Source organism: Athene cunicularia (genome assembly GCF_003259725.1).
Source record: "Athene cunicularia isolate RWA chromosome 3 unlocalized genomic scaffold, athCun1 chr3_part1, whole genome shotgun sequence".
In the NCBI taxonomy this organism is placed as follows: Eukaryota; Metazoa; Chordata; class Aves; order Strigiformes; family Strigidae; genus Athene; species Athene cunicularia.
The window spans coordinates 20,559,609-20,631,697 of record NW_020799097.1 but is presented as its reverse complement, the minus strand read 5'-3'; the positions used below and the strand labels follow the sequence as shown (position 1 = coordinate 20,631,697).

Here is a 72,089-nt window from a genome sequence, read left to right as displayed (position 1 = left end):
TATTACATAGGAAATCTGTTGATGTTCTTAACTTTAATAACCCAGAGGATAAAAAAATCTGACATATTTTTTCTCCACACAATATTTCACTGCTCTGTGGTATGATTAACTGTGCCTAGTTGCAAACACAGAGTGGTTTGTAATATTTATTATGGTGATAATAACACAAGGACTAAATCAGTGTAGTCTAACCCAGATAAGTGTTTTATTATATCTAGCAAAAGGAGCCTTTGGGGGACCATGTCAGACCTTGGACTGATCTTGGCAAATAGGAGAACTGCTTTGGAAAACAAAGGGGCCCTTCAGTAAGGAAAAGAACTGTTGCACATGGGTGGGCAGTGTTTTGCAAGGTGAACTAAGGACCTTAGCTGATCAAAATCAAAGTCATATTTCTTGGATGGACACAAATATGGGGCTACTTTGTTCTTTTCTTTGCTGCGGCATTCTTTTACATATTTGAATATTTGTCATGTTTCTGTGGTAAGTTTCTATGTGTTTCCTCTCTTCTCTAGAATAAATCTACCCATGTCATGTAATCTTTCCTGCAAGAAAAGACAGCACTGCACTGTGACCCTCAGTGCATGTCCTGCTTCTTAGAGGACTCAGAGCCACTGACATGATCCTTTGAACTCATCAGCCTCTCTTGCTGCTTTGCTGCAGTGGAGATGAAGCACATTTGCTTGGCACCATGCTGAGCCTTGTGCTTTACTAGATTGCAGGCTGTGCTTGTTTTTCTCCTCTGCATTTTCTTTAGTGATTCCCTGTTTTGCTTGAAATGTAATACCCAAACTTGGTAACCCATTTTCAGCTGATACCTAGAGAATATTGAATGGATTTTCTATGCCAGTATCCTGTTGGAAAACTGCTTCAAGTTTCCTGTGTACAGTACTTATATATATTTCAGTATAATTCCTTTTACTATATTGTTTCTGCAGTGAGGAAGAGAAGGTGTTTTTATGTCAATTGTGTTATTTTATATGGAACAATAATAAGCACCTTGAATACACAGCATAATAAACCATGCTAAGAAAATAAATGCATAATAATAATAAAATTAATATAAACATTCAGCTCTAAGGAAAGTAATTTAGGAAATTAATGACCAACAAGGTAAGCTATCTCCTGCCCTCTTAGGATGTAGTACTTTTAATCAAGGTTAGTAGTGAGTTTGTATATAAAATACTTACATGCACAGTTTTGTACATTGTAGGTAGTTTTTCATCAACTGCATTTATTTGTAGATTAACAAGTGCAACAGCAATTTTATGGGGTCTGCTGGTTACTTCAAATATGAAAATCTCTCCTTAGAAGATACTTGTTTTAAGATCTCGTAATCTTGTGTCCAAGGAAGCCCCAGAGTGAGTAGCAGTCTTAGGCAGAGGCAGTCTCATCTCTGTATCACCATCTCTGCTGTATCACAGTAGGCCCACATGCAATGTTCCTGGCTGAATCAGTGAATGGCGTGAAGACACTGACACACCTGGCAAGGGATGAATAAAGTAGTCTCTATAGTATCAGTTGTGCCACTGACATGAAGAGGAGAATCTCAGCACTGAATTCAGTGTGTGCTGAGGTTGGGGCAGGTGAATTCCTGAGGTCCCTTCTAGCCTGAGTGATTCTGCAACTTGTTTAGCACTGCAGATGCTAAAGATGAGAGATATGTGATATAAATGCTTTTTGTGGCATGTTCCTTCCTGCACTCCCATTCTGGTTACTGAATGTCTGTGCAACAGAAAACATTGTAGAGTTTTTGTTTATTTGTTTCTTCTGGAAAATGAATATTTCTAAAAAGCATCAAAAGATTTTGAGAACTTTTTTGGAACTGCAGAAACTTTGTGTACTGCAAATTTTTTGATATGATTTCAAAAGTCTCAGTGTCGCTGTACTTTGTATAGGAAAAACATAATAACAAAGACTGTTCACAGCATTACTTTGGTAGTATCATATTTAATTGGTAATTAATAGTATTGAAAAGAATATAGCCAAATTTAATTCACAGATGACCTTGAGGAAATATTTCTGGTTTAAGATTCTAGAGCTTTAATGTTAGATGAAACAATCTGGTAATACTATTTAAGAGAAAATATCAACAGTGTTCTAAGAATATGTTCATTCTTTCTCCCTATATATATATACATGAAAGCACACATGCATAATTAAATACATATATATATATATATATATATTTACGTATAAAAGGATATCTGGAAAAATATTTGTGTTGGATATAAAGAGAGAAAATGTTAAGCATGAGGGAGAGATGAGACTCTTACAGATTTATCTCAAACAAAATTTTGGACTGAACATCTGTATGTTCATAATATGAATAAATCACGATTGGGCTTTCATCATACAAGGTACTAATAATGATAGGCTAGTTTCAGAAGTGGCTTTGAGTTAAGATTAGTTGCTGCTTCAAGCAAGTGTACTGACTTTAAAAAAAACACCTCTTTTATCATGCAGTAACATTTGAAAATACATCAGTTACCTGATGAAAAAGGAAATTCTTAACAAGAATTGTACTATGAAGGATTTTACTATTTTGTGTCATTGAGTAAAATATCTGAATGTATGTGAGTGAAATTATCCTTAACTGACTAAATTACTGATTTCCTAAATGTCTGATAACTTGTGATACTTTTTGTGAAATTTTATGCCTGTTATATGACAACACTGCAAAATCGTATTTCCAATCTTATTTTGTTTGTATACAATACTATTTTGTAGTTCCGAAGCTAGCAGTAGAATAGAATAGAAGTAGAATAGAATAAAGCAGATGCTGCTTTTTTATATTGGTACAACCCTTGTGTATCATAAATAATGTCAACTATATTTGTACCCTATTTTCAAATATAGAAGTGATTTTGTTGGTATTGACCTAAGCAGCAGCTGAAGTCATCTGCACTTCAGTTGCTGAGATAGGGTGAACATTTCGGTTGGATTTGATTTCATTATTCAACACAAGCAGTTCTGTAGCAGCAGTAGTAATAAATACTATTCTTACAGTTTTGACTCACTTAGAGACCTCTCAGCTGTGATCATTGTGTTTATAACTTTCAAATTAAGTTATACTAGATCACTCTATTCAATAAGGCTTTCCTGAACAAGTTCACTGAAACATACACAAAATCTCAATTCAAGAGTATATATCTTTACATTTTTGGAAGACAAGATTAAATGGTCATTCTGTGCTGGACACTAATGCCCAGTGTATTACAAATCACAGTTAAGAATGTCCTGAGTTTTCCCCTGAGCACATGCCCTCCTCAACAGTATTAAGAGCAAGAAAGTTGTGTTAATGCTAATGACTCATCACCGAGTTTATGACTCTTACATTTTTCTGTGGATTCTATCTTCCATTCTAACAAAAGTTTTATTTTTTTCATAGAACCAAAATTTATGCTAAAGTTAATTTCAGAGGTACAAAAGTCCTGTATCAGACAGAATGAGAACAAGTAAATGCAAACACATTTATAAATTCAAAAGTAAAGTTATATAATTAGTAATTATTTCACTTCCAAAGAAGGATTTTTTTCTCTTATCCATATATCAAAACATCTAGTAGACTCAGTGTATTAGCAACATTACTAATAATCTCCCAGATTATAAAAAGATACTGTTGATGTTGAAGTTTCTCAGTAAGATTTTCTAAGACTGATTCATGCTTTCTCTAGGTTTGGTTTTTTTTTTTTTAAATGTAATTTAATACAGTATTGCTTTTCATCTATTTTCCTTTTGAAACTGGCTTAAGATAGAGTAAACCGTTGTACAATACTTGGTGATTTGCTAATAGCTTCTAGGTGTGTATTATTTTTATATATATTCTATAATTAGTATTAACAGTTTATTTATAGTAAAGACTGCAGAGTCCTGTTGGAGAGATGGATGTAGAACAGGATGGAGAGTCCTGTTCTCAGAGGTGTGGAACTGAATATCCTGAACTTAGAGTGGAATCAGATCATTCAGTCTTACTTGTACAGTGAACCTAAGATATTTTGTCAGATCCATTAAATACACTTTAAAGAATCCTTATACATAATGTATGGGTAAAATTATGAGCTTTCATGTGTTTACATATTTATTTCTATTGTATGTTATTCCCATTTTTAATTACTAAAGAATCATGATGAACTTGTGCAATCTAAAGAGTAGAGACTGTGGGGAAAAAAAAAAAAAGAAAAAAAGGACTTTGAAATCTAACCTCACCGTGCATACAAGTGACGCTGCATACAGTATTGGAAATTTTAATTGTATAAACACAAAGTAATCAGATTTCCAGTTTATGTTGCAGAATTATCAAGTTAGCAATCACATTTTGTTACCTTGATGCAGCTTTCCATTTTTGTGAGACCTGCTGTAATAATCTGGCTACTACTGTGAGCTCTGCTGTTATCTCATACAACATGTGGAGTCAGACAAGCAGCAGTGGTGAAACAGAACAGTGGGTTCAGCTCACTGAGACGTGATGAAAATAGTTAAAGAAAATTAAAGAAAACCTAGCAGAATAAGGACTATTTACATTTTGCCAGTTTCAGAAAAGATCCTCTCTTGAGAGCCAAAATTAGTTAAAACCTTCATTTGAAAGCATTTTCCCACCTTCTGTGATAAAGGGTGACTTGTAACTTGCATTCTGCTGTACTGAAAAGTCTTCTGGTTTATGTGTTTAGCCTGTTTCTGACTGGGGATGCCAGGCGGATCCCTGTCAGGATTGGAACAAACTCAGGACATTCAGCCACTGAAACATTCTTGGCTTAAAACAGTGTGCTCTGCAAACACAGACTGTGTCCAAATATCACATCCTGGCTGCCTGGGTTCAGAACCATCTGTTTGGAGGACATGGTGTCAGTTTCATGAGGGCTTTTAAGTTTCACTTACACTTATGTGCCAAGCAAAGATGGTTTAGTATGGAATATGTGTGATAGTTCCTCTGGTCATCCCCCAGGGTGGTATAACTAGGGTAACCAAGCCTAGTGAGAACAAATTGGTGAGCATGATGCGAGATTACAGTTAAACTACACAACATGGTTATATTTGTAGCTGATGTTCTTCATCCCTACAGCTGTACTTATCTTTGCTTCATCAGCCTTGGAGATTCATTCCACTGAGCCAGCAAGGTCAAGATTAAGGATGAGTTAAATTCAAGTGGAGGTATTTGCATTTATAAGGAAATCAAAATGGATCAAAACTTTGTGTAACGCCTTACACTAATGAAGGTGAAGACTGAACATCTTTGAACATGAGAAAGGCCTCATTTGAACATAAGGCATTTGAAGCTGGATGGTATTTAATATTTGTACACTGTTCCCCAATATCATGTACAAATTTCTTACTTTTTTAGAGGATTATTCTTATTTTCTGTGATTAATTTTTAATTATCTTTGCCAGTTTTATTTTTCTTTATTACTGGAAAGATAATGGTATCTGAAGATAGCATCTGCTCACTGTTTTCTCTCTTGGACCTATGCCTCCAGCTCTAAATTTATTTTCAGAAGGAATAGAAAAACATCTTGGCATTTTGGATTTCTTTTTTTATTGTTGCCTCCTTGAGACTAGGCAGGCCACAAAAAGCAGTGCCTCAATAGAAAGGACATCTTAATGAACTGTTAAAGATCAATCAGCAAGTAAAAGGAAGGTGCTTTGATCCCTGATTCAGGAAAGAAATTTTATTTAACCTAATCGTTAAGAGCAATACTTAAGGTCCAATTATACAAATAGCAGTCATTGTATATTTAGTGAGAAGCATATAGGTAGATGAATTCTTGAGTTGTAGCTCTAGAACAATTTGTATTACAGGGATTTGTTTTGAGGGTTAAATGCTGAAGCAAGAGACTTAAATTACTGACCTAAATCTAAAGAACTCTTTGTGTAGAAGGATGCAAAGACTTAATTTGTAAATGTTTATTTAACTGAACAGGCATATACTTAAAATAACATCTCATAAATGTTTTTAAGATGGTAATGTTTTCATGGTTACAATGAAATGCATATTTTTATTCATTAAAATTATTCATAAATAATTCCTGGACAGAAGAAGATTTAGGATAAAATATTTGTAAGCTTCACTTAGAAATTTTGTTTTATTGTAGAATTTGTATTAATTTTCTTAATGGTATTTAAAACTTTGATGAATCCAGAACTCATTTTTACAGAGAAAACTAAAGCATTCCCATTTTAGGTCAATTTGAAATTATTTTTTTTTCATTCCTTAGGTTTGGCTAAAAAACAGAAGCAGTGAATTAGCTGTCCAGCTCTAGATTTAGGTAGTTGTTGATGTACTTTCCCAAAATGAGGCTTTATATATGTCTACATATATATGTGTGTGTGTGTGTGTGTGTGTGTCTAAAAATGTGTGCATTATGTTCCTGATACTGAATAATACTTTTCTGTTAAGTGTGTAAAGAAATTGTATTCAAAGAACATATTAATGAGAAATTCTTCATGCATGTAAAGATCAAATTTCAATAAAAGATAGTTAGATTTGCTTAACAGCTATGTTAAAATATAATAATATTTCTGGAAATTGTGTTTCATTTCTGTAGGGTTTTATGATGAATATTCTCTTTGGAAGGTGCATTTTTCAGTTTATGGAACAAAAACATAGAAAATCTGAAAAACATTATTTGTCATTTCAGTGGACTCTAATGTTACGGTTGTCATTCTTGTACTCTAATCTAAATAGAGGAAGGTATGAGAAATGCATTATATTGTTTCAGTTGTCATCTATTCCAGGTAGCAGTTGAGTGAATAAACTGTGGCTTTAGGATGCCACTGACAAGTACAGTTTCTGTTCTTTCTTCCATTCACCTACCTCTGATTGACAATGCAGTTCCCTTATGAACTGCAGAAATCTAATGAAACAGTACTTAAAGTTACTATTTGAATTTTTACCACTACGGTCCAGGCTGAAGAAAAAAAGTTAATGTTGATTGTTTTGTGCAGAGGAATGAGAGAACTGTATAGTATGTTTTCATTCAGATAATATGTTTAGGAGTGAACTGCCTTAAGTCCCTCTGAGGATGGATGGTGTTTTGGACTTTGGATTTGGAGCTTGCTTTTAGCTCAGTGCTTTGGTACAGAAACTGGAGAAGCAAGCAGCTGGACAGAAAACATCTTGTAACCATAACAAAGATTCCCATTGTATTGAAAGGTACTAATTTAAATCAGAGTAAAGCTCATCAGATTATTTTGGGGCCAAAGCAGTCAAGAATCATGCAGAATATTTGATGGAAAAAGCAAATGTAATGACTGTTCTGCTTGGAGATAATGTCACATGGAATAATATGAGAAATTTAATATCCTTTGGCAGTTTCAGAAAAGTTCTTTGGTCTTTTCACTGTTCTTATCTTCCCTTATTGACTTCTGAATTAAAGACTTTTTAGGCAATTTTAGGAACTAGATCTGTTCTCTTCTTGTAACTCATTTAAACCATGTGTTTTTGCTACTTTTGGCATCCTCCTTTAGTCTCTGAATTTGTTTTCCAGTTATCACAGCATTTAAAACTTTTTGGCATACTATAACAGAATTTAATGGAATCTTAGTTAAATATTTTGGAAGAAAAGATTGAAGAGGCCAGATTATAATTTATTTCCTTATATAATGTTACCTATTCATAACTTCTCTCACTTTGTTACTCAGCTCAGGAAGCCTTTTACATATGATATTAATCATATGTCTATTAGAGCTAATCTTATGCTGTAGAATATTGCAATTGTGTGATCAGGTTCATCTTCCTTTACATGGTACTACATTCCTTTGGCAATTTATTCTAGTGATTAATTAATTATAAAATGCACACAACTATTTTTGTAAAATATTGTAATAATTCTGAAAATATTATCAAGTTTAGGTTGATCATACACATAGAATACCTAGGAGCTTCTAACACTACTAACCATATTCCTAAAAATACCGTATTTTTGCACAGTCACTTTTCACTGACTCTTATGGAGTGTTAGCTATGCTTGGCTAGTAGAACTTTTTTTTTATCTAAAATTTAACTTATTCATAGTTACAACTATTGCTTTTGCCTCTTAATTATTGCTGCTTATTTCTGAGTTATGTCCATGTAAAATGATGCACAAGTTTTTTTTTACTTTTATTTTCAAACTCAAAGGACTTACTAGCTGTGGTTAGGCAAGTATCCCAAGTAATAAATGACAGTATTAATGTAGCACTTTCAAGTTTTCTGAAGATATGTTTTAAAAAATTCCGCTTTGCGTTTCTTAAAGTTACATCTTAGCTGCCATGAATTTTCTTAAAAAAGCAGAAATTTAAACTACTCAGACTATTATTTTTCTAATTTTGTTTCCTTACTTTGAGTATTGATACTTTTCTATAAAGGCAAAACCAAATAATCAAGAACTAATTTGCTAAATGCATGTAAAACTGGAAGTCTTTTTCTCTAGTGAGAATTCATCATGATAACAATTCTGACATTCTCTGATGCAACACCTACAAGCTAATCTGAGCTACATTAGGCCGCTTTCCTTCATTAAAGTAACCTGTTATGTCTAGGTTTTCTTCACTGAGTTCATACTATAATGTTACTTGTTTGGAAATGCCTACAGGAATCACATTGCCATTTGGTTTGGCTTTACGATCTTGCATCAAGACATGCAAATACCTGTACTTCTGCAGGAAACTCAGACCCTCTGATTGTTCTTGTTTCCTAAGGCAGGTCTAAAGTCTGTTTAGTCACCATGTATGCTGGTACTTTTTACAGATCATGTGATAAACTGGAAATGTAGCTTATGTCACAAACCTGTTCGCAATCAGAAAACAATCTGAAAGCCTTTTAATAATCTTTGCTTTAGTTACTGCTAAATGATAGAAATAAAACTGAACTTCAAAACATCTTTCTATACTGTATTCAAAAGCACATTTAAATAAAAATAGTGTATGCCCAAGACTCTTCCAGATTCTAGTCTTCTCAGTTTTGTTATACATGCAGCCATTGTCCCCACCAGATCAGTAAAAAAATGGCAAATTTTGTCTGTGACATTAGGTGATCGTAACAAAATGGTATTTTGAATTTGGCCTCAGAAAACAGTTATATAATATCATCTGCCTTTTAAAAGTCATGGCAGGGAATAAGAGGATTTGGGTTTTAAGGTTAAGGTTCCTTAATGCCCATTGGTATGCTTCTGGTAGTCCTAACTCTTCTCTCCTCCAGGCTGAACAGTCCCAGCTCTCTCATTCTTTCCTCACATGAAAAGGTGCTCCAGTCCCTTCGTCTCTATGGTTCTTCACTGGGCTTGCTTCAGAAAGACCACATCTTTCTCGTACTGGGGAGCCCAGAACTGGACAGAGCACTCCAGATGTGTCTCACCAGTGCTGAGTAAAGGGGAAGGTTCACCTCCCTCCACCTGCTGAGAGCACTCCTCTTTATGCTGACAAGGATGCTCTTTCTGAGAGCCCCTTGTTGATTCACAGCCAGCAAGCTGTCCACCAGGGCCCTCAGATCCTTCTCAACGTCTTGTTGATAATAACAGCAGTACTCGTGTATACCCAAAATAGGATGGAGTCTACAGTACATTTTGTAATTTGGTCTTTTCCAGGAATGTGTGCAGTTGTTTGGAGTGAAGTGCCTTTCTCATTCTCAACGCAAAAGCCATTTCCTTTCCAGTAAATAATATCAATTTATTTAACAGTAGTTTCTAAGAAATTATGGAAAACACAATAGTGGTATTTTCAGTAATGTAAACCCAGAAATTAATGTCACAAACTGGCATGGAATTTGGCTAAACTATTGCGACAAACATTGCTATCACTGGAAAAAGTGATAAATCATCTCAAATTCCTCATAACTTGTTCCAGTTGCATCTCAAAAACAATAGTGTCTTCTGGAAGTGTATTTTTGCTTACACTCATGGAAAGGCATTAGTTCAACAAGGCATTTGTGCCTTGAGCAAAACTTATTGACTCAGAAAACATAAATTTTTGCAGCAGCAGTTATTTTATGTGTTTCTTATCCAAGTATTCAGCCAACGTAATCTTGTCTAGTTCTTTGGAATCTGATGCAACTACATATCATGATACAGTAAAAGGTTTAATATCCAGATTGATTTTATACTAGTGTAAGATCAGAATTTACAGTGTTTAGATATGTTTTTTTCCTCTTGGCAATATTATGTCAGGTAAGGTCTCCTGATTTTACAGATTCATATGTTTGTCCTCTACATCTGTCTGTAGTACTGCAATAATCTTGGGGTAGAAAATAAATAAATAAGAGCTATAAAACTATTTTGAAGTATGTACCAGTGGGGAAGAGAAAGGAAGCCAAAAACAAAATTAGGCAATTCGTAATTAAAATACGAAGTCTGGATTTTTGGTCTCTGCTTTATTGTCACCACAGAGCAGCAAGAAATAATATTTAATTAATTGTGTTCATTTCTTTAAAGAATTTTGTTTTTTTAATGCTTCCTTGGATTTTTCTATCCTAATAACTACACAATTTTTATATGGAACAAGATAATAATTTTTACTTTTGAACACAGGAATAACATCTTTTGCTATAATTTGTGTTTTCCCAATTTTTCCCATATTAGAGCTTCTAATAGCAGTGGCAAAAGTAGTTGTCTTTTGACCAATATACCCATTCGGTCTCTGTTTGTACCTCTTCAACACATCAATTTTTCAGCTAGGATCCCTGCTCATGACTTTACCAGCCATTCCAGTGTTATAAGAAAAACACAGCTGTATGCTGTCTAAAGGACCCTACCTGGTGCAGTGGATAGAACAGAAAAAGATTATGTTTATTAGTATTTCTTCAAATGGAACAAAACTGGAAGAAATTTACAGTTACTAGCATGCACATTGTCCTAGATAATTCTTTGTGTCTGTTGCATGCACGTGCTGCCATATGCCAAACTGTAAGGAAAACTATGTCCAGAGTGATCAGTTCTTGTTCAGAAGCTTGGAAGAAAGGTAAGAGTCTTTCTAGGTGATGCTTATGGTGCCTGTGTATTGTTATGGTTCATGTTCTTCTTCATATAGTCCAAGCTGAAGAGAAAACAGTTCTGACTTGCCAGGCCAAACCAGTTTTGTCTTGTGTTAACTTTACAGATACAACACTCTATTCTATGCAGCTGTGCAAAGTGCCAGCTGAAATACTGTTCTGCAGGATGTCTTCAGCTTTTCAACAGTTCCTTAACCTATTCCCAGAGTAGTGGTTTTATTCACTGGTCTGTAAGTCAGCAGGAGATTCGTTATGCCATTAAGGCATTCATGACCAGGGTATTCAGGAGGATCAGTGGCAATTTCTGTAGCACTGCTGAATATCCTACTCCTTAATTCATATAAGGCGCATTATTATCTTGCCGAACCCATGCTCCCTGCTACATCCAGTCTTTGTTTATTCCTGTGTCCAGTACCTGTCTCACCTTTGTCATCTTGTGCATCTCTCACATGGAATTGATTCGTACAATGTGTTGAGCTTCAATGCTTCAGGCTTCTGGACACTTAGATCTGGAATTGACTTCTTGATGGGTAGATATGGTACTTATAGGAACACAAAATGATCTCCTTCCGCTTGTTCCATAGGCACTGAGAAGAAGTGGAAAGGGAAGTCCCAGTTCCCCATCTGCCACTTAATTCAGCATGGGGAACCTGGCACATCAGAATAATGACAGGGGTATTTAATGAAATGCATTGTATGACCTAAAGCTTTTCTTTATATGATAAACTGGACATGTATAAAGAAGAAGAAAACTAAACTAAGGAAACCCCATGGTCAAAAATAGAAATTTTGAAAGATTTTATATAAACAAAGAAGTGAAATTTAACTAACACCTCTAAAGAGTTTTTTTTAATGCCTCTAAAGAGTTATGTTCAGTTTGTAAAATTTCCCTAACAAGATAGTTTTCAGCATTTGAGTTCATATAGCTGTGCTTTAAAACATAGATTGCGAAAGTAGAACTGTTTTCATGCATCACTAATAATGTCAGAGGACATAGTACCTGGTATGATTCTTGTGTGATTCAGGAATTCAACAAAAACTCAGTGAAAATCACAGAATCATAGAATGGTTTGGTTTGCAAACCTTAAAGATCATCTAGTTCCAACCCCCTGCCATGGGCAGGGACACCTTCCCCTAGCCCAGGTTGCTCAAAGCCCCGTCCAACCTGGCCTTGAACACTGCCAGGGAGGGGGCAGCCACAGCTTCTCTGGGCAACCTGTGCCAGTGCCTCACCTCCCTCACAGCAAAGAATTTCTTCCTTAGATATAAATCTACCCTCTTTCAGCTTAAAGCAGTTACCCCTTGTCCTATCACTACATGTCTTTGTAAAAAGTCCCTCCTTGTTTTTTCTTGTAGCCCCCTTTAAGTACTGGAAGGCCACTATAAGGTCTCCCCAGAGCTTTCTCTTCTCCAGGCTGAACAACCCCAACTCTCTCAGCCTGTCCCTGGAGGGGAAGTGCTCCAGCCCTTGATCATCTTTGTATCCCTCTTCTGGACCGGCTCAAGCAGGTCCATGTCTTTCTTGTGTTGGGGTCACCAGAGCTGATTGCATTACTCCATGTGCAGTCTCATGAGAGCAGAGTAGAGGGGGAGAATCAACATCCTCGACCTCCTGCTCATGATACTTTTAATGTGGTCCAGGATATAGTTGACTTTCTGCCTGTGAGCACACATTGCTGGCTCGTGTTGAGCTTCTCGTCAGTCAGCGCTCTTAAGTCCTCCGGAAAGCTGCTCTCAATCCACTCATCCCCAGCCTGTATTTGTGTTTGGGATTGCCCTGACCCATGTGCAGGACCTTGTACTTCGCCTTGTTGAACTTCATGAGGTTTGCACAGACCCACCTCTCCAGCCTGTCCAGGTCCCTCTGGATGGCACATCTCTTCCCTCCAGCATGTCAACTGCACCACACAGCTTGGTGTTGGTGAACTTGCTGAGAGTCCACTCAGTCCCACTGTCCATGTTACCAACAAAGATGTTAAACAGCGCTGGTCCCAGTACTTACCCCTGAGGAGTGGAGGAACTCAACTTGTCACTCCTCTCCACTTGGACATCGAGCTGTTGACCAGAACTCTTTGAGTGTGACCATCCAGCCAATTCCTTATCCATCATGTCCAGGTCCATCTGTCAAATCTATGTCTCTCCAGTTTAGGCAAGGATGTTGTGTGGGACACTGTCAAATACTTTGCACAAGTCCAGGTAGTTGATGTCAGTTGCTCTGCCCTTATCCACCACCTATCCCTTATGCTTTCCTTCTCTTTCTGTATCACTTGTGAATTTAATCCATGTACAGCATTTAATCAATATTAAACCCTTTTAAAGATAATTAAGAGGTAAAGTTCATGTAGGACTAATTGTTGTAGCACACACTTCATTTTCTTTTACAGCCTGGTCCATTTTTGGTTATTACTACTTTGTGCTTGTTTCTTTTTGAAGTTTGGTTTTTGGGTTTTTTTTGGCCATGTTCAATTCACTTCTACTAAAATACTATTTCAAGTAAAACTTCAAGAGGCATACTGGATTCTAAAAAAGTTATATTTACTGTTTCTCTGAATAAGGATATATGTTCCTTGGTATTTCAAATCTCTTTTGCACGTTGCTTTTAGTACTGATTCATTTTACGCATAGTTACTGATAATTGCAGACCAGCCTTTCATAGAGTCTTTGTATATGAGGATGTTACCAGTGGGAGGAAAAAGTCCCACACATCATGGAATATTTTACTTAATGTTTTTTTGATGTAAAGAACATGTGACTTAATTAAAGCATCAGTAGATATTTTCAGATTTAATGTATGCCTTAGAGAAACAAGACTGCCTTTTAGTCTTCTCAAGGAGGTTTTTCAACCACTTTATTTCTAGTATACTTGTAAACTATATTTTAACTTCTGCATTGTAGTGGCATGTCCTCTACAATTTAGTTTGTGGAAAATATTTTTGTTAGAAATCATCATTGATTTCAAATTATAGACAACTGGCTAAAACCAAAGTGTTTCATCACAGACTTGAAAGTATATTTTTCCAGAGTACTGTCCCTGGTTGTGATGCCAGCATCCATGGAGGTGTCTGCATTATTGGGTCTGTTGCAGCATAATGCACTTTTGGGCAAATACTCTGATTGTCCCCATTTTGTGTGCTTTCTTTCAGTTCATAGAGCATTTGGTATCGACCACGTAACGCTCCTTCTCTCATTTAGTTCTCTGGACAGCTTTGATTGTGTGTAGAGACTCTGCAAACAGGATATAATTGCTTTGTGCTCTTAAACTATAACATTTATTGGCTAACACAGACAGTATGTAGCTGGGGATATTGCAGAACATATCACCCCTGTGGAATGACCAGTGAGTGTTTGCTGACAGTCAGGTGGAAAAGGTTCAGCCTGCATCACTCCCTGGAAGGGATTTGTCTTCAGTGCTGCTGAGTTACCATCCTCCAGCTACCTGGTTTTCTTCATCAAGATTTTACACTTTTTCATCTTAATGCTTTTCCTCTTCAAGCCTTGAAGAGGAATCTCAAGAATTTTACGTGTGTCTGAAATTTTACCTTTCCTACTTTGCATGGATACTAGTCTACAGATTTTAACTGTTGTTAGAACTAGCCTGTTTTCATGAAAGACGTAGACAAGATTATGCAATGTGCTGTTGTGTCATTATGCAGTGTGGGTCATGGATAGCTGAACATCTGGGAGGGTGGTGATATCTACCTGCCTGCAAATCTTCATGATGTGCTCTTCCATCAGGATCTCATCTTTCACCCAGACATTTTCTGGCTCAGTATGCCTTCCTTTCTCACCAGCCCTACACTTTTCTGCTTTCACCTCTACAGAAATTATTTCCAAAGTTATCTCTCACATCCCCATTCTTTCTTTTATTGTACTTTTCAATATTGCTGTTTCCAACTGATCTTCCCAATGGCAATAGCTGCTTTGGCCTCCCAGAAGAGCCAGCAAGAGAGGCCCTCAGGAAAACAACTCTGCCTGCTGCCCACATGTGTCACCCTCATCACAGCTGTGGCCTGCAGATCAACTGACTGGTACTTGCTGAAGTATAAGCAAACACATCTGCCTTGCTTCAGTGAGTTGGAGTGTGAGTCCTACTGTGACCCCCACACAGACAGAATAATGTCTCAGGATTGGCTTATTAGGGGTGTCCTCCTGAAGCAGGCTGAGAACTTACTCTCCCTGTGTTACACCTCATTCAGTTGATGTCCAGGCCATGATTCAAGCTGCAGGGACCATTGCATTACTTATAAGCAAGGTCTGCTTCTGCATATTGTTGCTTGCTGCAGCTATTACTGGCAGCAGGAGTTCATCACTGCACGACACTGGTGTGCCTTAGGATGGGCTGCGTAGGAGAGCAGAAAGTTTTGTGCAGTAGCTTTCTTTGAACAACTTCACATCACCTGGAAGCATTCATACTGGGAGATTAGTTTACTGATCTGAATTAAAATCCCTGAAACCAATAGAGTGTGGGTGTAAGGAGCCTCAGTACCAACTGCTTTAATTCCCTCATCTATCTCTGTTCTGTCTCATCACTTGCTAATAAGACATACTCAAAATTTCTCCACTCAGTTCTGAGTCAATCACACACAGTGGGCAGGGCATGCATCTTTTGATTTATCCTTTTATGCTTTCCCAGAACTGGAATTTCAAACACTTCTTCCTTCTATCTCCAACTGAAGCATGCTCCCACTTTCCTGAAGAGGCCCAGTGACCCTAACATAAGCATTGAATTAAAAATTATTGACATGTTTTTCAGTATTGATATATGTATTACTAATATCTTGAACAGAAGTTTAGTATTGAGATACCCAAGCTAATGTGCAGCACCTCTAGCAACGTAGGTACCCAGTATAGGCTATTTCACATTGCTTCATGTTTTTTAACTGCTTTAATTCAGTTGCGTTTCTGCATATACATGTCTCTTTTCTATACCAGCTATTACAAATTGTATACATATTTTAAGTACAAAGTAGGATAAAAAGTGCTATGAAGACCAGAGCTTGTAGCGTGGTATTTAAAATAGTGAAATCTTTCTAAGTACTGATAAAAGTAAGACTAACAAACTGGTTTTTTATCTGCCAAGAGAGTGATGAAAAATCTATTAGAAAGTGAAATTTAATAGAAAAAAAAACCTATTTTGTAGCAAAGGTCCATTTGTAGTGGCAAAACTATACTGTAGTAATGGTGAGGAAACTCTATGCATTTTTTTCTTTCTTTTTTACCTCTTCATCATTCAAAACACTGTCTTTGTTAGTATTGCATTCTTGAAAGACTCAAGCTGTGACCCTATAAGATCATATATAAGACTAATATGCCTTATTTAATAAAGGTGTATTGGGCCTTCACAGGATCAGAGCCTTACTTTCAATTAATATGTTCCAAGAGATAAACAAAAAAAAAATTAAAAACTTAAAAATTAGAGAATACACCTCAAAAAGTCATTGTATCTGTGCAGATTTGTTTGCAGTTCCGTTACATTATTCCCATTAAATCTGTAAGGCAGGAAACATGCAAATTAGTCGGGAATAACGTATGTTGTTATTCTCAAGAACAAAGCTAACTCAAACTTCATGTTAAAGAGTTGTATTAAATTCTAGGCACAACCTCTTTAATTATAGCGGTCCCTGTAAATTTGTTCAGGGGGAAAGGAATTGCTAAGTAGTTTCAGAAATTCCTATTTCCCTTTTGTAGAAGAATAATGAGAAGTGTGCATCACACTTTCCACATAATTTATTGAAATCCTTCATTAGTGAGAAATGACATTTGTGTTCCATATTAAGTAAGTTCTTTGTGCATGGAAAGTAACTCTTAATTTGTTTAAAATTGCTAGGAATCTATTACTTTTATAGGATGAATAGTGATTGCTATGCCATTGGTATTTTCACAAGCAAATCAGTTTCAAATGAAGGTTGCAAACAACATGCTAAACCAGTTGCTGGAAGAGAATATAGCATTATTTTTCAGTACTACTTTCAATTAAAATGTACTCCTTCTGTAATCCCACAGCTGACCAAACAGGAATGTTATTTATAGGAGATGCTATAATACAGGTCAGTAAACATTCACTTTTTCTGCAGACATTTTTTTCATACTTGCTTGTATGTTTATTTCATTAACTAACTTACATGTTGCAAATCATTTTCTCCCTATCATATCTGTTTTTAGGTTAATGGTATAAATGTAGAAAGTGCTACCCATGAAGAAGTGGTAAGTGATTCCACTTTGATTTTTTAATAGTGTACAGAATATCCTGTGTCCATGCTGTTCTCTCTAACCTTGCTTCATATGAGTTTACTCTTTTGTACTATAAAGACACAGTGCTATAGTCAGGTTTGTCATATATGTGATTTATTAAAAACTTAATTTTGGTTCCTAGCATTTGTTATAGTTTCTGCACTCTTACTGTGACTCTTCTTCATAGTAAGATATATGCACTTGTGGCACAAATATGCCATTCCAGAGTTGAGTCTCCATCATTGCTTACTATACTTTTTACATCTCTTAGGTAAAATAAGTATTTCAAAGAACAAAATAATGCAAAAATGCAAAATCCTGATAGGTTACTTCTGTTCAGTGGAGCGCAACTGTTCTTCCCATGTAGGAACTGTATCAGTTTTATCAATGAACACATGATCTTCTCTTTTTTTTTTTTTTTTTTTTTTTTTTTTTTTTTTTTTTTTTTTTTTTTTTTTTTCCTATAAACTCTACACTGGGCTGCTTGCCATGAAAATTAAATAGAATGCAAAGAAAAATTTTAAAAGGCCTTTACTATGCAAGAATTAATAGTGAAAATACGAAAAACGTACATTGCCTTTTTTATGATGCTACTGTAGGTACCAAAATGTGCTTTGGGTGATCACAATTAGTCTTTCAGGGGTTCCAAATAAATTGAATAGTCTTTTATATATATATAAATGTATATGTACATATAACACATATATATATAGCATATGTATGTTCATACAGATAGTCCTTATGGATTATGACTTTGGTGTAGTGCCTGATCCACTGGAATTGCAGATGCTCCTAAAGGGTTCACCTGCTGTGGTAGTACATCTTAATGGTAATAAAATTCTCACCTTAGCATTTCAGGAACAGGGATTGACTTAGTTTAGTAAAGAATCTGATTTAACCTACTGTAAAACCACTACTTTAAAATGAGATGACATGGGGTGAGTGTCATGATTCTTCTCAGGTATTAAAAAACTTTGATTCCCATTGTTTTCAGTGAGATTGAAAGGGACTCAACTTTTGTAGGTCTTACCCCTGCATGTACTGAAAAATAGAAAATCTAATTAATGTTTTGCTACCTGTTTCTAAATGTGCACTTGTGTGAGATCATGGAGATTCCTGATGGGAAACGTATAGAGGAACACAGTTACTGTATTTGGTGAAACGACGTAACAATTTCAGTTGTGCCATATTTATATTTATAAACAATATACATTATTTTGTGGGCTGTGGTGCACTGCACAGTGCTCCTGTTTCATGTTAAGAATTCTCAGGTGTTACAGAAGTATAGATAATAATAACAATAGCATACAATGTTAAACTTTCTAAATGCTGTGACAAGAATGGAAGAAATCAACAAAGCAGTAATGTTACATGTTTCTAAATTTCATCTTATTCTGTAAGTCATTTTAAGATGTTATTTATCAGATTTTGTGGAAATTTCTTTATTAGGAAGAAAGAAATGTGCTTAAACATTTGTTGTGATTTGAGCTCAGAGGAAAACTAAGCACCATGCGGCCTCTCACTCACCCCTTCTCCCTCCAGAATGGGTAGGAGAAAATGAAATGTCAGGAGTAGAGATAAGGACATAGAGAGATGACTCACTCATCCATTAAGGTCGGGGCAAAAGACAGACTTTTTCGGGGAAGAAAAAGAAAATATTTTTATTTCAAACACTAATAATGACTACATTTAACAGACACATCTTAAAAAACATCTTCCCTCACCCCTCCCTTCCTCCTGGGCTCAGCTTTACTCCTGATTTCTCGACCTCCTGCCCCGCAAGTAGTGCAGGGGCAGGGAATGGGGGGTGTGGTCCTCCTCAGGGGAGGATTCCTCACATTCTGCTCTGCTCTGGCATAGTGTCTCTCTCATGGGAGACAGGACTCCATGAACTTTCTCTGGCATGAGTCCTGTCCACAGGATGCAGCTGTTCCTTAGCTGCTCCGGCATGGGTCAGCCCCACGTGTTGCAGTCCTTCCAGTGCCAAACTACAACAGCGGGGGCTTCTTCCCTCAGAGTCCCAGGCTTCTTCAGGAGCAGCCAACTGCTCTGGTGTGGAGTCCTCCACAGGTTGCAGGTCAGCATCTGCTCCGCTGTGGACCTCCAGGGGTGGCAGGGAGGAGCAGCACTGCTGTCTCACCAGCGGATACAGAGGGTTTCTGCTCCAGCGCACCTCCCACCCCTTCTCCTCCTTTCTTCCAGTGTTGGCACAGATGTTCTCCTCGCAACTCCTCCTCACAGCTCCAGCTCCTGCTCCCAGATTACCCCTCTGAAATATCACAGAGGCACAGCCAATTGGCTCGGCTTCAGTGCAAAGGCTGGTCTGACTTGGAGCCAGGGGAGCTTCAAGAAGCTTCTCATAGGAGGCCACTGCTGTAACCTTCTTGCCCACTACCAAAACTCCTGCCACACACACAAACCCAGCACAATGTCAACTATTTTTGATGGTATCATAGGACTAAGATGCACTTCTGTCTTCAAACCTGAGTGGACATACTGGACACATCCTAACTCCTAGCTGGTACTCCCAGAGTTTATAAGGCTACAGATAATAAATAACTGTAATAAAGAAATATTGGACCTAATAAGGTCATACCCATATGCAAGAAAGAGAATAAAACAGAAAACATGCAGAGATCTCTACTTCAATCTGGGAGAAGATTAAGGCACACATCTCTTTATCTTGTTTTTCATGGGAAAACCAACATGTGTGGATTGCCGTGATACACTGAGAAGGCCCCTTGCCCAGGATTGTACAGCACACTGTGGAATGCAGTTCCAGTTCCTGCCTAGTTTTTGAATCTGGTGATGTTCAGTTTAGAGCAATTTTGAGACTGTAGAATGGAATTACAGTGACTAGTTCTAGCATGATATGCTGACTCTCACTGGTGCATTCATTTTCATGATAATGTTAAAGAAAAGGACCAAGGTCTTCCAGTGGGTTTTTTATTTGCTTAAAAGGAAAATTATTAACTTTTTTTTTTTTTTTTTACATTGCTTTATAGAATTAAGATGGTAAAGACTTCTCTTGGGAAATTTTTTTTTTTCTTCTAAAGAATTCTGCTTCAGTGCTTAGTGCTTGCATTCGAACCTCAAATAAAAAGCACATATCAGTAGTTACTATATTACCTATCAGAGTTTAGACAAGAAGTAAGCCAGAAGTTGCTGTCTGAATTTCCAGTGTATTTTTACCATCACATGTTCTCCAGTGGGCCTAAGATGAATATGTTAGACCAGTGTTCCAGCAGCATTTCTTGCCACTTTCCCCTCTACATCATACTCTACCCCAGTTGGAGAGTCACTTCCACAGCAACACTCAGACTAATGCACTGAAAAGCACAGAGGATGGGAGATGGCTGGAAACCTGACAGTTTTGAAAATGACTGAAAGAAATCAACAGCTCTAGAGCCAGTATATCCAAATGGCTCCTAGCAATAACATGTTTCATAGCGTCTGTTCCCTGTTCTGCCTGCTCTCACCTGAACCACTGGTAGACACCTCAACACCATCCTTCTATACATCACTTCCAACAATTCCATACCATGTAGCCTTGATAGGCTGCTGCCTCTGCTGCAGTGGCGAATGCTGATTTGATAATGGATGGCCTAAGGTTTAGCAGCTTCAAGGCTTTTTTAAGGGATTATTACCTAGCTTTATAATTATGAAAATTTTACTGGATTTCATTTGAAAGTGTAGTGGGCACTTGCCACTCTTCCAGTTATTTTATGTGGTTTTGAAGTACAGTTTACCACAACGTTTGGTCTAACCTGAAACAAAGTAATTTGTTGAGTAGTGGTTGGTTTTTAACTGGCTTATTTCATTTATCATATTGTCTGTGTGCGGATAAAGCCAGTTCACATTTCCTCCATGTGCAGTGCTTTTCCAGTCTGCAGTGCAATGCAATATAGATAAAAATTGTTACCCCCTGTTGGCTGTTTATTGGCAGTTATCAGTCAATTTACTGACAACTGTATCTCAGAATAGCATCTGTAGCAACCATAAATGCCATGGGCTTTGACAGTCTTATCAGCAAGGCAGAAATTACATGGGCAAAGGAACTAAACTTGCTTTTATTACTTGGAGGTGATCTCTCTAGGTCAAGATAAAGTGCAGCTGCATGATCTTGCAGTCCCTTTCTTGGTGTTGATTAATACCATCAAGCTGAAGATCTAGAAAAGTTACAGACAATCTCAGTAAACCGCAGAGTCAAGTCTCTTGTGTATGGGTGAACTGCCCTTCTCCTGTTTGTATTGTTATTGCCTATACAAAACTCTAAACTTCCTGAAGGTTATTCCCCACAAAGTGGTATGTTACATCCCTTAAGGATTGATTTTCAGTACCAGGAAGTGCTCCAGAACTGTTGATGTAACACAGCTATGCTGCAGTGGTGAGGAATGACAGAGAAATGCATAATGCTGCTCTTTGCCATATAGAATGGAATTCAATAGAAGCATTAAACAAAACTTCCTGGAAAAACTGTGGGCCATAGGGCTGAAGGAAGCTCCAGAAGGAAGAGAGATCTCAGTGGGCCAGGAGATAGATCTGCAAAGAGACTTTTCTACTACCATAACTCGCTATCCTAATCAGAGTGGGGTTAGTTAAATGAGAGGTGGTAGAGGAAGGGGCTGATTCCATGAGATCTGAGATGAGGTAGACCGTTGCCAAAGTTCCTGAGAGAATGGAAGATGTTTTATTTCTTATTTTTATCAAAATTATGTCATTGCATTTTTATGAAGTAATGGTTGATATTTCTCATCCAGAATAAAAATCTCCTTGTTTGATTTGCAATTGAAAAGAAATGCTTCAAAAAGAAAGGTTCATTTAATATCCCTAAACTTTCAGCTTATAGCAATCAGTTGTTTGTTAGTAGCTGCTATTTGTAGATGGAAAATGTCAATGATGATGCACTTGTCTGCTGCCTGTCAGGAGGTTAATATTTCTCATCTCATTTTTGTTGGATGACAGAGGCTCAGAGTGTGTGCACTTGCACACAAACATGTCACATAAACATCTAAAGTGAAATTTATATTGAATAAGTCGGAGAGATCCAGTTAATTTTTAGAAAAAGGAAGCCTTCGGTTTACATTCTTGAGGGTACATGGATCCCTATGTCTTTTTGTTTGATGAAAGTGGATGTGTTTGAACTTCTGGTATGACACAGATCCAGAATGACAGTAATGTTTGCTTGAAAAAAAGGGCTTCTTTCATATGTAAGCTTTTAAAGGTATGCAAAATAGAAAATCTCACCCTATGATCCATTTTGGTTTCAGAGACCACATAAACCATTATCTTTGAGTTTTACATACAGTGCAGTAGGTTTGGGCACCTAGAAGCACCTCTAAAGAAGGTAGTATTAAGCTATTAATACAGCAGCTTAGAGGGTACTTTTCCAGAAAGCAGGAGGTTAAGGTTGTAGGACTCATCTAACTTTTAGGAAATTATACCTGCATCTTCTAGCTCTGTAAAGAGTGTCCTATCTTGTAAGTGTGTCAGTCAGGTGAGAGGCACTCCAGAAATTCTGTTCAAAAGACACTTGGCAATGAAGCTTGAGTGGTTTTAATTCACAATTTGTTGCATTTTACACTTAACGTTGTTAACATTATATTTAATAAATACTTAACATTATATTTAATCAATGGAAGCCTGTCAAAGGTTATTGAGTAATTATTTTTGCTTGCTCTATTTTTGTCTGGAACCATGATCTCTTAAATATTCAGTCATCTACTTCAAGATAGGATTTCTGAAACGTCATCCTCCAATACAGTTTGAACACGCTGCTTCTTTCTGCTTGCATTCTAGGTGGTGAAGGCATTTTTTTGTAAATACCTAACGCAAGATTAGGAATTCTATGCTGTGATCCAAGGGACTGTGGACTGGGTTTGGCTGGGATGGAGTTAATTTTCTTCATAGCACCCAGTATGGTGCTGTATTTTGGCCGGTGACTAAAATAATGTAATAACACACCAGTGTTTTCATTATTGCTGAGCACTGCTTGCAGACCATCAAAGCTTTCTCTTTTTCATGCTCCTCCTCCTCTCAATGAGTAGGCTGGGATTGGGCAAGTAGTTGGAAAGGGACACAGCCAGGACAGCTGACCTGAACTGACAAAATGGATTTTGCATGCTATATAATACCATGCTCAGCAATAAAAATTGCAGGGAGGATTTTCTGGGGAAAGCAGTCATTGCTTGGAGACTGGCTAGGCATCACTCTACTTGCAGGAGGGAGATGGTAAGTGCATTTGCATCACTTGTTTTGTTTTTACCTTTGTCTATGCTTCACTGATTAAACTGTCTTTATCTTAAAGGTTTTGGTGCTTTATTCTTCCCATTCCCAGTCCTGCTGGTGGGGGGAGTGAGTGGGCAACCGTGTGGGTGCTTAGCTGCTGCCTGGGGTCAACCCACCACAGACTACTAAAAGGTTTGCTGGTGGTAAAAACAGAGGTTGAATTATTTCACTAGTGCCAGCTGTAGTGATAAGACATTAATGGGCAGAAGCAAGTACATGCTTCTTGGGTTTTTGGTGTTTGGACTGTTGCTTTTTTCCTGGTTGGTCGTCTTTTGGTGTTTGGTTTTTTCTGTTGTTGGGTTTTTTGTTTGTTTGTTTGTTTGTTTGGGTTTTTTTTATAATGGTAGCTCTAACAAATCTTTTCAAGAATTTTCTTTGTGTGTTTTAATTTTGTTTTGTTTCACAATGATATGTCTGTATCCCTTGGTGGTTAGACTTTTTCCAATTTGGTCTTTCTACCATTTAGAATATCTGCTGGTTTACCCTTCCAGCATGTGAGGAGGTGCACTGAATAGGCGCAAACTCAGATAACCTGCATTTTACTAAATGGAAGATTATGTGAAATTGTTTGTTAGTTTGCCTCACAGGTGTCATTTATTTACCCCATAAATGGGAGAGAAGGTTGGGAACTGCAGGAAAAGAAGCCAATTCATTCTGTCTTCTACCTACCATCTTCACAACTAGCACTCTGGAGATGCTTCAGTAGATAGCTAACCCTAATCGTACCAAAAACGTAGTTTTGTTTCTTGACCCTTGAACTTCCAGCAGGGTTCTGCAAGCCAAAAAACTAACTGGTCTATCAGCAACAATTTCACAACAAACTGTCTTTCCTGTTTTTCACCTCTAATACTAGAGATTGCCCTTCTCCACAATTCCTTAAGCTGCTACTATTACACCTTAGCTCTGGCTAAGGGTATAGATAGAAGCATAAATAACTCAAAATCAGAACTGAGGAAAATCCTTCTTTTACAGTAGGTAATACAATAGACTGTGGAAAATTGAAAATAGTTTTGTTTCCTTGAAAATAAGTTTATTTTAGGAATGGTACATTGGTGTGGAAAGACTGTGAATACAGAAAACGTTTTTTCAGATCGGTAGGGTCATAGAATCATAGGATCATAGAATGGTTTGGGTTGCAAGGAACCTTAAAGATCATCTAGTTCCAACCCCCCCTGCCATGGGCAGGGACACCTTCCTCTAGATCAGGTTGCTCAAAGCCCCGTCCAACCTGGCCTTGGACACTTCCAGGGAGGGGGCAGCCACAGCTTCTCTGGGAAAACTGTGCCAGTGCCTCACCACCCTCACAGGAAAGAATTTCTTCCTTATAGCTAATCTAAATCTACTCTCTTTCAGTTTAAAACCATCATCCCTTGTCCTATCACTACCCTTCCTGATAAAGAGTCCCTCCCTATCTTTCCTGCAGGCCCCCTTTAAGTACTGGAAGGCCACTATAAGGTCTCCCCAGAGCCTTCTCTTCTACAGGATGAACAACCCCAACTCTCTCAGCCTGTCTTCAGATGGGACGTGCTTCAGCCCCCTGATCATTTTCATGGTCTCCTTTGAAACCACTTGAGAAGGTAAAGGATAAGGGAGAGCTGTGAAGTCTGACAATAGGACTCATTGATTTAGTGACAATACAGTAGAAGGTGGTCTCCTGTATAGGTGGCAGGATAGACAGGTTGTCCTGATCATCTTTCTTCTGCATACCACCTTGTGTGAACAGCCCTCTTGTCAACAGTTTTCTCTGCAACAGCATTTGAGGGAAAATCAGGGAAATCCCTGCTAAATACTACTCCTGAAAATACTTCCTTATCTGGTATTTTGTGTTGCAGGCTGGGTGCTTCTATCTCTGCACTTAGTGTAAGAGGGAAATAAGATCCAGAAGGATTTTAGTGAGTCCTTAAGATGACCACTGACCTATGGTGAAATGCACTAAAAATGCATATTTGTATCCACTGTAAGCAAAACAGAATCACAGAATCGTCTAGGTTGGAAAGGACCTTGAGGATCATCCAGTCCAACCGTTAACCTAACATTGACTGTACCCAACTACACCAGATCCCTCAGCGATGTGTCGACCCGACTCTTGAACACCTCCAGGGATGGGGACTCCACCACCTCCCTGGGCAGCCCATTCCAACACCTAACAACCCGTTCTGTAAAGAAATGCTTCCTAATATCCAGTCTAAATCTTCCCTGGAGCAACTTCCCACGAGCAGCCAGATTTGCCAGGAGAATGATGTGTGAAACGGTTTCAAAGGCCTTACTAAAGTCAAGGTAGACAACATCCACAGCCTTTCCCTCATCCAGTAAGCAGGTTGCCCTGTCACAGAAGGAGATCAGGTTTGTCAGGCAGGACCTGCCTTTCATAAACCCATGCTGACTGGGCCTGAGCATCTGGTTGTCCCACACGTGTTGTGTGATGGTACTCAGGATGTGCTGCTCCATCAGCTTCCTGTGTACCAACATCAAGCTGACAGGCCTGTAATTTCCCAGATCATCCTTCCAACCCTTCTTACATCTGAGCATCACATTGGCCAATTTCCAATCTGTCGGGACCTCCCCGGTCAGCCAGGACTGCTGGTAAATGATGGAAAGCAGCTTGGCGAGCACCCCAGCCAGCTCCTTCAGCACCCTCGGGTGTATCCCATCTGGTCCCATAGACTGGTGTGTGTCTGTGTGATGCAGCAGGTCACTGACTGTCTCCTCCTGGATTGCAGGGGGGTCATTCTGCCAGTCTCTGTCTTCTGGCTGAGGAGGCTGGATTCCCTCAGTACAACTAGTCTTGTTATTCACGACTGAGGCAAAGAAGGCATTAAGCACCTCAGCCTTTTCCCCATCACTTGTTACCATGTTTCCTCCTGCATCTAGCAGGGGATGGAGACTCTCCCTGGTCTCTCTTTTGCTACTGATATACTTATAGAAACTTTTCTTGTTGTCCTTGATTGCTGAAGCCTGATTGATATCTAGCTGGACTTTAGACCTCCTGATTTCCACCCTGCATAGCCTCACAGCCTCTTTGTAATGACTGTGAGTGGCAAAATTTTTTCTGTTGAGTTTTTAAAAGTGATGTCATAAATGACTTTCACCTAAATGAAGTTGTGCTTCTGCATTCCCCATCCCTTTCTGCTTCACTTGCACAACCTGACAAAAGCAATCTGTTTCTCCTTTTATTTTTTTCTTTAGACACACTGGAAGAACAGGTGGATGCTACTAAAGAGCATTTTAAAAATGAACACTCGCCAAAAATAAATAAATAATTAAAAAGAATAGAATTGTATACACTTTCTGAATCAGTCTATATACATTACTGCAAAGTTTGGCTGGAATTACATCTTACTCTATGAATGCAAGTCCAAAAAAAAATGTGGTATTGCGTACTTAACAGTAGTGTCTTAAATCATCTCAATATCACACTGTATTTCCAGGAATTCCATGTGTTCAAGTAGTGCATATGCAGCAGAGTGGAAATAAGAAATCAACCTCTGTAAATATTATATTGAATGCATAGAGAAGTGTGCCTGCATTTTTGTGGGGGTGTATGTTTTGTCATGGGAAACCTAAAGAAATATGAAATAGAATAATTAAACAAAACAGCTGTTGTGGATCCAGAGAGATGACAAACAAGTCTCAAGGAAATGTCAGAGGGGAAAGAAAAAGAAGAGCAGTAGCAAACCATGGAAAATCTGTTCCAGTAACTTTTTTAAAGGGCTTTTGCTGATGCTTTCCCTGATCTCACTCAAATAACTATTAAACAACAATTTTTTTAAGAAGTAAAAAATTAAAATATGTAATTGATTAACCTGAAGTGACTTTCCTGTTCATTTGTATATTTTTAGAGTGTTCAATTAATCCAAACTTATAGAGGAAATAAAATTAAGTTACATACTTTCATAACCTTGACATTGTCACTTCCCTTCTCCAGATCTAATATCTTCATGAAAGCTGAAGAGAGAGGTAGGGGAAAATTATGGAGATTCTTCTATAACAACTTGACAGGGCCTCGAAATCAAGCTCCCTTTATTTTTTCCAAAGTGTTTTAATGTGAAATGCATTTAAACCTTCAAAGAGAGTTTGAGTATTTTCTTAATTTCTGAGTAGTTTCACAGTTGTTTCCTCAAAAATAAAGAAAAAGGTGTTAGAAAAGAACAAAGAAAAAACCTTTAGCAAATTGTACTTTACTCACTCTAGCATGTTTCCAGCACTGGCCTACATTGTCATTGGATATTGGAAATTAAATGTAGTGGGTTTTGCCTATGAACTATTCTGTGACTAGTTCCTGTGTACGAAATATGATTTATTTAGTTTATGATTAGGCATATTGTCTTCCCAGTATGCTGCTGTTGCCATTATTTATTTAAATGGGCAATTTGAGACATGCAACAAAGGTGTCATATCTTGGCTGACACAAGATTTCAATATGCTCTAGGCTAAGAGTCTATCGCCAATTACTCATGGACATAAGAACAGAAAAAACATGGGTAGAATCATCAGCCCTAAATATTATTGACAGGGAGCTTGCTGATATGATCCCAGACTCACTGCTTACCTTCCCCATTATTAGGATATTTACATTTGGGATCAACCAAAGCAGGCATGTAGATTTGAAAGCATTTGTAAGTCACTTTCAAACATAATGCAGTTTTCAGATACAGCTGTATGAGAAACTGCAACATTTCTATAAATAAGTTTTCATGAAGAAGCCCTTTATCATGCAAATGATAAAACCCATATGCTTTAAAACACATTTTTGCCGTTTAAATTTGCACCTTTTGTACCTTTACTATGCTTTTGTAAAGGATAGGAAAATTTCACATTTAAAAAACTGGAGTAATATGTTATGGTACCTGTGTTAAATGTATACTTAAAAATATTACATAATTTAAGTAATATACTTGTGGAAATTGACTTTCAAGATCTAAACATGTTAAGAAAGCATCCACAATTAAGTAGTTCAGATTTCAGTACTACTATTTTATCTCCATCTATTTCACAATCACTTAATTCCCTGGGTTAGAGAAGCAGCAAGTACTCTGGCATTATGAGCATTTATGATGTGCATAATCTTTGAGCACAAAAGCAGAATTACTATAATTAAAACTGGTGGAAGAATTCTACTACCTGCACAAAGGAACTATAAAAAGAATGGAAGTCTTTGTTAAGCTATGGACACAAAATGTAGCACTTCTTAGATAAAGCACAGAGTGCAGCTGGACAGCTACAATTTTAAGCAGTACTTCCTAAGGGTAAAAGGATTTAAGATTTTTTAAAGAATCAAAAAAGAAAATTAAAAGTCTGTGTCTCTTTTAACCCTTTTAGTTTTATATTTGTTTCATTTATAAATATATAAAGACCTATAAAGGATTTACAACAAATTTGTAACAAATAAAGGTGCTCTTTCTTCCATGTCCTCTTCCCAACTGTATAAAACTGAGCACTGTGAAGGGAGACCAATTATTTAAGCTAAAGGAGAACACTGGAATAAGAACAAAAGGGTGTAAACTATCCATGGACAAGTCTGGAGGGTCTTTGAAAGGGCAGATAGGAAAATAAATTAACTGTTTTTAAAACAGGATTTGATAGATTCAGGGACAGTGCTGTATGATGTCTCTTGTTATCTCTGACAGTTTCTAGGAAGAGCTGTCTACTCTTGCTTCCTTTGATCCTTACATCCTGTGCACAAACTAGTCTATGTCTTCAGTTTTGGCCACTCTGCTGGGTTTCCCCTCTGGTTGAGTGAGCTTGCTTCTCTGAAGCAGCATCTTCTCATTAATCCCTCTCCCACCTTCCTTTGCCTATCTAAACAATGTCCTGTGCCTTTGACAAATTTGCTGCCTTCTATTGGGTGACCCTCAGTATTTCATCAGGGTATATAAATAGCTACAGAGTGCTATCTACTCTAGCTCAGTGTTGTTAAGAGGACCAAGCTGCAAGGTAATAAAGAGTTAGTGTACACCCTTGTGATATTGAATAGATTAATTAAATAAATGTGTTTGCAAAAGATTAGACTTACTCTGTTTACATAAGTGAAACTTAGTTAATTTGCATTTTGTAAATTTCCTGGAATGGAAAGGAAAATATCAGTTATATAGAGAACTTACACCCCCATTAAATTAACTCATTAATAAAATTGTTTTTCTAATCACAAGGAAGATTAATATACTCCATTGAGATTCACTGTATGAGCTGTACATAAGTATTGTTTCTCTTCAGAAAGTCATTGACTTAGTGTGAGTGTGATCTAAACAAGTGAATGGGTTTTACAGCTGTCACTAATACTTCAGGCACAGTTGTTTAGCCGCTGAATTGAAGCTAGATAATGGCACCTGCTCTTGTTCCTTATTGTAGATAGCAGGCAAAACACTCATAGAGCAGGAGTATATTCATACACTTCAGATGGCAAATAAGCTAGCACATTGCATTAAAATCATTAAAGATCTGGATCAGGAAATCAAGAGTTTTTTGCTGTTGTTGTTTTATGTCTAATATTGTATGAGAGAGCAAAAAGTCTAATAGAAAAAAGTATAGCCCTGTATTTAAAGACATGTGGCTCTGGCTGTAATCAGTACTCTGGAGGAAGAGAAATGAATTCTTCGTCAATGAGATTTGCATGATGTTTCCCTCATCAGTTAGGGTGATTTTTTATGGTACAGGAAATGTTTAGTGTTGAATAAAGGAATATACTTCATGGTGACGTGCTGGATAAATATTGGCCTGTATAGTAGCACAATTGTAAAGTGTCATGGGCTGGGGTACTGAGATAGTGTGCAGAAGGTTCAGGTATGGGACTTTGCCTAACACAGATTTCTGATGTATACTGAATATTGCAGATGATCTGCTGTTTTATGGTGATAGTAGCACATTCATGCTTAGGGAGTTGTGGAAACAAAAGCACTGAAGACTGACATACAGGAGTACTGTTGCTATGACACAGTGCTGAATTTTGTCCATAGGTATTCCTATTCTATTACATTCTTCTACATGCTATAAGGATTTCAGTGTGAAATAAAAAAGGTTTTTATTTTCTAGGTGCCTCAGTTCTTTAAGCCTGAAACAGTGAACATACGGACAATTACAAATAAATTCTATGCTTGATTTAAAATGAAGGGTAGTCTATTGAACTGATCAGTCCATAGGTCTAGAACTTCTATCTTGTCATTCAGCAGTGAATGTGTGGTCACTAAAGCAGTTCTCGGTGCTTCTTACCTTTAATCCTCCATTAACTCTGGATGTCTGTGAAATGCCTATTAGACTCAGTACAAAAGGATCATTGTGAAAAAGTTTGTAGTAAGAAAAGGAAGCAGTGCACAAATTGTCCACAATTTCTAAATCAGAAAATGCATCATATGGCCTGCTGGGTGTGATAACTTCAGAAGCTTCTGGTTTAGGTTTTGTACTCAGTAACACAAGACAGACTTCATTAAATATTGTCCATCATTCAACTGAAGTTAGCTTCATCATCATTTCATACCATTGCCAGCGGACAATGGCAGAAGTTTTCTGACTGATACCTCTCTCCTCAGAGGCACTTTTAGTCAGATCCTTTTCTGAGAACTCTGCAGGTATGGTACAAATACAGGCAAACACTGACAAAATTGGAAAACCTGCATTTAGTCTTTTTAGCTAAATCTGTGCCATAACTATCATCTAGAAAGATTTTCAAATATATTTGAAGAACATGAACCTGCAGGGTTAGACTGCTCCAATTTGTTTGCTCGAAAAGGCCTGCATTTGGGATAGAAATGTTCCTGTTTGTGCAGATTCTCATTCCTCTTAAACATGCATTTCCAATCACGGTCAGTCAGAAATGGGTATGTGCATTTGAACTGGCACTTTAGTGCCACTACAACACTACTGTAGTATGTGTTGCTGACATATTCAGATGTCAGTAGTGATTTAATAAAGTTTCAATCTAGGAATTGTAAGTTTGTTTTCTAGTAAGTTGGCAATTTTGTTTGTTGTGATTTTTTGGATACCTGAGAATTCCTTCTTTTTACAGGTAATGTGTAACAGTTAGTGAGTGATAAAACATACTTACTCTAAAATTATGGGTTCTTTGGCTTTGAAACGTTTCAGTTATAGCACATTGATACAGTTGAGACTGACCTGAATTTCCAGAAAGTAGTCCCTATAATGCTCCGATAGTCTTGGAATTTTTTGAAGAATGGCAAAGTTTCTTTCTCAGGGATAGGTCTTCATGCTTCAGGTAATAGTTAAGCAAATTTATTTAAAATTTCATTGCTTCAGGAAATAGCTGATTTGGCTCAAAATGTATTTTGCAGTACACAATATGTGTCAGCATCTTTCATATCCTAGATATTTGTGTAAGCGATGTTTTGAAGAGAAACACATACTAAAGTCTTTAGTTAAGTAGGGAAAAAAAAGTATAAAATAATGAAAAAAATGAATAATTTCCTTCTTTGTCTATAACTTCTGGCAATTATATCATACAGGAGTAGTGTTATTTATTTAAATTCATACTGAAGCTTTGTGGTTGCAAACATATTTTACTGTATTTGTAGGCAGACATAAGAAAAAAGTGCTAATTGAATGAACTAAGAGAATTTTCAGTTTAATTTAAATATGTGAAAATTTCCATAAACTGGATTTTCTTGATAGGTGGGTAATGGCAAGGAGATAATTTTTAAGTGATAATAATTAGGACTTAGGTTCTCAGAGAATAATATGTTTTATTTTGAATTGGAAGATGCAGATTCTCTACAGTTTCAGTGCCCAATCTGGGACATACATAACATTAAGATGCAGATTCTCTACAGTTTCAGTGCCCAATCTGGGACATACATAACATTTGCTGATACGTATCCACCATGATAGAGACTCCTCACATATTGATCCAGCCAAAGGGACTGATTGTCAAGATATGAATGGTAGAAAATCCATGTGAGTATAATAGGAGGGGGAAAAAAAAAAATCAAAACAAAAATTAAGCATGAGGAGAAATGGGAGAAGCACCAGTCTCTCCTCTGCTTTACTTTTCTCTGTATTTTGTCTCCATTTAATACTTCTGAATTTATATATTATTCTTTGACTACAAAAGACTGTATGGCTTCTTTTAGTGTATAGGGGAGTTGTATTACACTTGGTAAATAGCTTTTTATATACCTATAGCCATAGAGAGTTGTGCTTTATAAGATGTGGTGAAAGCTTGCTGTGAATCCCAGTTCTGCTGAAGCACAAGAATGTCATGTGAAGGCTCCTAGATTATAGAAGGAGTGGAGCAGCAGTGTGATTTGGGTGTAGAGCTCATGGTGCGGTAGAAATCTTGTTCATCAAGGTCTAAATGTTTCACCTACTCACTGACAACTGTCCCAGTAAAATATGTCTGACATAATACACATGCAGCCCAAGCTGGAGAATTTCTGCCTGCTTGCCTAAGATCTTTCTTTTCTGTCTTCCTGTAGTTTCTTCTGATAAAAGCTCTGTATTGTATTCAAGGAAACTGATTGCTTCAGCAAGATTTTCCAATCTCTCTACCTCTGATCAGTAACTGCATAGCAAGCCCAGTTCAGTGGTATGCAAGTGCTGGTTTTAACTACAAATTTTGCATGGGACTCATAATTTAATAATCTGTATTAGTCGTTCATAATAATATAATATAAAATACATATATACATCAACTTGTTGGAAAAACATTCTCTATAAGGGCTATCTTTCTCTTTATAACTATAATCCTGCAGTTTCCTTTCCTCTGTCTGCAGTCACGCCATCCTGCTGAATATAATTCATTTCACTTTGGAAGTGATCATTAGTAGCATCCTCAGTAAATTCAATATTATTCTCTGTATTTTTCTGTATAATTACAACATTTGAAGCGTCAACATATATCCAATGCAGGTCAGCTCTGTCTTCTTTTTTTTTTTTTTCTGCTTGAAGGCTTTACATTTCAGTAGAGGCATGAAAGTAGAATACTTTTATCTAGGGGTGGTAGCAGTAACAGCGCAATACTGTGTTATTATTGTTGCTATGCTGTGGCAGTGACAACATTCCAGATAGAAACTACTTCATCAAAATAATTTTTACTTCACCACTTTTCTCATATGCTTTGTCTCATTTTTTTAAATTTTAGTTAGTTGAAATAGAGACTATGTTATATATTTGAAAAATGACAGGTAAAATAAAATTTCTTCAAATTGTGATAATATAAGCATTCATCTAATGATCAGATTAAAATTGTAGAATAAACAATAGAGGCAAGAGACCACTAATAAATCAGTCATGGTAGTGATTGCCTAATTTATAGCTTTTCTTATGTGTATCTGTATGTTTGGGCATGTGCACCTATTCTTTAGGCTACTGATGGCTTTCTGAAATTGTTAATTACAATGTTCTAAGGCTCAGTTTGCAGAAGAGAAAGCGGAGAGAAGCTATAAAGACATAATGACAGATTACAGAACATTACAGTAAGGATTTGTCACAAAAATGTCCTGAATCTTTCATATCATAATAGGAAGAGGACAGCATGAACTAGAAATATATTTGTCTTTTAAAGATACACTCTTCTTTAAATATACATATATATGTGGATTATCTTCCAGTAGCCATATAGGAAGTTAATAATTTAAGCTAATTATTGATCACGATCTGAGGAAATAAAACCACAAGATGCTACTAATGTGTATGGCATGGACAGATTTTCAAAGCAGGAGCCGGTTGTATAATTCATACTGAGTTGTATAATTCATTCTGTGATTTGCTCAGTGGCTATGAAAACTATGAATCTCTTCAGACACATACATGAATGTCAAAGAATAGGACCAGTAAAGTAGAAAAGTATAAGGAAAAATTATTTGAGTCACGCTATATAATTACGCAGGATATCTATGATTTCTATAAAAATAATTTTCATTCTAATTATAGGATAAGATACCTAAGTGAGAATGAAAAGACTGGAAGAGTGTTGCAAGTCGCTACAGAATTAATAAATCAACTGTCTTTTTCCTAGTATATTTGTATAAGTTGTTCAGACACAAATGCTTGTTTTGGAGTAGCCAATGAAATATTAAGGAAGAGAATATTGCTCATTGAATACTGCAAAGCTAAGGAAGATAAAAATCAGAGGTATTTATTGGAAACCACTTTATAATTGACCAATGGAAAAGAGACAATTGCCAGGAAATCATTATTTCTTGAACTGACTTAATTCTGCTTCATGCTTTTTCCAATACTGTTTGCAATTCAGTGTTAATGTTATGAACTTTTTTAAAGCCACTTTGCTTCTGCTGTCATTTTAAAGATTACTTGTACTGTAAGGTCTCTATTTTTCATGCATGTTTCTTGCCTACTCATAGACATGAAAGCACCACATCAAATTTTTCAGTTCTACTCATATGGGTTGAGCTGAAACTGCCAAGTTTCAAAAAAACTTCCAAACATGCTTTAGTCTAGGAGCTATCTTAAATATTTAGTACTATGGTTCCGTTTTCAATTCTGAAGGTTTAAGAATTTTATAAAACTTTCAGTTTGTTAGTTTTCATTGGTTTTTTTACTATTATATGTTATGATCCAATTTTTTTCTTGGTTGTTTGCCTGCTGCATTACAGGTTTGTACATAAGCTTCCACCCTGGTACTTGTCCACCCCAAGATCTGCACTTTATGTGAATTTCAGTTGTTTTATTTGTGAAATGCATGTACTTGAAGATCAGACATTCACCAGGAGATTCACTTCCTTTTACTTCAGAATTTTTGTGTCAGATTTTTAGTCTGAGTTAGGTGTTTAATAAATTTTCATTTAAGACTAGGATGCAAAATAGGATTCATTTAATCTAACTTCAGATGTTTAAGGTGCAAGGTTATCATTCAAATTCTCCTTATTTAGAGACAGACACCTGCAGGTGGTGATTCCTTTTTATCCTAAGATCTTTATTAATTTCTAGAAAAAATATTAACAACTACTTTAGAATTGACTCTTTTAAATGGCCGGATTTAAATGATGTGACTTCTGCTCTTGGAATGGATCTGAGCTAAAGGTCCATATAGGTGAACTCATTCATCAAAGACATGCTCCTTGTCAATTTTAGTTGCTGTTACAGTTCTGATCTGTAATAAGACAGAACTCTGAGCAGTGTGAATACTAATGATCAGGTATGTTTGAAGGTTTAGAGCAAGCCACTGTAAACACAAGGCACCAGAATTCAAAAATAATACACATCAGCTATGAATTCCACCATTGAATTACCTGCCTGAGTTAGGTATCTAGGATTTCCCTAAAATAGGTGTTGACATTAAAAATGAGGAAACAAACAGAATTTGTTTTTCCTAAAATATGAGTCATATTTTTCTCTGCAGACTCTGGACTATAATTCGCTAAGTGAAATCTAGAAGCTCCTATTTAGAATTTCAACATTCTCTCTGTTCTGTTCTTGAGAAATGCATCTTAAAAAGAGAAGCATAATAGACCTTGGCTTGATGAATGCACTTAGAGATATGCAAAATCCACAAATTAGAGGCAGCATGAAAAGCAAGCATTTTCTTTGATGCTCTTTTCTCCTTCATACCTATGAATACACAAGTAAGTGCATACACACACAGAGGTAGTGGCAGTAAATGTATTTAATCGACTATTTAAAAAAAAAAAAAAAGCACAAATAACTCAAAGTTCTTCTTTTATATTAATGCTACTGTAAGACAACAGTGAATGTTACTCCAAGGCTGCTGGATTTATCTTTTTGGAATTACTGGACTTGTGCAAAAGCTTCAGCACCACAGAGCAGTGCATTATTTTAGTGACCTTCCATAATGTTAATACCTTCTTGTGAGCACTGAAATTGTGGGGTTTTTAATTAGTATGTGTGTGATTCAATACCACTTCTTCAGACAGTACTGAAAAATACAAAGTAGCTCCAGAAGAGTATGATAAAGTATGAGTATCTTTTAAGGTATTACTGCTTGGTAATTTTAAACCAAATCATTAATATTAGAGTTCTTTCCTTTTCAGAATATCATTTGAAATAAAAACCTAATTTCATGCTCTGCAGCAGCTTCTGATCTACTGTTTTGTTTTGTTCCATACAGTTTTTGGATTTAATTTATCTTCGTAATATTTGACTAAGATATTCCAGAAGTATGTTAGACAGTATGTCTGTCATGCTGTCTCACCTCTTGACAAATATGTATGTTTGTGTGCAAACATTCTTTGCTTAATTAAGAGGGAACACAGTTCTTATGCTGTGTTTTAAAGTTTTCTTCAAGATGTTTATATCTATTAGGAAGTTAAAATTCTTCTGTCTTATTCCAAAGCCAAAGAATTAAAATGGTTCACGTTTGTGGCTTTTCTAAAAAAGCCAATTGTGAATAAGAAAGTGGGTTCTCAGTATTAATTTTATTTGATTTATGTTTCTTCTCATTATATATTTCAGTGCAGTGTTGTGACTATATTATAAATTTGTTGGTTTTGACATTATCTATTGAATTTTACAAAATACTGATGTTGCTACACTGATTATAAGCTACAGTCAGCATTACTAATATATTTACTACACAATGATAAGTAAAATAGTATCACGAGATACAGCAGCATTCGATGACAGGATCTTGTATTTCTTGCCAACTCTGACTTTCTACTATGCTGATACTGAATTTCTGATAGTTTTTCTCTGGAAGGGAATGCCTTAGGTGCCCTTTTCCTACCATACTACCTTTTTTGCCACTGTTGCACCCAGACTGGATTTACTGAACCCAAACTGTGTGAATAGCATTGCGGCACTTCTTCACGCCCACCCAGGTGCTCTCTCCCCCTCCTTGACAGGAGAGAGGAAGAAAATAGAATAAAAAAAACCTCATGGGTCAAGATAAAGGAAGGGAGATCGCTTATCAGTTGACATCATGGGCAAAATAGACGTGACTTGGGGAAAGTTAATTAATTTTATTGCTAATTGAAATAGGTGTGGGTGCTGCGAAATAGAGACAAAAACATTGAACCAAGTTTTCCCCCACCTCCTTTCACTCCTTCGTTCCTGACTCCTCTGGCCCCAGCCCCTCCTTGAGCTGCGGTGGGCGGGCTGGAGCCGGCTGTGTCCGGCTCCTCGCGGGCCGCCAGCGCCTGGGCACATGCCAGTGGCGCACGTTTCCCTCTAATGTCCACTCCGGGCAGTCGTTACCCGCTCTGTATGCTGCGTGTGTCAGTGCGGCTGCCTGGAGATTACTTACTTGTTGAATTTTTGCAGCCATATGTACTCGGCCTGAGCTTGGACTTTTTTCCCAATGATCAGGCCAAATGTCTTTCTACTTCTGGGACCAAATCAACTTTCAGGTAGGGGTCAGGACTTTTTTAGTTTAGTTACAATAATATTCAGTACCTGATTATGTGCAAGATTATGAAATGAAGCACATCTGCTATTTCAAGTGCTTACATGTAATTTCATAATTAATTACCTTTTTTTAAAAGAGAATAATTCATTATTTGTTAACTTTATACATATAGAAAATATTTCCAATTAAGATCTGTTGGTCAATGGCTCCAACATTTAGTGGTTCTATCAGTACAATGTGGCAAAAAAATATCACTTACTGTCTTTTATAAACATTTTGGTCACATTTGTAAGCATTTGATGTAGCTGTGAAGGCTCTGTTGCAATGTAGTTTAGCATAAATAGGGCAAAGTCATTAGGTGGTGTGGCTGGGCTACAAGGAGAATGTCAATTCATTTCAAGGCCTAATGCAGATATTAAAGAAGTTTGGGAAGACAAATTCATCAGCTGGAGACAGAAAAGTGACTGCAGTCTAATTTAAGCATCTACAAGGGTATACTGACAGTTTCTTCAGTTTTTATCAAAGGCATTTTTCATGTCTAGATCAGTTTATATAGAGATATACATATATATGAAATGCATACAAATTTTTGTATGTATGTCTGACCTGTGTTTTCACATATGGTCCAATATGACTATTATGAGAGTCTGTTTCAGCTTTTGAACAGAGCAAGCATAACCTATATATGTTTGTGTGTATGTGTATATGTCTATATGTAGCTCAGCTATATGTTGCAGAATGATAGTGAAGGTCTATAAGACATGCTTTTTATTAGCTGCCATTCAACTCATCATGGATTTATTCCAAAACAGAACTATATTCAGGAATATTCATTTTTTAATCTTGCTGGTGCAATCAATATTATGTGATGATACATCTTTATAAATACCCTAATATTAAAGCATTAATTTAGAGGAAATGTTTATGTGAGTTGACCTAGGTTTCATGAGTTTCTGAGCATTTTGTGCAAAACAGTATTACCAAAAATCATAACCAAGAAAACTCTCCAAACCAAAAGTTTAGAAAGCCAACATTAGTTTATTGCAGCACTGGGTACATGGGGGATTTCTCCTCCTAACATGCACACCAAGGAAAAAAGCACACTCATTATATACATTAAAAAAAAAAAAATTATATAATTCCCAAGAAGTACCAGCTTATTTCCAGGGAGTCTAATGCATATATTAAGTACCTGCCTATTTCCAGGGAGTCTAATGCATACATTGCGAGCCTACCTCCACGCACGCAGACTTTCTTATCTTGTCTGTACAAAGCATACTGAATTGGGGAAGGGTCCCTCTTTGCCACATAGCCTTGCTTATCTTGTCTGTAAAAGGCTTGTACAGAGGGGCCAGTTATTGGTATATTAACTAAATTGTTTAAGTCTTTGGTATCAGTAGCTGGTCTAAATCCACAGAACAAATGTTCTATTTTAATATTCTATTCTAGTTTAATTTAGTTTAAATAAATTTAAACTATTGAGCTTTACCTCACTTTAAGATAATCTAGAATTTATGATTAAAGACAATGTAGAAATCCAGAATCTTTAAATCAGGCATTAATTTTTTAAAAAAGCATCCAGTTACTGCAGAATTTCAGAAGTATTTAAGAATAATGACAGCTGAATCTTGACTAAAAATTTTGCCTATGTATATATAGTCTATGTTAATATATATAAAATAAGCCTTTATATATATCAAATAGTCTTTTATATATATCATATATGTATATTTTATATGTATAATAGTCTGCAGGTAGAGGGAGGAACTGCCTTTGAACAGTAAGGTAGGAGTTACAGAGGTACCAATCATCTTCAGTCTTTAGTAAGTAATAAATAAGGTCTAAAATACTGCAGGAAATGAGGAGTAGAGGGTTTCAGGAGACATAGTTGTTCTTTTACATTAGAACTCAAGATACATTGGTTTGCTTTGCATTCCTGACACACCTTAAAGAAGCATTCTAATTTTGCTGTGCTCTTCCTGGTTATTCCTACTGTGATCATCCTGAGAGGTTTTAGGCAGAAAACAGTGATCGTAATTTTTTTTCCACAGTGTTTTCTTCCACAATGAGACCTCAGATTCTCTCATAGTCAACTGTCCACAAAATCTTTGACTTGATTAGAACACCTCATATCAGAATGCTGGGCGTAAGCAGGTAGCACTAACGGTTACAGTTTTAGTAGTAAATGTGGATTAAGGCTGTGAAAAAAAAGTTAAAATGCTTGAGTAGAGAACAAGAAGAGTAGAGAAGTGGGGCCCTGGGAAAGGGAGGATTCTGTCCATCAGGAAGGAAGAATTTGAACAGAAATGCAGGTCCTTTCTGGGACACTTGCTTAATCTTCAGACACTTTTTTTTTTTTTTTTAAATCTCTTTCTTTTATGCATTCCCTACCCCTTTGCTTCTGCACCTGCATTCCTCAAACTCTCTAATCTGATCAGACTGCCTGTTATGTGCTTTCACTGACCTTACTGAGCTCCTTACTGCTTCTCCCTTGCAGAGGTGGACTTCCTAACTAAATGATTGCAGAACATTATCATTCCCTCCCAGGGACTGATCTGTTGTCAGTCACTAGTGCTACTGCAGATTGTTAACAGTGGAAATCATTGTTTGATGGTCTGAAAGATGGGTTGGCAGGATGGAGGCAGATACTTTAAGTGTTTCTTAAATACATGGATTTTACAGGTACAGCAAACAGTAAGCTTTCAGCAGCAGTACTTTATATGGGTGATTCATATGCCTGCTTACTTAATCAACCAAATCAGAACATGTATGTGTCCAGACAGTGTTTTCTTCAGTATTAGTGTTGGGGGTTTTATGGTCAGCTCTCTTTTCCAGAATATTTTTATAACCTAAAATTCTTAGCCTGTGTGACTGCTTACTTGATATCTTCACCTGTCCTGGGTTTTCATATCCATCAGGCATAAGCTTGATGTTTTCATGTAGGTGAATACATCACCCACTGGTGGAAGTACTATTTTAGGTGCACAAGAGGAGGAGGTACAATGTTCGAGTAATCCTGCATCTCATGATGTTGACCAATGTGGCGCTGTGCTAAAATAGTGCTCTGAAGAAACACAAGCACCAGCTTCCTCCAAGTACAACATCAGGGTGGTAAATACATCTACAGGAGTTAGTCTGCTGTGGCTAGTTACTTTTCTGATTGATGCATGCTCTGGTTGTGCTCATATTAGAGGCCACAGTCATTAGCATCCATTTCTGACAGACAGGATCAGGGCTGCAGACCCTGTGTGCAAGCCACACACAAACCAAATGCAGTACTTGTTTCCTGAGTGACATGGATATGAAAAAGGGGGAATACCTCTGCCCTGTAATAGGAATCAAATTGCATCAAAGATGTTATTTGAAGTTCTTCATTTTAAAAAGCTCCTTATGCAGTAGTGTGCTATGCCTTTAATTAAATCCTGATGTTTTAATACATGTGTCTATGCACATGTGTGTGTACATGTGTTCTTTCTAGTCAGCAAATACTTACAGATAATGAAGACAGTCACAAAAGACCATATTTGAAACACAGAAATGTGCTTAATGTATCACCTAAATTAATCAAACCAAATATGTAAGATCTAGATATGTATGATGTATTAATATATATTTATGCATCCATTTATGTGTATGCACAGAGAATTAATGTATTATATCTACATGAAAACATATTTCTCTAATACCCTATGCCAGTTTTATAAAATGAATTTGTTTGTAGAAGTTGTCTTGAGCTGGTATATAAAATCAGGTTGCCCACCAAAGTGTTTATTCAGGTAATTCCATTGGTCTTGCCTACTCTTATCCATTGTTGGTGTGGCTTGATGCTCAAGATATTCTTCATTCCTAGTCACAAATGTTCATACCAAGTTTCTTATAGATCAACAGAGATGTTGATTTCATTGTAAGTAATGTGCTTTCCATGACGTGGTTCTTTGTTTTAAAGTAGCTGTTATTTGTCACACTGACAGGTACACCTACTGCGAAATGCTGGCGATGAAGTTACCATCACTGTTCAGTACCTCAGGGAAGCTCCATCATTTTTAAAGCTCCCATTAGGTAAGAGGAAATTAACGGATAGGAGTAATTTGTTTTCCTCTTTGCAGTATTCTCATAAGAAGATGACAGTAACAGAGATAGGAATTCAATCTTTGAGTGCTTTACAGGAAGAAATAGAAAATTGTATGTGTACTTTATTGCTTAACGTATAAAAATCTAATGCATACTGTATGATTACTTCCATATAGTTTATTCAAAATAAAATTAAAACTTAATTTAAATACAGTACAATCATGGGTGATATCTGAAACTTTTTCTACAGAAACTTTGCCTGAATATAATAAAATAGTGTTTACAAACGTTTGAATTATACATTCACACTGAAAGGTATTTTCAGGACACTTAGCAAACAAATGGATAACATTAATTCTGCATATTTCATAAATTACTTTGATATATTGATAATTTTTATCAAAGAGCAGAATTGCAATGTCACAACTGAGTAGTTTAAGAGTAGTAATAGTAAATTGTTTATGAACAATGCAGATGATGGAAAATTTTGTTTTTCCTGGTTAGCAGATATAAACACTCAAGATACTCACTTGAAATAAATATTGCAAGTAGAAGGGTGTACATAATATATTGGCTAACTTAATCAAACCAAATAATTTGCACCAGTTTATCTTACATATGATTCTCTTTCCAAATTAAGCAAAACAGATTTTAAATGTATCTTGTTTTGGAGATTTAAATAAATTGGGCTCAACTACATCCTTGATTTTTAATGATTTCAGCAGAATAATAGGTCTCATAGGTGTAGTTCTTGTCATTAGAAGAGTGTCTGTCATGTCATCTAGATTCTTACACTTACTGTATTACACTTATACCTCCCCAACTTGATGGGCCTCTGCTAAGCTGAACTACGTTTTATGCTAAAACCATTATTTAAGTTCTTACTGCATATCATTTCCATTTGAAAATGGAATCTAAATTTGAAGAAATCTTGTTTAAATTTGGAGATCTTTATCTGGTCAGTACTCCTTATAATGAGATTTGAGGTTTTGTCTTCCTACTTTTCTATCCTAGGTCATCAGACAACTATAGACCTATAGACTAAATCAATAATGCCTTGGATAACTGTCCAAGCTTAGATATAACTTTGGTAAATTAGCAGGGTCTTATCAGCAGTTCCTGTGATGTAGACCATACTCATTTGTGGTTGTGAAATCCTACTAGCAATTTTATCTCATTGTGTTGACTGACATCACATACACACTTAGACTCTATTACTTGTGGTCAGTGAACCTTGACTAAGAGCCAAACTCTCACCCAGCTGCTCTTTCACACTCCCTCCTCAAACATAAAATGGGGAAAAAACAGAATGAAAAAGCTCTTGGTCGAGATAGAGACAGGGAGATCACGTATTAATTAGCATCATGGGCAATATAGACTCAACTTGGGGAAGCCTAATTAAATATGTTGCATATTAAAATAGATTCAGGCAGTGAGAAATAAAGACAAATAATTTGAAACAACACCTTCACCCGATCCCTTTTCCCAGGATCAATTTCATTACTACCTCCCCTCTACCTCTACCCTCCCTCTACCCTCTACCTCCCCTGCAAGTGGTGCAGGGGGATGCAAACTGAGGGGTTGAGGTCAGTATACAGCATTCCTCTCTGTCACTTCTTCCTTCTCACACCTTTACCCTGCTCCAGTGTGGGTCCTCCCCACTGGCTACATTCCTTCACAAACTCCTCTAGCATAAGTCCTCTTCATGGACTGAAGTTGTTCCAGAAAAATCTGCTCCAGCATGTCCTACCACGGGCTGAAGCTTCCTTCAGGGGACATCCACTTACTCCAGCATGGGGTCTGCCATGGGCTGCAGTGTGGGTATCTGCCCTGACATGGTCCTCCATGGGCTGCAGGGAAATACCCATCTCACCTTCATCTCTGCATGGACTGCAGGGGAATCTCTGCTCTGACACTTGCAGCACCTCCTCCCTCTCCTTCTTGAGTGAAGTTGAGATATGATTTTTTCTCACACTTCTTTTCCTTCTCCCTCTGCTGTGCATCATTCTGCCCTTCTCAAATAGTTTCCTGGATGTTCTAACAGCTTGGCTGAAGAGCTCAGCTGTGCCCTGCAGTGGGTCTGTTGGAGCTGGCTGGATTCGGCTGTGTCTGGCACAGGACAGCCCTTGACTATCTCCCACCCCTGGAGCCACCCTGCCTCCCAAAACCTTGCCACTTATACCCAGTACACACTGTGTGAGACAGCTGCCGCCTTCACAAGGAGTTCATGCAGGTCCAAGAATGTTATTGTCCTCTTGGTACATCATGGGAAAGAAAAGGAACTGAGCTGACTCCTGCATAGCCTTTCTCACCAGGACACTGCAGCCATTCCTGTTGGGAAGGTGACATCATGGCACTGCTTCCATAAAGTGCTGTTTCTGAAAAGAGAAAACGGTGATTAGCAGGGAGACCAGGTCATCTTCTATCTCCATGTGACTAGAGGTGCATGCAAAAATTCTGTAGGTAAATAGCCTCCATGAACACTTGAACCAGGAACTTTCACTCTACGGAAACTTCCATGCTCTTTCAAAGGGCCTGTTTCATTGCCTGTGGCCAGCTAGTACCATTTGGAGTCTGCCACTGATTACTGTTCTTCAGAGAAAACCTATCTGGAATAGGGAAGACAGTGCCATTTTAGACAAGCTATCACAGACTACCAACAAGCATAGCAGAGAAGCTGTGCTACTTAAATGAAAGAAACATCTTGGATACAGACAGCTCATTTTGGGCAGCTTATTAGACTTGACTCCTTTAGGCAGAGCATGAGGAAATCTTTGGCAAGCATTATATTCCCCTGCCCAGTCCCATACATGATCTCATGCCTTCATTCCTATAGTATATGCTCAGCAAAAGGACTTGCTAAGTATGATCAGACAGCTGAGGAACTTAAGAAATGACCCTTCTTCTGAACTGAAGCTGACTTCAGCACAGAGCTCACCTGCTCCTCTCCGGGCAGCCGTCAGGCAGAAACCAAGCTCAATCAGTCAGATGATCATTGGTAATGGACTTGATGTAACTACTTACCCCGTGGTGAGGAAATAAGCCAGTAAGCTGTAGAAAATTACTGAAAGTAGATACGGTTTAGGGCCATACACTAAAGTTAAGGAGACTGGCAGTTGGACAAAGCGCCCCATTTCAGGAAGAGCTTTTCACAAGCCCATGCACAAAACAGGACTTTGAGGCACAAAGCATCAGTGACACATATAACAAGCTCAGTAGCAATTCTGCTATGCAGCTCACACTGCAGGCAAGATTTAAGCGTATACGTGCATAAATCTGAAGTATCTTGGCCTTTCCTTAGCATCCCAGAGTACGTGATCCCCTATCTTCGAGTATTCAGTCAGACCAGCTGTATGCTGGCAGTTTTACTACAGTGGTGTGTTCACTTTAAATGCAACCATACTGTCTCTTCCTATTAATCAGTAGTATTACTAATTCTTAGAAGTACATCATCAGGAGTAGCACGTGTCTCCACTGATTCCTTCTCACACATCTTCCATCCCTACACTATCTCATGCTGTGGCTGGCATATCACAAGATGCCACAACAGGGATATACCTGCCTGCAGTTCTCACCACATCTTTCTGGTTGCTTCACTCTTTCATGAATTGTGAACAACAAATACAGGATTTGATGTGGGTTTAGACAGGGATACTGATTAACTGGGATTTAAAGATGAGACAAGGACCATTTGTTTCTGTGGAGAACGAAGAATGGGCATAACCTAGGGGAGTGTGCCAGTACTGATGGTTGTCTCAGAGCTGCCTGGGACTCTTGGCCCTTACTAGACTATTGTGAGACTGTCCATAATGGTAAACTAAATTATACCAGCAAATATTCTCTGCCACAATAATTTGATCAGTGATTTTATAAAATATTGCAGAGCAGTTAGCATAATTTTGCATAGGGCAAATACTTCTTTCTCAAAAAACTATCAGGTCTGAATCAGAAGTGAGCATGGGACAGTAGGGTCATTAACTGTCTGCCTCATTGGGTTGTCTGGCTCAATGGCTAGGGTCATTCCTCATCCCATGGCCTGTGGTTTGCTCTAAGGTCACTGTCAGCTGGAGAGAGGATAGATTTGTGTTTCTGGAAAACAAAGGAAGGAATTCTGATTTTTGGAGCTGGGTCAGGAAGTTGTTAGTGGCGATAAGGGTTATTTGTTATCCCGTTACAGAAGAATTATGACATCACTCGGGTATAATCATTAAGGATTCTCTGGAGCTAAGACTGTTACCCATGCCAGAGTTAAGCAGGATTTGTAGGACCCTTTTAGATAAGATTCACTACTTCTGGGAAGACTCTTCAGGACATTTTACACTAAAACAGGCTGTCTTAAGAATTTTTCTTTTTGATAGTTGTACCAAATTATCTGAATATTCTGAAGTTGCAAAGCTTGCAGTATAATTAAAAATCATCAGGAGTGTTTCCTTTGATTTTAATTTCGTGGTTGATCTGGAATGGGCTTTTTATCTATTGAAGGTTGTCTATTGACATAATTACCAAGTTAGATAAATGAGATTTTATTTTTATACAAGAGGTCTCCAGTATCATTCAGCAATGTTGATTATAAGTCAAATTATTGCAAAGGATTAAATCTTGCTGACTACTTGCTGTACATTGATCTGCCGTCGTGCGTTTTGGGGAGGTGGCTTGTTATTTAGAGATTCAGTGTAGTTCGCTGACTGAAATAAACAACCACCTGTTGGTGGGGCTCTGAGTTGACCAGAAATTTAACAGAGACCTCTCTAGGTCTAGAAAGCTTAAGGCTTTTAAAGGTAAAAATAAAATCTAGGCTTTATTAAAATAAGTAGTAGAATACCTAACTTTTAAAATTGAAAAATCTCAGTGATTCTCTCAAAAATAATATAAAAGGATTTGTAAACAAATCCTACCTGTACCACTGCAAATGAGTTCTTGCTCTAGGTTTAGTGTCAGCTAGCTTGGTGATTTCCTGAGTTACTGCTAGCTCTGCAAAATCCCCTGTGATCCTTATAAAGTTACTTTCCCTAACCTCAGAGTTCTGCCTTTTTTCTCCTTGCTACCCCCAGGGGCCACTCGTTCTCTTTTGTGAACTGCAGACTCCTATATACTTGCTGTATCACTCCCTGATCCCTTCTCACCTTACCAGGTGTTTTGGGTTTTTTTGTCTTTTTTTTTTTTGTTTTTTTGTTTTTTTTTTCTCTGAGTATACTCAGCTATTTGTCAGGTAAAAATCAGTCAAAGATCTTTTCCTCTCCCACAGGATCCTTCCTGCCCCAGCCTTCTGAAGAGAACAAAAATGCCACAGCTGAGACTAAGTAAATTAAAGAGATTAAGCCTGTCATAGTGTAGGTTTGTATTCCTCATAGGCTGGCTGTCTAACTATGATTTGGGTGGGATAAGAGGACAGATAGGCAGTAATGATTGCTGAAAATCTCACAGCACACCAAATGCCTTTTTTCTCACATCAGTACCCATCAGGGTACTGTATTGTGGTCATGGAGGGGGGATTTACCTTTAGCAGATATTTTATTTTATATAAAATCTTTTTTTTATAGTCTTTGTCAAACTAATGTTCCAGAGTTTGAGTGGTCCCTAACATGTGGTTTGGAGTCCCATCTACTTGGGCAAGGGCTACAGTAGCAGATAGTACAACATTTACTTTGTTAGTATATTTTATATCATGTATATCATGTGGATGTATATACTGTGTTTTGTTCTAAGAACAAGAGGGAAGAGTATCTGATTGCTCTATGGCTTCCATGTGGGGAAGGCAAACAGTGCTCCTTGGAGATACTAGAGCACTGCACATTCCATGAAAACAGTTGAGCATATACAGTGGGAGCTTCTAAAATGCTGAGTGAGGTTGTGAAGAAGTAGTCCATGAGTGAGTGAGGCAGAATAGTCAGGGAGAAGACTAAAAGACTTGTTAACTTGCTTGCAAATGATGGAGATGGCACAGCCTGAGAGAGGCTATGTAGTTTGTTGTGACTCAGAAAACCAAAGAAAGCTACTGAACTGAAAAGCAAATCTGCAGGGACAATGTGGGAGGACATAAATTTGTTCCTTAACCTTTTATTCTTAGCAATGGATGTCAGTTTTCTCTACTTATAAAAATAATTATAAAGTTGTATTTTGTATTAAGGTAAAACCTGGAATTAGAGATTTGAAAATACCAAAATTCATGTCTTTTGATGGGCTCAGATTGCTGACAGGTCCACTTTAAAAATCTGATTGATTCGTGGACCTGTCATAGTTGTCTACTGCCAGAGTCAATGGGATCCCCCAGCAGTCAGACTTTTCACTGGAGAATTTAATACCAATATTTAATATTTCTAATTATCTCTGTTCCAGCAAGTCACTGTGGTCATCTAATAGTCTGAACATAGATTTTTGAATTCTACTCTATGTATATAGTAGCTACAAAATGTTGTAGCTAGCTACTAAAGTCAGTGCTTTGGTTAGACCCATACAAGCAAGGCACAGTGGTTCCTTCTGCTGACATCATCTAATGCCATACAGAAAGAACTCAAATGAAAACATGCTGAAACTTCAGAATTCAGGGTAGAATTCTGGCTCCTCAGCACTGAACTGACAGAGATTTGTTACAGAGAAAATAAGCTTTTGCTGAATTAAGTTCCATTTTGTTAAATCTTCCAGATATGTGGAAAAGATACATACAAAACTACATGACTAAGAATTACTTTTTGACTTTTGTGATGTTAGACTTGACAGACCTATTAATGTGAAATGATTTACAGGCAATTTCAGGTGACTTCTTCAGATGGAAAAATGAGTTCTCAGTGATGATGAATATAATGCTGTGGAATTGATTTTATGTGCTTTATTGAGAAAACCAAGTGCTCTCTGACAGTAATTGTATATTCTTGGTTTTATACGTTAATATTTTACATTTCAGCAAAAATTACACAATGATGTGACTTTGTGCTGCTTCCAATATTGTATGTTACAAAAGTATTAAGCTTTCCTGGAGCCACTTTAACTAATAAAGCAGGATCATGATGCATAACTGCTAAAGGAAGAGATCGCTTGCAGAATCTAACTGTGTAGTCTTAACATATTAACAGAATATCGACATTTCATGATGACTGACTGCTTTTAATTTTTCAATTTAAGAAGGTGCAGAATTTTTGAAAGTAATTGATGTTTTAAGAAAAAGACATATGATTAAGTGTATGTATGTGTACAGTTAGTACTTGTCTGGGAGATTCTTATTAGCTTTGTTTATAAATACAGTCCATGGTTATACTCTAAGGTGAGACTTTCAACTAATCAAGTCAGTGGATTTGTGTAACTGAATTTCTTACTTGGTTTTGACTACATTCTCAGTGAAAAAAAGGCTTAATTGTAAAATCATAAAATGGTTTAGGTTGGAAGGGACCATAATGATCATCTAGTTCCAACCCCCTGCCATGGGCAGGGACACCTTCCAATAGATCAGGTTGCTCAAAGCCCCGTCCAACCTGGCCTTGAACACTGCCAGGGAGGGGGCAGCCACAGCTTCTCTGGAGAACTGGTCCAGTGTCTCCACCCTCACAGTAAAGAATTTCTTCCTTATAGCTAATCTAAACCTACCCTCTTTCAGTTTAAAGCCATCATCCTTCCTCCTATCATAACACTCCCTGATATAGAGTCCCTCCCCATCTTTCCTGTAGCCCCCTTTAAGTACTGGAAGGCCGCTATAACGTCTCCCTGGAGCCTTCTCTTCTCCAGGCTGAACCACCCCACCTCATTCTTTTCATAGGAGAGGTGCTGCAGCACTTTGAATCATCTTTGTGGACTCCTCTGGACCCGGCTGAGCAGGTCCATGTCCTTCTTATGTTGGGGGATCCAGAACTGGACACAATACTCCAGGTGGGGTCTCACAAGAGTGGAGTAGAGGGGGAGAATCACCTCCCTTGACCTGCTGGCCACACTTCTCATGATGCAGCCCAGGATACAGTTGGCTTTCTGGGCTATGAGCGCACATTGATGGCTTATATTCAGTTTTCCATCCATCAGTACCCCCAAATCTTTCTCCTCAGGGCTGCTCTCAATCCTGGTCATCGCTCAGCCTGTAATTGTGCTGATTGTCCTGACCCATGGGCAGGACCGTGCACTTGGCCTTGTTGAACTTCATGAGGTTTGCATGGACCCACCTCTCCAGCCTGTCTAGGTCCCTCTGGATGGCACATCCCTTCCCTCTAGCATGTCAACCACACCACACAGCTTGGTGTCATTGGTGAGGGTGCACTCATTCCAACTGTCCTTTTCACCAACAAAGATGTTAAACAGAGCTGGTCTCAACACTGACCTTTGAGGAACACCACTCATCACTGCTCTCCACTTGGACATCGAGCTGCTGACTGCAACTCTTTGAGTGTGACCAGCCAGCCAATTCTTTATCTGCTGAGTGGTCTATCTGTCAAATCCATGTCTCTCCAATTTACAGACAAGGATGTTGTGCAGGACAGTGTCAAATACTTTGACCAAGTCAAGGTAGATTATATCAGCTCCTCTTCCCTTATCCAGCAACACTGTAATTCCATTGTAGGCGGCCACCAAATTTGTCAGGCGAAATTTTCCCTTAGTGAAGCCACCTTGGCTGTCACCAATCACCTCCTCATTTTCCATGTGCCCTCTCTTAATTTCCAGGAGGATCTGCTCCATGATCTTGCTGGGCACAGAGGTTAGGCTGACTGGCCTGTAGTTCCCTGAGTCTTTGTTTTTTCCCTTTTTAAAAATAAGGGGCTATATTTCCCCTTTTCCAGTCATCAATCCTGCAAACAGTTAAGTATATAAGTAGTTCATGTGAGCATAGCCTTCATAAAATGACATCTAGCTATCTTTTTTCTTTCTAGACATAAAATATAGCATATGGACATTTGATTGGCTGTCATTTTAAAATACAAATAGTACTTCTGGCTTGGTAGTTTATATTAATTTTTTTTCCTGTATTTTATAACTGGAATACATATTGCCTGATATATACATGTATTTTTAATATAAACAATTATTTTTCATGATCTGATTTCCAGGTTCCCCTGGACCATCCAGTGATCACAGCAGTGGGGCTTCATCACCTCTCTTTGACAGTGGCTTACATTTAAATGGAAACTCAACGAACACCGTAAGCAAATGAATAATAAAATCATGGTGTAAGCTATATAAGATCTTTTCCTATTCTGGGCTTCAAAATGCTAATGTAGGACTGTTAGACCCTTATTTTTTGTTGTAGTTGTTTGCTTGTTTGTTTGATTGATTTTTAAGTGCATATACTGTAAAATTCTATACTTAGAAATTAGCCAACTTGGGGCCCTGGACTTCTAGGTTCTTACTCTGAGGCAACTGTGAAGCTTGTAGGAGTGAGCAGAGTAAGATTTAATCATTCTTTAGGCATAAATTCCTGTGAATTTTTGTCATACTTTATTGAACTGTAGTAATGTACTATTGAATTTAGTCCAGCTAGAGAAGCTGAAATGTACATGGAATTCAGAAAATAATCCGAAGTCAAATTCTTGAAGCAAAATTTTGTGCTAAAAGAGAATGAAATAAAATGGGGAGGCAGACCTAGGAAAAATAAAAGGTCTGTTTCTTCAATGCAGAAGATATTCAGTTCTTTTTTCTGTGGTGAACAGCTACAATTGCCTTAATTGCAGCATTGTGGAAAAAAAAAATTCCTTTCTCTAGAAAGGATACCAGTTACCAAAGACAAAGAAGATAGAAAGTCTTAGTAGGCAACAATGTTGCTTTTTTAAAAAAAATGAAGGTTGAGGATTTAAATACTAGCTGTACAAGGACATGGACCTTCATGCTCAAAACTTATTTAGCTCTTAACAAATCACAGCTGTCGTCTTGCAGTTGGATATTAAATTTTACAGAAGAAATGCCCAGTGAATGGAGCGAAGGTTTCTCCTCTTATCTGTTTTTCCTTTTCTTTCCTGCTCAGCCAAAGATCTCAGTGTCTGCCACTTACTGTACTTCTCCTAAGCTTGCAATTTTTGGAGCACTATCTCTCTAAAGTAATCCTTCAGTCTTGTTTCTATCTGATGAAAGAAATATATATGTATGAATATATACCTATGAGAAATAAATAAACAGAAAGACACTGTTCTGCACTTATACCTCTACCTTAGTGTTTGGAGTCAAAACTTAAGCGTAGATACAGAAGGTTTCATGTTTATTTCTTTTTAATGTTCCAGGTAACTATCACCTTCAATGACCTTGTATTGTCTTACCAAAAAATCCCAGTCTGTTCTCAGGGTCCATATTTCTTGACTGCCTGTCTACCAGGTGCTCTGCAGGCAAAGTCCTTCCTTCAAAGAGCTTACATTATAAGAAGAGGGCTATGGCCAGATGATTGACTGTGATTGCATTAGCATGCTTTAGTAAATTAATGCTTATTAAGTGCTACAATGAGTGTGCCATAATAACTGTCAACAATCATTATCACCGTACTGTGGGAATTGCACACTTTGAATTCTGTGCATTATAAAAACATAAGTAGCTGGAGTTTTGGAGACTTGTAACACAGTAATTTAGAGCTAGTTTCCAAGGTAGCACACAAAAGACTGTTCATAAGCTTGAAATACAAGTGGAAACACAGAAAGTAAAAAAAGGGGAATACTAAGGTACTAGCTTGCTTTTATACAACATTTAATTTTTCTGAAGCTTGACATAGTCACATAAGAAGCTATGTATACACCAGACACTATGACCTAGAAGTGAAATAAAGCAAAACCTTATATCTAGCCTAGTAGTGATGATGTTTCTTCATAGGAAACAAAATTTAAAAATGCCAGGTTCTTACTATAAAATGCGAAAGGAAGGTTCTAAGTATTCTGAGCAGGCATGACTGGCTTTTGAGATGGTCTGCTTAGAGGTGTGTTGTCAAACTTTCATCAAACTAAATTATGAGTGTAAATAAGCTGTGATCAGATCTTCAAAAGCAGTTATAAATGTGTTTCAACTCTCATGTAATAAGTGCTTCTTTTTTTTGATTAGATATTTTCATGTTTATCATAGAATCATAGAATGGTTTAGATTGGAAGGGACCTTAAAGATCATCTAGTTCCAACCCCCCTGCCATGGGCAGGGACACCTTCCACTACACCTCTGAGGTTGCTCAAAGCCCCGTCCAACCTGGCCTTGAACACTGCCAGGGTGGGGGCAGCCACAGCTTCTCTGGGAGACCTGTTCCAGTATCTCATCACCTTCACAGGAAAGAATTTCTTCCTTGTAGCTAATTTAAAATCTACCCTCTTCCACTTTAAAGCCATCATCCCTTGTCCTATCACTACCGTCCCTGATAAAGAGTCCCTCCCCATCTTTCCTGTAGCCCCCTTTAAGTACTGGAAGGCCACTATAAGGTCTCCCCAGAGCCTTCTCTTCTCCAGGCTGAACTACCCCAACTCTCTCAGCCTGTCCTCGTAGGGGAGGTGCTCAGCTCCCCTCATCATATTCATGGCCTCCTTTGGACCCACTCGAGCAGATCAATGTCTTTCTTGTGTTGGGGGCCTACAGTTCTCCAGGTAGAGTCTCACAAGAGAGGAATAGAGGGGGAGAAACACATTCCTCAACATGCTGACCACACTTCTCTTGATTTAGCCCAGAATATGGTTGGCTTTCTGGGCTGTGAGTGCACATTGCTGTGTCATTCAATTTTCCATCCACCAATACCCCTAAGTCCTTATCCTCAGGGCTGCTCTCAATCCTGGTCATTGCCCAGCCTGTATTTGTGCTTTGAATTGCCCTGACCCATGTGCAGGACCTTGCACTTGGCCTTGTTGAACTTCATGAGGTTTGCACAGACCCACCTCTCAAGTCTGTCAAGGGCCCTCCGAATGGCACCCCTTCCCTCTTACAGTAAAGAAAGAGCAGAACTGACATTTCCTGTAATGGTATTGCCAAGTAGTGCTAATGTCATTTAAATCTCTTTTTAATGTCACCTTGGTAAGTGAGATCTCACTCACTTTTAATACCACATCTTGTAAGTTTTTGTTGCAATTTTATGTTCATTCCTAACCACGGTCATATCCATGCCATATTAGACAATTCATATATATTCGTGAGTGGAATTCTGCTCAAAAAAACACACAACAGAAAGGACAGGAATGAGAGGTAAGGAATTACTGTTATGCTAGTTTTACCAATCTGTCATGCAGCATGTCCGTTCTGAAAAACAATTACAGAGACACTTGAGCTGGCTTGTATCATATACACAGTAGTTCAGCCATGTTAACAAGTTACTTCTGCCTAATATGATTATACCATTTTCAGTTCTTGTTCTAGCTTGTGTCGCTTAGACATATCTTTGTCACCTCTGCTGTGAAGCTTCTGTTATATGTGATGTGATATAATCTTCAGGATTTATATACATCCTACCTATAATATCAGAGGAATTTGTAGTATAGCACTTTAAGAAGGTTCCCTGGAAGACAGAAATGAGCCAAAGTGCTCACTTCACACCTAATTATTTTGTGCTTGGGCACTGTGACAAATGCTATAGAGATTGGTAGTGGCAGGTACATTCATCTGTATTTTATAAGCTATTTATTAAGCGCAGTGTGAAATCTCAGAGGGGAACGTAAAACATTCAGAGGAGGTGGTCTCTAGGCTAATGATTACAGGTTGTTTACCTGAAGGATTCTAACTACAAAGCAAGAAAATACTGTGTAGATATTCTTCTAGATGTCCAAATATCCTAGATGTCCAGGCCCCCACTCTGGAGAAACTGGGAATGAAAATGAAAGAGACTGCAAATAAAACAAGTCCCTGTTTAAGACACTATTGAATAATATTAGTGCAAAGGGAAAATTTAGTAGGTTTTCATTTTTATGAAAATCCAGATTCCCTGAATTGTCTAAAAGTGATGTTCTAATAATTATTTTCTGTGTGTTCATGTGATTTAAGAACTCTAATTTAATTTTGAAAGTGTATGTTTAGTTTAGTTGGTTAAATGAAACTAAAAAGGAACTTAAAATTTTCTAAATTGCTTAAAATATTTTTACTTGGTGGCTTTGTTTCATGTGTTAAATTTAAAATTTTTATTTCAAAAAAACATTGCCTACTTCATCACCAAGTACAGTTTTTAAAAAAGAAAAAATACAAATGCTCAACTCTTGATGGGACCAGTAGGATTCTGAATCTTTAACATTTATGGGAGTATTGGTTCCAGAGTGAGAGAATGATATGACTCAATCCTAAGCATGTAAAGACAAAAAGGGAAGAGGATCCAAGAAAGGGAGGATGGACTCCCTCTTACTGAGAGTAATAATTATTCTGATGGATGCTTTATTGGACCAGACTAGTATAATGAGCAGACCATTGAACTGAGATTGAATTGATGCCGTACATCTGAAAATTTCAATAGTTTTATTTTTCGAATGTTCCTGTAGTGTCATCCAACTCAGTATAAGCACAATATTGATCATTCTTAAGGGGTTTTTTATTCTTCGTTTTTATCATCCTGTAGCTCACTTTAAAGGAGAAAAGTTTCAGGATTTCAGATCAATACATTTTCTATTAGAATGGTTTAGCATGTGATGCCGATAGACTGCCAACTCTTGATCTGAAAATCCATTATTTTCTCACTGAATATGAAAGAAATGTAACTTTAAATTGACTTCCAATTCACAGTGTATCATTTAGTGATGTACGTGCATAAAATGTAATTAACGTAATAAATACAGACAATAGCTCACTTAGAGGTACAGTGCTGGTTACTCTCATTAAACAAAGCACCACCACGTCTTCCATTTATTTGCTGAAGAGAAACTTAAAATAGATGAACACACTAGCTATACTTAAATATTTTGGACTGCTGCTGTGCTGAGGACCTTTATGATAGCAGATAAACACACTGCAAATAAGTGTGCTCCTTTTTCTCAATAAAATAAGCAGTGCCTGTCCCCTTTTCACCTTCAGGTAAAAATATCCAAATTTTCTGTTTCTGATTACACCTCTTAGAAATCATAGCAGTAGAAGCTGAAAAAAGCCTATTAAATAACACTCTCCTACTCACTACTATAGAATTGTTAAGGAAATGCTTTTTAATTCGAATGTTGAAATTGCTTGATTTAGATTTATCTGTTCAAAAATGCTGGGTTTTTTCTAGTTCTGATTAGAGTCCATTGGGACTTTCACTATGTAATTAATGAAGTGACTAAAATGTATCTTTAAAAGTCTTATCTTTTAGATGTATTGATCCTCACTGTCACTGCTGGTCCTTTCAGCAGACTTATTTCTTTTAGTATTTAACATCTGATTGATTAGGTTGGTCATTTCTTCTGCACAGAAATTAAAGAATTACTTAATTTCCCAGTAAAGTTTAAGTGAAATATGCTTTTAGTATTTTTTTTTTTAACTTAGATCCTTAACAAAAGCTGTGAGAGGAAATATGGCATTAAAAAAAAAAAATAATAATCTTATTAGCTGCTAAATAAATGAACACTGGATAATATTTGCTGCTTTATGACATCTAATACTAATTTTAGAAGTATTCACTTAAAACACTGAAAATTAATCTGATACTAACACACCTTCAAAGAAGGAGACTTCAATTTTTTAACTAAATCCAAGTCTGTTTCCACTGGAAAAGAAGTCAAAGACCAAGAAAGGTCAGATAAAAGATTATGGCTTTGTTATTCATCTTTCAGAAAAAAAGTGCAACAGGGTCACAATGGAACTAATATGCCAAGTAGAAAACAGTAACTTGCATTTGTTAGGTATCTGGTTTCATTTTTTAATCATACATTTTTCCCACAGCCCTTTCATATGAATGCATTGTTTCTTATAGTTCTTATGAGTTTGTTCTTTTTAGCTTGCAGCAGCAGCAGCAAAAAGAAAATGGATTGGGAGATAGCACCCAATTTATTTTTTTTTTTTTTTTTTATAAATTCTGATAGGTATTGTGTCATTTTCTTTATCCTTATGCATTTCCTTTTGTGTTGTTTGGGTTTGGGGTTTTTTGTTTGGGTTTTTTTTTTTTTTAAATTAACGATTAAAGTATTTTGAGTCCCTTTGCTTATTTGATGGATGGTAGGGAGCAATTTATCTGACTAGTCACCAGGAATCTGTCTTAGGGAGAGTTACATTGCTCTGTAGGTTGCGATGAGTGTATTGAGTACTTTCATTTGCATAGATGGACAAAGGAGTTTGGGGGAGCGGTGTTATTTATTAATGAGTGGTGCTCTTCTGTTTGGCCTTTGATATTCAGGAGTACAGAATGAGAGCTGTGAAGGAATTAAATCTGCATTTTATTCTTGAACAAAATCATCTCTCCTTTTTCTTTTATTATCTGTTCTTCTGCCTATGACTACAAAGGTACAAAATGAACCACTTCAGGTCAGAGCTTAGATTATAAAGAGAAGTTAGGAATTTGAAACTCTGTTGTATGAGTAAATGAAATTATGACTTACCAGTTGAAACCAGAAATGAAATTATTTCTTAGCAGTTGCCAACATGGTGAACAGAAAAGGGAGGCATCTTTCCTGTGTTTTAGCAGGGAGTACCAGAAGTCCCTGGTTAGAGGGAAATACATGTGGTCACAGTCATAAGATTGAAGACTAAATGAGGAAGCTGAAGTGTTAGAAGAAATGAAAGCAAGGTGGTTTGTTGGTGTTTTGTGGGGGGTTTTTTGAAACTAGAAAGATCCATCTACTGTAACCCCAAATTAGTGTTTGATTCCTGTTCCAAATACCAGGCCCTAGTAATGAGCAGCATGGAAACAGAGAGGCATACAGTGATGACCTGTTTCTAGACTTGATGTTAGGATCGATGAACTCAAGCAGTTCAAGTACATGTATAAATGGCATACAGTGAAAAAGAATAGTAAAATTGAGGCAATGAGTTCTCCCACAAAGCTGCATCCAGTGTCATTCCACAAGTTCCTGCAACAAATTGACAATTACTGAGCTCCTAGTTAATGATACAAGCAAGAGTCAAGCTTCGGATTTATTCTGAGGGGTGTGCAGACTGTGTCGAGTTCAAATAATTTTACTAACCTTGAGTTAATTTTTCTAAGCAAGGACAGCATGCACTATTTGAGGATATGAAAGGCTGCCAAAAGCTGTCTGTAACAGCTCAAGTTTGGATACACTTGCATTTATAGTGTAATGCCATAATAATCTCAACATTATATTTTGTTCTGTTCTTTTCCTTATATACCTTTAATGTTGGGTTTTGATTTCTGACTGTTACAATTTGAGAAGAATCATAATTACTTCCTGCTTTTTGAGCTGAGATTTAGTCTGAACTACTCTGGCCCCTGTCCCCTACCCCCAAAAGGAAGAATATATCTGGAAAGGTGTTCCAGGCAAGGTTGTTGAGGTTACTCAGGAACCAATTACGTACTAGCCCAAGGGAAACCAATTCAAGCAAAAGGTGCAAGATTCTGTCAAATAGTCCATATGTATTCTCTAAAAATATCTTTGTCAGGCTTGTGCCTTATTGGTTCATTAAAAACATAATAATGTAATAGTGCCTAGCAGCACAGCTGTAATGAAATATTCATTAATATTTCCATTGTAAATCACTTCTAGAGAAACTTATATAATTGAAAGGTTTTTAATTTGTTCCTCACTGGTAGAATAGTAATCCTGTTGATTTAAATGCATAGCTGCTGCAGTGAATAGGGCAGTGTAAGTCCATAACATGTCCTGCTGTAGAGACTCTCCATGTAAGCACCACATATAGGTGCTAAGTGTCTGCAAAATTATCCATTAATTAATAAGCATTAAAAGTCTTCAAGAGCAATCATTAAATTTCAGAAGCATGCATGTGATGCAGCATTAGAACTAAAACAGTTTTTCTTTCCTGTGATAGAAAGGGAGGGGTAGTATCCTTTTTTCACATGCCGTTTGACCTTCCTCCCATTTAATTAAACAACAGCTGTCAATTAAAATAATGTAGAATAGAGATGTATAATTAAAAGTTGCTGCTTTCACTGAATTTTAAAGACATCAAATTACTTATCCAAATTGTTACTTCGTCTGGAAGAGCTTGTTTCCTATATAGGAGACTTTATCCATTAGATGATTTGGTGATGCATACTTTACCAGATAATTACTGTCTTCTTAAAGCTGTCACAGAATTGTGCACCTGCATCTAAGAATTCCATTAAAAATAAATAAACACAGACCCTCTCCTGAATTGATACTACGTCAAAGGAATGCACAGGTATTTTGATATCATCATTAAATCCCTCTGAATTCTAAGAAGAGTTGAATGCTCTATTTGACTCCTATTTACAATAGATGTCTCAATAATGTGTTTCTTTAGCTGGGCATCACAAGAGTTTCACTCATGTCTCTACACCCAGCTGAACACTTGTCAACTGTGTTGTTCAGTGATTAAAGTAAGCTGATGTAAGACTTACTGCTAAATGGAGTGGTCTTGTTTTCTTCTCCAACCAGTATACAGGCTCTATTTCCTACCTGTCCCTGTAATAAGTATTAGCAAGTGCTCAGCTAATACATTGGTCAGATCAATTCATCGATCCACTGAAAACTAATCGTGCCTATATAGATATATGTATATACACAGTATATACATATATTTCAGTCAGAAACCCAACTGAAAAAATACAGGGAGCTCATCCAATTCACTGCGAGCTGAATGGTTGCTGGTGCTGTTGCAATAAATTATATAACTCTAATTCTCTTCTTTCAGCATAAGTGTAAACCAAATCTGCTTACCTTGAAAAGCACATTATATTGAGCATTTCTTCTGACTACACCCGAATATTTTTAGTAATGGATTTTTGACAAGATGCACTCCAGTTTTCACCAAAAAGAAGAAATTCAATAGTTAACTAAGTTAAAAGTTTTTCCCGAAATCCCTTAAAATTTACTGGCCAATGTTTGCAGTTACAGTTTAAGGAAATTAAGATATGCCAAGCCATTTCCTTATCATTTCAGAGTTCAAGGATGATCTGGATGATGCTCTTAGTTGTATGATTTAGTTTCAGGTAGTCTATGAGGAGCAGGTAGTTGGAATCCATTATCCTTATGGGTCCATTCCAACTTGAGATATTCTATGATTCTATGATTTCAACCTCAGAGTTGTTTTTAGTAGGAAAATAAATATGTAAATATCAAATGTATTAATGTTGCTAGCATTTTCTTATACATATTTAACAGAGAAATAATTTATATTCTTCTCAGAAATTCTCAACAATGCTCACTGAAGTGGAAATAGAAAAAATACCTTGAGAGATAAATAATAGCATCGTTATAATCATCTCTTTTTGAACCAGTATCAACAAAGACAATAAACTAGAATTAGTCATGCCTCTTACATATACACATGCCTGGTAGAAAGATCCATTTACTGAACAGGCTCAAAAATTTAATAATACACTTTGAAATAATAAACCCTCTATAGCAAAAAGTGGATAAATCCCAAATCATCAGTAAAAGGTTATATTTTTTTCCTAATGGGTATCACTTGATCCTTATTTCATAGAACTGTAGAATCATTGAATCATTTAGGTTTGAAAACACCCTTAAATCATCGAGTCTGACTCAATGTTAACCTAACACTACCTAACCTACCACTGAACCATGTCCCTCAATGTCATATCTACACATATTTTAAATACCTCCAGGGATGGTGACTTCACTTCTCTGGGCAGCCTGTCCCAATGCTTGAGAACCCTTTTGGTGAAGAAATTTTTCCTAACATCCAACCTAAACCTCCCGTGACACCACTTGAAGACATTTCCTCTTGTCTTATTGCTTGTTACTTTGGTAAAGAGATTGACACCCACCTCACTACAATCTCCTTTCAGGTAGATGTAGAAATCAATAATGTTTCCCCTGAACCTCCTCTTCTCCAAGCTGAACAACCACAGTTCCTTCAGCCATTTTTCATAAGGCTTGTTCTCTAGACTCTTCACCAGCTTCATTGCCCTACTTTAGACATACTCCAGCACCTCAATGTCTTTCTTGTAGTGAGGGGCCCAAAACTGAACATGATATTCAAGGTGAAGCCTCACCAGTGCTGAGTACAGGGAGACAATCACTTCCCGCATCCTTCTGGCTACACTAGGATGCTCTTGTCATTCCACCTGGGCACATTGTCACATGCATCCAGCTGTCAACCAACACCCTCAGGTCCTTTTCAGCCCGGCAGCTTTCCAGCCACTCTGCCCCAAGACTGTGGCGTTGCATGGGGTTGTTCTGATGCAAGTGCAGGACACAGCACTCAGCCTTGGTGAACCTCATGCAGTTGGCCTCAACCCATTGATCGAGCCTGTTCATATCCATCTGAAGAGCCTCCCTACCCTCGAGCAGATCAACACTCTCACCCAACTTGGTGTCATCTGCAAACTTACTAAGGATTCACACGATCCCCTCATCCAGATCATTGATACAGATATTAAACAGAACTGGCCTCAATACTGAGCCCTGGGGGACACCACTTGTGTCTGCCCACCAACTGGATTTAAGTCTGTTCACCACAACTCTTTGGGCCCAGCCATCCAACTATTTTTTTTACCCAGAAAAGAGAACACCCATCCAAGACATGAGCAGCCAGTTTCTCCAGGAGAATGCTGTGGGAAATGGTGTCAAAGGCCTTACTAAAGTCAAGATAGACAACATCCAAAGCCTTTCCCTCATCCATTAAGCAGGTCACCTTGTCACAGAAGGAGATCAGGTTTGTCAAGCAGGACCTACCTTTCATAAACCCATGCTGACTGGCCCTGGTTGTCCTATACATCCCATGTGATGGCACTCAGGATGATCTGCTCTATAACCTTCCCTGGCAGCAAGGTCAGGCTGACAGGCCTGTAGTTCTGTAGATCCTCTTTCTGGCTCTTCTTGTAGATGGATGTCATATTTGCTAATCTTTTATTTCCTTTTAGATCATTTTACCTTTCAGTCTTCATAATAACAATTAATTAAATAATTTAATTCATATAAATTAAAATAAATTCATTGAAAGTTAAGTTTACTAGTGTATATCTTGTCAGTCTTTTAAAACCCTCAAAAATTAAATTTAGCAAATAACTGAAAAAAGTAAGATGTTTTGCTAGAAAATCAAACCATTTTAGAACACAAATAAGTCTTTCATGAAATCATTTGCACTGGTTACATTTACAGTTGAAAGCTCAGATATTTGTAAGAATTTCCCCTGAAATCTCTTTATTTCTCAATGCTGGTGACAGCAGAAGGCATCGTGGTAGCAAAGGAAAAATGTAGCTTGTTTCAAGGGAAGAAATAATTGATGCTAATTAGTTTAGTCTCCTAATAATAAACTGTAGAAATTATTGTTGTCTCTTTGCTTAACTGTAGTATAAGACTGTTTGCAATAGATACATTGCTGCTCCAAGTATAGTCCTTCGTCTACATCCACTATCAAGACATTTCAAAACTTGCCTTTCTGCAAACCAAATAGTAATGGTAATATGAAATGAAAAGTATATTTAAAAGCAAGTTTATTCATGCTGACTAATATGACCCTGAGTATTTCTGACTCCAAAAGTGAATTAACCCAGCATCAACCTGCCTAAAGCCCGTATTTAACAAAAGAGCAGCATGTCAACCTATAATATCATTGTGGCTGCGTTCAAGGCACAGCCCTAGCAGTAACTGAAAATTAAATTACTAGGGAGGATTCAGAGACACTTCCTTCTGAGGACATGGCATTTTTCTTGCAGAGATATAGAAGCAAAGAGAGTTTTTTAAAAAAATAAGGTGAAATGGAAGCAAGGCCAGGTAGCCTGAAGGGAATACAGAGGAACTGTCTGAGCAACCAGGGATCAGGTTAGGAAGGCCAAAGACCTGATAGAATTAAATCTGGCCAGGGGCATCAAGGACAACAAGAAAAGCTTCTAGAGGTATATTGGTGATAAAAGGAAGACTAGGGGAAGTGTAGGCTCCCTCCAGAAGGAAACAGGAGACCTGGTTGCCCAGGATATGAAGAAGTCTGAGATAACAACTTTTTTGCCTCAGTCTTCATCACAAAGGGCTCTAGCCACCCCACCCAAGACACAAAAGGCAAAGGCAGGGACTGGGAGAATGAAGAACCACCCACTGTATGATAAGATCAGCTTTGAGACCAACTAAGGAACCTGAAAGTGCACAAATCCATGGGACTTGATGAGATGCGTCCACAGGTCCTGAGGGAACTGACAGATGAAGTTGCTAAGCCACTATCTATCATATTCAATGGATGTGGCAGTACAGTGAAGTTCCCACTGACTAGAAAAGGGGAGACATGACCCCCATTTTTTAAAAGGGGAAAAAAGGAAGACCTGGGGAACTACAGCCCAGTCAGTATCACCTCTGTGCCTGGCAAGATCATGGAGTAGATCCTCCTGGAAACTAAGCTAGGGGATTTGGAAAATGAGGAGGTAATTTGTGACAGCTAAGATGGTGTCATTAAGGGAAAATTGTGCCTGACAAATTTGGTGGCCACCTACAATGGAATTACAGCATTGGTGGATAAGAGAAGAGCAATTGCTGTCACCTACCTTGACTTACGCAAAGCATTTGATACTGTCCTGCATGACATCCTTCTCTGTAAATTGGAGAGACATGGATTTGATGGATGGACCACGTGGTGAAGAAAGAATTGTCTGAATGGCTGCACTCAAAGAGGTTGCGCTCAGAGGCTCAATGTCCAAGTGGAGAGCAGTGATGAGTGGCGTTCCTCAGAAGCCAGTACTGGGACCGGCACTATTTAACATCTTTGTTGCTGACATGAAGAGTGGGATAGAGTGCACCCTCAGCAAGTTTGCAATGACACCAAGCTGTGTGGTGCAGTCGACACGCTGGAGGGAAGGAATGTGCCATCCAGAGAGACCTGGACAGGCTTGAGAGATGGGGCCATGTAAACCTCATGAAGTTCAACAAGGCCAAGTACAAGGTCCTGCACATGAGTTGAAGCAATCCCAAAGACAAATACAGGCTGAGTGAGGAGTGAATTGAGAGCAGTCCTGCGGAGAAGGACTTAAGGGGATTAGTAGATGGAAAACTGAATATGACCCAGCAGTGTGCACTCACAGCCCAGAAAGCCAACTGTGTCCTGGGCTGTATCAAGAGAAGTGTGGCCATTAGGTTGAGTGAGATGATTTTTCCCCTCTACTCCACTCTTGTGATACCCCACCTGCAATCCAGCTCTGGAGACCCCAACATAAGGACACAGACCTGTTGGATCAAGTCCAGAGGAGGCCACAAAGATGATCAGGGGGCTGGAGCACCTCCCCTATGAGGACAGGATGAGTAAGTTGGGGTTGTTCAGCCTGGAGAAGAGAAGGCTTGAGGGACACCTTACAGTACTTAAAGGGGGCCTACAGGAAAGATGGGGAGGAACTCTTTATCATGGAGTGTTATGATAGGACAAGGGTTGATGGGTTTAATCTGAAAAAGGGTAGATTTAGGTTAGTTATAAGGAAGAAATTCTTTACTGCGAGTGTGGTGAGACACTGGAACAGGTTCACCAGAGAAATTGTGGCTGCCCCCTCCCTGGAATGTTCAAGGCCAGGTTGGACGGGGCTTTGAGCAACCAGATCTAGTGGAAGGTGTCCCTGCCCATGGCAGAGGCATTGGAACCAGATGATCTTTAAGATCCCTTCTAATTCAAACTATTCTGTGATTCTGTGAAAATAACTGATTTTCCCAGGCTCTGCAAATCGTATGTCACAAAATGATAAAAAATTGACAGTTCCAGCCAGCTGTGATCTTTTGCCTCCTTCCATGTTCTTAATGGAAACTTAATTATACAGTCATGTCTCTTTAGGTCCTCCACTTAGTGGAAGAATTTCTACAGTCATTCTACTTCTGGGAAGACTTCTTGGTTGCCCCATAACGAGTTGTTATATAGTTGTTTAAAAAAGCAACAAAGCACTTGCCTACATTGTCTTTCATAGGTCAATAATTGCTAATGGGATACAGAATCAGACCCTCCTCCGGGTCAACAGTACACAGCTGTCCTAGGTGGGTAGTGATTATGTGTCATTACAACCTGATTCTTGTTCAGTGTTCTGTCAAAAATGAGATTTTTGTTTTCAATCCATTTCTTAATGGACAGGTGTTAGAAACAAATTGGCATTAACTGGAAACATTGTTGGTGGTCTCAGCAGAATGCCAAAGGTGTGAAATGAACCAGAGGATAAAAGCTGTGATTGCAGAGATGATGTCTAAACAGCCAAATTTTTATTGCTGTGGAGGAACGGCGTGGAGAGTTTTCAACATGACCAGCAGCAGCTGTTTAGTAGACAGAAGGCTTGAAGGTCAGCCAGCTCAGTACACTGGGTCATACCAAAGGACCATCTAGCCAAATAGCTTGTTCCCAACAGATGCCCTCAAGAGAATAGAAAAGCAGAGGAAATAAGAAAAATTATTTGTAGGGTGTATTTCCTGTACCACAAATGATTTCTGGCATAGGGCCTTCCTGGGACAGAGTTTGTTTTATAGAGTATCCATTCTTTGTTTTTATCCTACTGTCTTTTACTTCTAATCCCTATCTCTGCTTCTTCTATGGAAAAGGGCAAGTGAACCACTGCTTCCTAATCCTTTTCTCTGTAATTTTTTTTATATACATTTTATCATACAATATCCTCAGCTGGTTCTTTCCCAGACTAATGAATCTTTGTTTACTTAATTGTTATTTCAATGAAAATTATTCCATTCCTTTCAACATCTGCTTTTCCCACAACAACAAGATATTTTTGAATGTTAATCACCTATTTATATCCCATTACAGTATGAGGAAAGTTAATACTGTCTTTCCTCATGTGCATTACTATACATTTATCTACTATATTTTTAGCAGTTGTTTTATGTCTCAGTCATTCAGTATCATGAGCTGCTTCTGCAGCTGTTTACAGTTTGGTTTCCTTTTTATTGTTCTTTGTTACTTGTGCATAGAAAACTTGGTCAGTCTGGTGTTCACTATCTTGTCCAGATCATTAATCAATAGACTGAACGGCATATGTAACTGTGGGAGTCCACTGATAGTGCCCCTCCGCAGTGAAAACTGGTTCTTAAGTGCTGTGTTTTTCTTGCTGTATTTTAGCTAATTATTAATTTGTGTGAGGATTTTGCCTTATTTCACAGCAATTTAGCTAAGAACCTTTTGTGAGGGACAAAAGGTTTTTGGAAACCCAAGTATGCCTTGGCAATTGCTTCTCTCATATTAATCAACAGTTTTAGACAACTGTAAAAGATCTGTGAGGCATGACTTCTGTTTGCAAAAGTTGTATTGACTTGCTTTTTCCCCAGTTTATTTTTATCCTGTGTTTTGAAGGGGATACAGCAAAGGATCTATCTCAGATTGAAGTGTTAATAGATTATAGGAAAAACTGAACTAAAGTAATTGCTGGTACTATGACCAGGTATTTCATTTCTGTGCAATGGTCTTACGGCCATAGATATGTGCTCTTTTGTCCTTAAGAAGATAAAGAGGGGACAGTCCAACTTCATGCTCTACCATAAACTGATTAGTAGAATATGGCTTAGTAGGAAACAGATATTTGAAACTTGGACCGGTCTGACCCTTTCGTATCCTTTCCATGTTCTTGGTCATTAATGTTCAGATCATGTGGTAGGGTTTCTGAAGGTATGTGTAGTCCAGAACTTGGGAAAAAAATAAATTACTCTTTATACTTTGTTTTTCAAATATCAAAACTTTGAAAATGTATGGATAAGCCACATTTTCTTCAGGAGTTTGCATCAGTTGTAACAGTTTAGCATTTTGGCATTAGTATTTCTATACTGTAGTATCATAACTTTGAGGTTAATAGATTTTAACCAAGTGGTTTTGGCCATTTTCCCCCTTAAATTAATGAATCTAATGAATAGCTGTGATGTAGATTTTCTAAAATTCTGATCTTTACTTAAAATGAGATATTTTTTCTTTACATTGGTATCCTACTAAAGCATTTGATTGAAGTGTAAGGGAACAAATGGAAACATTAAATTCCCAGAATGACCTACTCATGAATTTTTTGTTGCTAAATGCTCTTAAATCACCTAGAATATTACAGAATATTGTTCAACAGTGTGCTAAAAGAAATGCAGCTATTAGTTCACAAGAAAATGACAAGAGTTTTATGTTTAAATCATCTAGATGTTTTATGTATATTGAGAGTTGAGAGAATGGGAACAATAGGTGAAGGTGCTGCAGGAATTTTTATGTTCCTTTATTTTCTGATTCTTGGATTTAAATTCAGTGATCATATTCAAGCATTTATATTTGACTGTAATAAGCTACCTTCTGCTTTATTCTTAGACATCTCAGTTTCCAGACAGGCATGTTAGATTATGATGATCATTTTCTACTTCAGATTGCATGTGGTTCTGACAATTATTTTAATTTATACAGAATTCTAAAATATGCTTCAGATTCGTTGCTGTGATATTACTGAATTTATACTAAGCTTTGGAGACAGACACCTTAGCCTTTTGTGGCTAGTTCTATGAAATAGAATTTGTCTATGGACTTGATTATGAAATACTCATACTGCAGCAACACCAGGAGATCTCAGTCAAATGGAAGCTGGATTGTTTTAGGGATTGCAAATACTCTAAATGAAATTCCTTTCCCCAAAGAGATTGCAGTCTAAAAGATTCTTCAGTGTTACCAACTCTGGTAATTCCATTACAGATTTTTCATTTACTAGAAAACTGTCCCTCAGCCACTAACTTTCAGTCATCCTGTTAGAATGTGAAACTCACTGTTTTGATTTATATAAATAAGTAAATAGAAAGATCACCCCTTGATGATTGTAAGAAGGAGCTTTAGGGGGAAAAAAAATAACCCTAAATCCTTATGAGCAAGAAAAAGAAATAGAACAATTCCCAGAATGTTCTTTATTTTGAGTAAGTTTGATGGCTTTTGAACACCTGGGCATAACAGGGCTGAAGTTGGATTGTTCTGTGGTTTATTTGCTTTTGTAAGTACTACTCAGTGCATATTTATAGCTCATATGAAAATAACTAACTTTCAACTCCGTTCTCTACCAGAAAGTTCTCTGTACAATGTGGGACAAATAATTTAGTTTTGGAGACAGCACAAATGCCTAACTTTGACCTAAATAGGAACCCTTCTCAGGAATCTGGGAATCTCCTCAGTCTGTGAATCCTTCTCAGCTGCCTCTCTGTAAATAGTATTGCTATCTTCATAAAGGAGTGAAACGATCAGCTGTCATGGCAGTGTGGAGATATAAATACTAATAATAACTTTTCCATTTATCATTCTGCATGCTATAAGAAACTCCTAGCTTATTCTTTTGTTTACTTAATAAGCAATTTTCAAAGCTCATAATCATGCTCATAAATCTCAGTTGGTACACTAAGCAGTGGTTTCCAGCATTTAATAATCTGTTTCTAATTTAATTGGTTTTTGGCTGTAAACACTATTTTGACATAATTTGCAAACAAAACCAGTTATCATCTCTTTTGACAATTTGCACATAGTTCTGCACTTTCAGTCATTGATACAGTGATGTGAACCTCTGGGTATTATTTCACAAGGAACAAACTGCATATTCTGCAAGCATGTATTGACTAAGATATAGTATATAACTAAGTATAACTCACTACTGTTTCCTGAATGGTTTAGAACTAGTAGTTCTGTGACAACTTTTAAAATTTCATATATATTTTCTTTTTATCATGTTTCATTCCTGGTGCCTTCATGCACTATTTAGTTGAAATATGTAAGATGCTACATTTGTGAGCAGGTTGAACAGTCTGTATATAAGCTCTACCTTAGGTTTGAGTAGACTGTTTTATCAACAGCTATATATCCACACTAATTCCCCTAACTTTTAAGTTTATTTTCTTTTGTACACCGTAGTTACATGAAATGTAACTTGATTGTAAAATTTTATATTTTCATTTTTCTGAGACCTGGACATCCTTTGCTGCTCAGATACTATCACTAATCTTGCCTTTCTAGTAGAAGCATTTCAAAATTCATCAGTCCATATATAGAAATCAGAATTTTAAACCTACTGTTAAATCACATTATGGATAAAAGTCACAATGGGCAAAATAGAAAAGCAGTATTTTCTAATGTAGTCTTTACATCAGGTTATTTTTTGTGTCTTTTTCTCTGATGATTGTTTGAAGTATGTAGAAGAGTTGCACAGACCAAATTAATTTAAACCGAAAATGTATTTTGTGTTGCATCTAGAGAAAATTCATGACATTTATGACAAAAAACTATTTCCTTTCTATTGTCAAATATAAACATTAATAAAAATATAAATTAATGTTAATGTTAAGGTAATACTGAAATTAAGTCACAAGAATAATATGGGTAGCATTCCTTTCTGCATGAATACCTCTTTTTATTTCTCTACTAAATCCTGAGTTTCTAGAATAGTTTTATCGCTATGATTATTTACTCTGAGACAAGCAGAGCCAAAGATGCATATTCACAGTTTCTTTACTATACTGTCTGATAAACTGCACCTACTGATTCTCATTTATTCTGCACAGGCTCCATCATCACCTTCTTCACCCATAGCTAATGAACCAAAATACGAGAAGCACTGGCTAGACACCTTATCAGTTCCTCTGTCAATGGGTCGAATCTCAAGGTACAAAGCTGGAACAGATAAATTAAGGTTTGTAATCTAAAAGGGGAAACATTGGGTTAGCTAGCTGCACCTAATATTTCACTATGGAGTGGTGGATCTATAAGAATTCTTTGAGTGGAGATATGAAGTCTTCTTATTAAAAACTGTGTAGTCCATCTTCTCATGAGATTAACGGCATGCATGGCGATTACCAAAGATACAAGTAAAAAAGGACAATAAATACAGCTCCTACAAATGTTTCTATATTCTATCTTGGGAATTCAGTTAGCATCGCCAGCTAGTACAGACTTTAAGCTTGGCATTACTTGAATTGATTTTTAAGGTACTACATTTCATTCTCTATCTCTGATAGAATGCTTCTATATTCCTGAATTCTAATATTGTCAATTAACTCTGCTTTTTCTTTAAAAATTATAAAATAATGCACAATCATGGCTATGCTGCATATCATTGTCATATAGAAACTCATAGAGACAAGAGATTGTATTTTTGATCATAGAATCTTTTTGCATCTCAGAGACCTAAGTAATGGTTCATAAAGCAGCCATGGAATAGGATGTCAGAGGTGATTTCTCGGGACTTCATGAAAGATGAAAGCAAAAGTGAAGTTCAATAAAGCTTCAGTAAATAATGTGTTTGAGAAAGGTATAACACATCACAGCATTCATCAGCTGTTTTCTGCAAGCCATTCCATGTGGTAGAACTGCCTCAAATCTGATGGTAGTTGTGGTCCAAGCAGTCCACACTTCTCCATATGTATGAGAACAGAAGTTCAGTCACTGTTGTTACTTTTCATTTTCTTTATGGGTTGCTCTATATTTACTTTTAATTATTGTTAATGAGAGAATTGGAATCTCCATTGAAGCATCAACTATACAAGTCACCTAGTACCAGGAGGTACCAGAAATTCATATGTATACCTTTCTTGATCTATGCCAGATTTGTTACCTGTTTCCTGAAAATGACCTGGAAAACATTATTTTTCTAGTAGGACAGTTACGCTGCTTTAACGTAGAGAAATTAGTCTCCCAAATCAGTTGTCAACTCCTCTCCCAGACTTTATGTTAAGGCATCACAGGTGAATAATAGTAAATTGTCCAGAAAAGTTTTAGGTTCTTCCGCAGTCTTTGTCTGAACTCTTAATCCATTTTATTTAGTCTGCCATCACTTCCTCTACCACTTACTTCCTTCCTACTTCAGCTGACCACTTCACGTAGTCCGACCCTTCCCAATCTATTACAAGCCTCCAACCATTCAAGACTTATAAGTTCTCTTGTGATTTAAGGGAACAGATCTCTGGTGCACATTTAGACATCAAGTCATCATCAACTTGCCATCAGTGTTCTTAAATTTAAAGGATAAGTTGAAAAAGATAGAACATTTAAACCACTGAGTTCAGTTACCACCATGGTAGTTTGAAGCAGTTTCACTCCTGTTCTGTGCACTGTGTGTATTAGATGGAGCAATCCCAAGGGATTCCAGTTCCCCAAACAGTAATGTGTGCATTTTGAGAATTCTTTGAAGAAAAGCACCTTCTGATATTGTACTGGGTCTGGCTGAGGAGTTAATTTTCTTTATAGCAGCCCGTATGGTGCTGTGTTTTGGTTTGTGACTAAAACTATGTTAATAACACACTGGTGTTTTGGTTGTTGCTGCGCAGTGCTTTCACAACATCAAGGATTTCTCTTTTTCTTGCTCTGCTCCCAGTCAAGCAATAGACCAGGGTTGGGCAAGAAGTTGGGAGGGGGCACAAACTGAGCCACTGACCTGGATGGAATGAAGGGGTATTCCATGCCATGTAACATTATGTTCAGCAATAAAAACTGAGAAGAGGGGGTTTGAGGGGAGCTAGCCATTGCTTGGAGACTGCCTTGGAATCATTTTGCTTGTGAGAGATGATGTGGTTGCCTTTGCATCTGTTGTTTTGTTCTGGGCTGATTTTTTTTTTTTTTCTCTTCCCTTTGTGTATTAAGCTATATTTACTTCAATTCATGAGTTTTCTTGTTTTTCCTATTCTCTCTGCTGTCCCTCTGGAGAGGGGTGGGGGAGTGAGGGGCAGTGTAATGTTTAGCTGCTGGCCCGGGATCAATCCATCACAGATATATTTTTCTTGTAAGGATTGAGATGATTAGTGCTTTCAGTTTCAGTCTTGGAGAGACATATTCTCTTGTGATGCATCTTGCTCGCATATATATTTAGTATACACAGCATTCCTTTATTTGAGGAGTTTTTTTCCTTCTAGTTGCAAACTCTAAAGGAAGATGAAATCATTCCATAAAGCCTATCACTATCCCATGATAGTTTAGTTCTACTAAATGCTTCTTGCTTATTTTGGTAAAATAACAAGAACATCTATATAAGTATTAAAGGAATACCAGAGAGATTAACTGTGGATGAGGTGTTTCCCATGTTTTTACTAAAGGTGTTTATTTTTGCCTGAGGGATACTAGACTGCTCTTACCCTATTCTCTCCTCATCTGAAATACGTGTAGATATTTTTATTATTATCCCACTTGTGTCCTCTCTTTTACATTTCTCCATATTCATATAAGCATAAATTTCAGCATTTATCTTCAGTAATTGCTCTCTAAAATCAAATGTCTGCTTTCCATGAGATAAAATCTACAAGTATTTATAAGTATAAATGGTGACATCAGTCTGGGTAACAACCCCCCTTTCAGCTATTTCTACACATATTCACTGCCTTTCACATTTCAGGCACCAGTGTAAAGTCA

General features: G+C 37.4%; 1 protein-coding gene across 1 annotated transcript; it reads left to right on the top strand.

The window, feature by feature from the left end:
• Positions 1-15,001: 15,001 nt before the first annotated feature.
• Positions 15,002-69,394, top strand: SNTG2 (syntrophin gamma 2). The gene is made up of 6 exons (XM_026844029.1): positions 15,002-15,026; positions 16,961-17,004; positions 17,120-17,161; positions 41,717-41,804; positions 50,837-50,928; positions 69,254-69,394. The coding sequence occupies exons 2-6, from the start codon at positions 16,975-16,977 to the stop codon at positions 69,392-69,394; spliced, it is 393 nt and encodes a 130-aa protein (XP_026699830.1). The 5' UTR covers positions 15,002-15,026; positions 16,961-16,974.
• The last annotated feature ends 2,695 nt before the right edge of the window (positions 69,395-72,089 follow it).

Coding starts and splice junctions, on each gene's coding strand:
- SNTG2 (XM_026844029.1), top strand. CDS start 16,975: ATGTTATTTATAGGAGATGCTATAATACAG. Junction 17,005..17,119: donor TAGGAGATGCTATAATACAG/GTCAGTAAACAT, acceptor ATCTGTTTTTAG/GTTAATGGTATAAATGTAGA. Junction 17,162..41,716: donor GTGCTACCCATGAAGAAGTG/GTAAGTGATTCC, acceptor TCACACTGACAG/GTACACCTACTGCGAAATGC.